General features: G+C 32.2%; 1 protein-coding gene across 1 annotated transcript; it reads right to left on the bottom strand.

Moving 5' to 3' along the window:
- Positions 1–34,111: 34,111 nt before the first annotated feature.
- On the bottom strand, positions 34,112–63,032 carry LOC145297879 (uncharacterized). Its single transcript, XM_080144205.1, has 2 exons — positions 60,838–63,032; positions 34,112–34,409 (listed from the first exon to the last, which is right to left on the bottom strand). Exons 1-2 carry the CDS (start codon positions 63,030–63,032, stop codon positions 34,112–34,114), a joined length of 2,493 nt encoding a protein of 830 aa, XP_080000331.1.
- Positions 63,033–72,089: the final 9,057 nt, after the last annotated feature.

The raw sequence follows: 72,089 nt of genomic DNA, 5'->3' as shown, positions 1-72,089 counted from the left end.
ATTAATAGAAAAATAATTACAATGTTCATTTTTTCGTTATACATAGGTTCCCATGAATACATGCATTTTAATATGCTCTGTGTTTTCCAAGCGATATACAATTACAAAAGTCATATAACTTAGATGTTTCGGCTAGACAGAAAGAAGAGTTGCTTAACCTTGAAGAAACATTGTTTATTGTTCATACAAAATAGTAAGCAAAACAAATTTGACTTTTTTGTCAATACTTTTTTCTTTTAAATAAGAATCAAGGCCTTAAATAATTATAAAGAAACGCAGAACAACAGGAAATTTAAAATATTTTAATCTAGTTATTGTGTAATAAAAGAAAAATTAGAACAAAATAATACGAATTATATTTTGAAAAAAAATGGATGAAGTGAAGTTTGAAAACTTTCATAAAAGATGGAACAGGAATCTAAATTGATCTTGGACAATTAATATAGCTAAAAAATGTAAACCCCTTCAATATGAAAAACATTTTAATTGAAAAAAAAGACAACCCCGTTGGTTTGATTTTCGACTTTAACAAAGTTTTAATGCTTTCGAATAAAACTTAAAATGAAATATATATTCGTAATTAGAGCATGTATAATGTTTACATAAATTCTATACATATTATCTTCAAACAACGATATAAATTTTATGCATATTATCTTCAAACAACGATATAAATTTTATACATATCATCTTAAACAACGATATAAAGTTTATACATATCTTCAAACAACGATATATATTTTATACATATCATCTTCAAACAACGATATAAATTTTATACATATCATCTTCAAACAACGATTTAAATTTTATACATATCTTCAAACAACGATATAAATTTTATACATATTATCTTAAAACAACGATATAAATTTTATACATATCATCCTCAAACAACGATATAAATTTCATACATATCTTCAAACAACTATATACATTTTATACATATTATCTTAAAACAACTATATAAATTTTATACATATCTTCAAACAACGATATATATTTTATACATATTATCTTCAAACAACGATATAAATTTTATACATATCTCCATACAACGATATAAATTTTATACATATCTTCAAACAACGATATAAATTGTATACATATCTTCAAACAACGATATAAATTTTATACATAACATCTTCAAACAACGATATAAATTTTATATATATCATCTTCAAACAACGATATAAATTTCATACATATCTTAAAACAACTATATAAATTTTATACATATTATCTTAAAACAACTATATAAATTTTATACATATCTTCAAACAACGATATAAATTTCATGCATATCTTCAAACAACGATATAAATTTTATACATATTATCGTCAAACAACGATATAAATTTTATACATATCATCTTCAAACAACGATATAAATTTTATACATATCATCTTCAAACAACGATATAAATTTTATACATATTATCTTCAAACAACAACGATATAAATTTTATACATATCTTCAAACAACAACGATATAAATTTTATACATATCTTCAAACAACGATATAAATTTTATACATATCTTCAGACGACGATATAAATTTTATACATATTATCGTCAAACAACGATATAAATTTTATACATATCATCTTCAAACAACGATATAAATTTTATACATATTATCTTCAAACAACGATATAAATTTTATACATATCTTCAAACAATGATATAAATTTTATACATATCTTCAAACAACGATATAAATTTTATACATATCTTCAAACAACGATATAAATTTTATACATATTATCTTGAAACAACGATATAAATTTTATACATATTATCGTCAAACAACGATATAAATTTTATACATATCTTCAAACAACGATATAAATTTTATACATATCTCCAAACAACGATATAAATTTTATACATATCTCCGAACAAGGATATAAATTTTATACATATCTCCAAACAACGATATAAATTTTATACATATCTCCAAACAACGATATAAATTTTATACATATCATCTTCAAACAACGATATAAATTTTATACATATTATCTTGAAACAACGATATAAATTTTATACATATCTTCAAACAACGATATAAATTTTATACATATTATCTTGAAACAACGATATAAATTTTATACATATCTTCAAACAACGATATAAATTTTCTACATATCTCAAAACAACGATATAAATTTTCTACATATCTCAAAACAACGATATAAATTTTCTACATATCTCAAAACAACGATATAAATTTTATACATATCATCTTCAAACAACGATATAAATTTTCAAACATTTCAACTGTCTCTTGGAAAATAATGTATGATTTATCTAAGAAATCGCCAAGTAAATGAATCTGCAAATAATAAATTCGGATAAAAGTAAGTTTAATAAATAAATAGGTTAATATTTGTAAATATATAAAACCTGAAATCAGACACAGACAATCAATCATACAAATTTTCATTTATTAATATGCATAAAAGTTTTTTTTATTATTTGCTTAAGTTAGGTCATAAATGAAAAATATTCTCAAACTATTAAACTTCTTAGATTGAACGAGTATTTCTGAAAGAATTCAAGCAATTTTTATTTTAGTGCAAAGAACAAACAAAAATGATGAAAAAGAAAAAGTGCTAGTCAGAATATACTAGCAATTTGTCAGATGTATTGCTATTTAGGTCTAACTTTTAAAATATGATAGACTTAATTTTATATATTAGACAAAAAAAATGACTCAGTCTATCAAACTTCCTCGCCGGAATATGTATTTTCTGAAAGTGACTTAAGGGAATTACATTTTTTATCGCCCCCCCCCCTCCAAAAAAACACGAGTCAGAATCAAACAGCGATTTGTCAGATGTATTGTTTAGTTTATTACTCTATATTAGACGTTTTAGTCCATTAAAAACGGGCAAAAGTTGACTTAGAATGAGTGCTTTATGCCAAATTGATGGTTGAATGTTATTAAATTTGTATTCATTCTTGCATTACATATTAATCCCCATTATTTTCTATTAATCTCTAATTTTGCATCTAACAAATAATATAATACTTAGTTCGCTACACAGTATTATAACAAAGGTTCATACAAAATTTCAACCACATTGTACATATTCTCTTCAAACAACGATATAAATTTTGTACATATCTTCAAACAGTGATATAAATTTTATACATATCTTCAAACAACGATATAAATTTTATATATATCATCCTCAAACAACGATATAAATTTCTGAGAAAAAGTGTAACTTAAATGCTAATCTCTATCATTTCCAGTCTATCAAAGAGATACCGTAATACTAAGTTCGTCGCACCTTATAACAAAGATATAAGACAAGATTTCATGAAAATCGGCTTAGTAGTATCTGAGAAAAAATGGAATGGACAGACAGACAGACAGACAAAGAGTAATCTAACATAGATATTAGCTATATTGTTAAATCTGTCTTTACTTTTCAACTCTATTTTCATTTAGGCAATTTAAAAATACACGCGAGATTCAAATTACAGCTAATCAGGTTTGGCTATGAATGAAAATAGGATCGATTCATACTAACTACAGACATCAATAGAGTAGCCAGAGGGAGAGGCAATAGCGTGTGATTAGACTATAGATTAAGTACTAGCCGACTATTCTCGAACTTACCCTTCTCTGTCTTAATTGTAAATAACTTCTCTCCTCTGCCCCGATATGTTCAATAAATGTATTTATTTAAAATAGTTCAGTTCATCTGTCATGTAATATTCAGAAATTAATCAAAAGAATAATTAGTACATTCTTTTAATTAAGTACAATAATCTAACTTGACATTGACTTATAAATTAGCTTTTCTTGTTTTACACACGGATATGTAGTGATGGCAGGATTCTTTCTGTAGTATTAAAACCAAAACAAAAGTATTGCATTTACTTACAGACTTACAAAAACGTGTGAAGTATGCTTGCTTTCTATTTACTTATTTATCACAATATTTATACTTTATTTCCTATTCACTAACTTCATTCAAGCGTTTCTTAAAAGGTAATACATATTGCTTTACAGAAATAACAGACGACATGGAAAACATGTACAACTTAACCTTTTACATCATATCTACAAAATTCTCGGTTAAATATATCTCCTGGTAGGATCGACCATAACATGATTATTGCAAAACAACAATACAATCTAAATGCTGGGTTATTTGGTCTCTTTAGCTGCATCAAAACAATAAAACAATACATGTGTTTGTTCTGCTAAATAAGTACTTCCTTTTGTATATGTATGTCTTACTGAAATAATAAAATGAACGGAATACATAATCCGTTAATCTATTAAGTGCACTATTCTATGGAATTTAAACTTTGAAAATTATAACATTTAAGATATTTTGATCTTCATTTTTCACCCCTCAGTTGTATTCGAAAACTTTATGCAAAGCATACATACTCTAACTATGTAGCATTAGATGAGTAGACACACCTTCCTATGAGCAGACAGGGGAAAGGAACTAGTAGGCAAGTGAAGGTGTAAGCCTCTACTGAGCAGTAGGTCTAATAGTCTTGAGAGGAGGGACTCTACGATCTTCAGGTTACCAATTCCTTCCGGCTCCTAAGAATGCGCTGCTTTCTTTTCCACAACATGAGTAGCGACGACCAAATTTATGATGTTAACTGATGACTAGATTCCACTTAAGCTTTAACAAAATGGTATGTCCCATTTCAATATATGTATTATTATGTAGAATATTTACAAGATGACCACAGCTTCATTTGGTCCAAGAGATATCCCGCTCCCCCCAAGTTCATATGAAATTTGGGAAAATGACGTGGAAAAGAATGCGCTGCTGATTACACTCTGGAACAATAGAAAGGGGTGTGAGTAATTAATATGAGGGGTACAAGTACAATACTATCTATCTCCCTCACCCACGGCGAGTTTTTTGCGGGCATGACAAAAAATTCTGAAGAAAATCTGTTTCAACTATTTACACTGTACAGGTATCAGTGAATTTTACTAGTGCTGGGAGCGCCGGCTACGCGACCTGTTGCCTGGTTGAGTCTCAGTGATACCGGGGGAATTGTGCGATGCCAGTCGGCGTAAAGCCATGGGAGGCTTCTTAGGGGTTGTGTGTATGGCAGGTATATGAAGCTGTGGAGAGGCCGTATGCGTGGCGTCTACATTCTGCATGGGAAGACCAATATGTGTTGACTCTGCTGTATGTGCAGGGTCTCCAGCTGTCGGTGCGGCTGTGTCTACGGCTCTCTCAGGCGATGGGCCAGGGCTTGCGGGCATGCCAAGGCACTTTTCCTCACCTGATGCTGATTCAGGGTTCCTTGCTGGAACGTTAATGGTAGGTTTTCCTAATCCGTTTGAGTGGATGACCGCATCCCTGATGATGGGGCTGAGGGACTCAATGATATCTTCATGTGAGGCTGCTTTAAAGGGGGTGAACTTACGAAGATGCTGGCGGTTTCGCAGAGTTAGTCTCCCAGAGCCATCTATCTTCACGACATATTGGTGGAACTGCCTGACCTCTACGATGGTGCCTGTCCTTTCCCAGCGCTTTGGATGATTGCTTATCAGGTTCTGTAAGTAGACATGATTCCTGATACGAAGAGGAAGCAAGGATCGAGTGTGTTCCCTCCATTTCTCATGCTCTCGGGAGTGTCGCTTTGCAAGAGCCTTTTCTCTGTTGATAAGGGTCTCTGTCCATGTCGGATGAGGGCAGTACCGACCCATGGGGATGGGGATAGGGTCACAGATAGGTCTTCCGAAGACTATGAGAGCCGGAGATGCCTTAGTCTCCGGGTCGATTGAGTTCCGATAGATGAGCATGGCGCGCTGGAACTTGTCTACATCAATAGACCCACTTGCAGATGTATTGTCCATCAGCATGCGCTTGACAGTCTTTACACCTATCTCAGCTCTGCAGTTGGCGTGAGGGTTGGCGACTGAGGTAAGACGGTGGTGTACACCCCATGAGCGAAGGAATTCCTGCGTCTTTCCAACTGTGAACTGGGGCCCTCCATCTGAGGTTAACTCTTCAGGTACTCCAAAAGTCACAAACATTTCCCTGAGGCGCCTGACAAGACCATCTGCACCATTTTCTACTCTAAACGCCATTGGCCAATTGGAGTACCTGTCAATGACTACTACGTAATTGTGATTGTTGTGTGCAAAATAGTCGCAGGCGATCTTCTGGAAAGGATACTCGGGGGGCACCAAATCAGATGGTGGCTGCATGGCATTTGACTTTGCAATCCTATGGCAGCTAGCGCACTGGTCTCTGATGCGCTGGATGTCAGTGCTGATGTTTGGCCAATAGACAGAGTCTGTTGCCCGGGCGCACATGACACCGACTCCTTGGTGAGCTGCATGCAAAGCCTCCAGAATCTGTGAGCGCAGTGCTGTAGGAACGATGACATGGTTGCCTGTCAATACCACACCGTCTATGTTGTACAAGCTACTAGAGATGCGATGGTAAGGGCGCAATGCGGCTTTCATTTGTCTGCAGTCTGATGGAAAGCCTTCACAGGTGAACTGCTGTAGCTCCTGGAGGTCCGGGTCAGAGGATGTAGCTTCCTGCAGCATGGTCCATGTGACAACATTAGTTACGGCGTACATTGTGCTGGACATTAATGCTAAAGTGGAGGCATCTTCTCCGATATCCACTGGCTCTTCTGGTTTGTAGTTAGTGATTGAGGTGCTACGGGGTGGGTAGCGTGATGCCGCGTCAGCACCAAGGTTACGTTTTCCAGAAATGTGGATGATCTTGAACCTATAGGCAAGAGTCTTCTCTTTTAGGTTGAGCAGGCGGCAATTGTTAATCTCAGTGAGGGAACGGTCATTGAGGAGCCCAACCAGTGGCTTGTGGTCGGTAGCCACCGTCAGATCCTGACATCCCTGCGTGTAATAACGAGTTTGATGCAGGGCAAGGGCCTCTCCCTCGATGGGTGCATAACGTGACTCTGCAGCATGTGTGAATCTGCTTCCTACCAAGCAGAGCTTCCACCCTTCCTTACAGCATAGTGGAGTTCTACCGGTGCAGCCGCAGTACTTTTGCATCATCAAGTACCCGATGCCAGTGACAGACCAATCAGTGATAAGACAGGTAGGGCGGGATGGTTGAAAGAGGCGGACTCCTTCCTTGATCTCTTCAACAATCTTGGTTTTGGATTCTTCGAAGATATCATCGAGTTCTGTTGTCCACTGGAACTTATTTGATGGCTTCAGCAGATGACGGAAGGGTTGCATCCGCTTGGCCATGGAGAATGCATACGCTGCTTGGTTGACCAATCCAAACCAGGCCCTGGCACCGGTGATGTCCATAGGTTTGGGAAAGTGCCGGATGGAATCTAGGAACTTTTCTGACCTATGGACATCACCGGTGCCAGGGCCTGGCCTATGGACATCACCGGTGAGGGGTACAAGTACAATACTATCTAAGCATAACCAGTTGTTGCTGTTGATCCCTACATTGCGTTATCCTCGATCCCCACGACTTAGTCATTTCATTGGTTAAATTTCAGTGCTAATATAGCAGAGCTCCCATCTCTTCATCACTCTACTTTTCTTCTCAATAACCAGTTTTATGTCATTTGCTTACATGAATATTCTGAAGAGCAAATAAAAGTATAAAGAGTTGAAGCTTTGTCTTTTGAATACAAAAAGAAAGCATTAACTTTAACTTTTTATACTTTTACTTGTCCTGCAGAATATACATATAAGCAAAAGAAAAAAAAAAAAAAAGAAGCAGTTATACAAAGTCCAACCGTCTTTTTTGATGAGACGAAAAAGGGTCAATTGGGTCTACTAATTTGCCATTCCTACTTACAAATTTTGAGGATGGTCTATGCTCGATTTGTGAAGTAGAAATCCTTCTAGACTAAGACAATTAATTTTTATTCCAATTTAAAGTGATTTTTTTTGAGAGCTGAATTTTATCACATTAAAAACTGACCTTGCGTCTGCCCTAATGTAAATAGTGAGTTGAATATTAAGAATGTTATGTTTGAACATGAGTTGCTACAGACGATCTTCTGTAACTATTTTACCAGGTGAAAATGTTTACACGTTCCATTGACTTCTGCATTATATCAACAACTTGTTCAAGTACAAATACGATTTAATAAAATTAGAGTTTTGCACTCCCTGACTCACACTGTTTCTACTTTTTGAACAGCCTAAAAAAAAATTGGTGACATAAAGAAATAAAACAAAATAAATATGTTGTACTTTAGAAGGGAGATCACTCTCACATATAAACCTAAAATGATCACCCATTTTCAGGCCACTGGATGATAAGGATCACTTACTTCTGGACCCGATAAGGTTTTTAAGGACATATATACCCATCCCAATTACACTCAGAAAATTGATCTCCAAGAAAGTAAGATCAAGATATATAAAAAAAAGTATTGGTTACATATCCTTAAAAATGCTACCTGGTTTGAAATTGGGCAAATTGTGTAAAATTTATATACGAATGTTTTCCCCACTGTAGACTTTAAAATATTGATTCTTTGTTGTTTTTTACTGCTAATTTTTTAGGCTGTTTACATGTAATCATGAAAAAATAGAATCTCATTTTTTGTGTTGGGCTCCAATAATACTGATAATTCTTGCAAATAATTAAAAATGTCATGTGACTACAATAACTAGCAATATATTTAATTTGTTTATTTGCATAAATTATTTACAATGAAATTGCTTTTCGCATTATTAACAAGCAACTTATTTTTATCCAAACTACGTTTTAATAAAACGATTACATGTCTTTCTTTAATAAACATGTCAAAAAGAGGGTTTTGAGAGTAATACCGAAGCCTGTAAATAATTTATATGACTTAAATAGGATCGAGCCACTATGACGTTTGACTCAATGAAAATGAGTTTTGCAAAAGTAACATAGTATTGTCCAAATTAGGTTGATGTTAGAACACACACACACACACAAACACACACACACAAAATTGTCTCATAACCACATTTTTCATCCGTATACTAAAATAGTCAGACAAAACATCGTCTGTAGCAATTTATGTTCAAACATAACATTCTTAATATTGACACTTCATACCTACCCATGGTGGCCGAATGTGACTTTAATGTCGGTGATAAGCAAACAAAAAGTACCTGTACTTATTTCGGTTGTTTTCGCAATTTGTTTGAATAACTTTTAAAACAATTTAATTAAAACAATTATTTCACTTTTCATGCAATGAGAGGCCCAAACCAAAATAATTTTGACGGCCATAAGAATTTATATGGGACTAACGTATACAAAAACAATTTCTTCAATATACTCTATTGAATATTGTACTATTATAAAGTATAAACTTGTAAAAATACTGATTTTATGATTCGAAATTTGAAAAACATAGGTTTTATTATTTGAAAATTGTTATATATTTCACATCCAGTTATGTATAATAATAATAAAAAAAAAACACTGTAAAAACCCTGCTTTCATTATTTGCCATTTAATTACTATTTGAACTAAAATCTGTGAACAAATATTGTGTGTTATATTACAAATCCACTTCTAAAAAAAAACACTGATTTAATTCTCATAATAAAAATGAAAAAGATTTTAAAATTGTGATATATTATTTTTTACCACAAAACTCAGAAAGCAAATTACTATTCGCTGGCCAATGTAAGCACAGGTACTTTTTCAGCATCTTTCACAAGCATCAAAGTACTTTCATCTTATTCGGCTGCTATTACTAGATATAAAGTTTCAATATTAAAACTTTACTTAACTATTTTTAATTATGCTATAATAACTGAATCTATTGATGAAAATAATTGTTATGAACTTCACAATATTTCTGAAATTTTGAGATGTGGATTGATAATTTGGATTATTTATATTATTTGTGCTACTGCTCTGATCTTGAATTTTATTCTCACAACGTTCCAGCTGGTGTAATATCGGACCTTCTTCAGGTGTATCTTGTTATACTTTGGAATGTTTTTGTCGAACTTGAGAATCTATACAGAATTACAAACGAAAAAATTTATTTAATCCATGAGAGTATCTTTCTCTCATTCCATCAGCCATAACCAAGTAGATGTCTTATGTAAATCGCAATTATGTTTTTAGTATCGCCCGCACTTCAACCCCCAGAAGACTGTCTCTTTAAACTGTTTATTAATACTATCTGCAATGACCTATGGCATAACAGCGGTTACATCAGGCGAAACGTTGTGTGAATAGTCCTCATCAACAGTAGTCTGAATAATTCGAATAATATAAACTTCACAACATTCTCATTAAAACAAAAGGTAAGAACCTAGTATACAACAACTAGAACCTAGTATACAACAAATATCATTTTGTCAACTGTGTCTTTCATAGATAAAAACTTTTTTCTTATAAAAAATCAAATTTAAACAATTCGTTTCTTATTGTAATTCCTTAAACAGATAAGTAATTTTTATTTTTCTAAAAAGATTGTTTGTTTTTTTACATAGGCATCACCAATTATTAAGGCCAAGCGGCCACTCGAGGATAAGGGTTAAAGAGTGTACAGTAGAAATTAGACAATATAGTAATCGTTAATAATGGAAAATCGGTAAATTTGTTAACAAGTGGAACGGCTCATCAGGAACTTGTTTACGTTAGACTTGTAGACAACCATATTGTTGTCAGCTGGAAAGCAGAAAAACGGAAGACAATTCCATAGGCGTGCAGTTAAAGAAGCTTTGTTCATGGAATCTACGTTTAGGTTTAGGCACAGATAAAGAGTGAGGGGGATTATTGTTAGTGTTTTCAGCTAGACGAGTGTTTCTTGTGAAAGTTTGGCGAGGGGGCACCATACACTGAAGCTCAGCCGAACACTTTCCATGAAAATAACGATTTCGGTAATAAAAAAAATACAAATAAAGCAGATATCTAATTGCATTGTCTTCTTTCTAACTGTCCACTGAATCAATAAATATTTAAACAATACTGAGGTGACAAATTTGAATATTTTTACGTTTAAAATAATTTAAATGGAGAAAATAAACATGTAACAAATTTACTAAATCGTTTGGGGATAGAATTTATTTGTTTAATTTTAAGCATTTTAAAACTTCTATGATTTAATGAGGAATAACTGTTAAGAATATAAAATCTAAATGTTCAATTATTTTTTAGTGAGTAGGAAAAAATGCAGATGCAAACGTTTCAAACGAGGAGAAGGAAAACACAGAGAGAGAGAGAGAGAGAGAGAGAGAGAGAGAGAGAGAGAGAGAGAGAGAGAGAGAGAGAGAGAGAGAGAGAGAGAGAGTGAATCAGGGAGACGGTCGCGATTACAACTATTGCAACAACTGTTCTTTTTTTTTTATTGCAAGGGCAATAAATCTTTTTTTTTATTATTAAAATTTGTAATGCTAGATTTATTTCCCTTGAATTAACAAAATATATTTTTAGTCAAATAAAATGACAACTACTACTATTGCAACAATAACAACAGAAGAATAAGAACAAGGAGAAGAAAAGGAAAAAGAAGAAGAATATTCATCAAACTAATCCAAAAAGAAATATAACGACAGACATGACTTAACTGGAAACTGTGCAAACAACTACATTTTGAACATCTGCAATAATAGAGGCAGTATTAAAAAATCAAAATAATACAATTTCCTTGGATTTGAAAAAATAAACCAAAATATCATCTAAGTAAGAAGACTAGACATTATAAGCGCCAACAAGAATTTAAAAAATGCCAAATCGTGGATTTCGTTAATCAGCAGTTCACAGGGTGAGGATCAAAGAGTTGAAAAGCCTAATAGAGATTATCAGAGTACTGAAGAGAATATGGAACTTAAGAAAAAAATACTGTAATACCAATAATTAGAAGAGCACTAGGAACAATTTCGAAAAAAAAAAAAAACTGGAAAAAAGATAAGGAGAAATTGGAATCCAAGTGGGGATTGACACCATATAAAGCAGATGATGTGTGATAGTCAAGCTTATGGTCAAGTGATACCTTATAGTTAAATTGATTTGAAATAATGATTTCATTTAAGAAATGGAGAATACTGGAAATCTGAGAAAATTGCTGTTACGCAGATTCCAGGAAACACCAGCTATTTTTTTTCCTATGTTCACTCACTTATAATGATCCATGTGAAAATTTTTTTTTCCAATGTTCACTCACTTATAATGATCCATGTGGAAATTTTTTTTCAATGTTCACTCACTTATAATGATCCATGTGAAATTTTTTTTTCAATGTTCACTCACTTTTTAATGATCCATGTGAAAATTTTTTTCAATGTTCACTCACTTATAATGATCCATGTGAAAATTTTTTTTCAATGTTCACTCACTTATAATGATCCATGTGAAAATTTTTTTCAATGTTCACTCACTTATAATGATCCATGTGAAAATTTTTTTTTCAATGTTCACTCACTTATAATGATCCATGTGAAATTTTTTTTTCAATGTTCACTCACTTATAATGATCCATGTGAAAATTTTTTTTCAATGTTCACTCACTTATAATGATCCATGTGAAATTTTTTTTTCAATGTTCACTCACTTATAATGATCCATGTGAAATTTTTTTTCAATGTTCACTCACTTATAATGATCCATGTGAAAATTTTTTTTCAATGTTCACTCACTTATAATGATCCATGTGAAAATTTTTTTTCAATGTTCACTCACTTATAATGATCCATGTGAAAATTTTTTTTCAATGTTCACTCACTTATAATGATCCATGTGAAAATTCTTAGTGGAAAAAAAAATGGTGGCACCAGTCTCAGTTAGTACAACATGAACAACCATAAAGAGTCGAGGAAGATGGAAAAACCAAAGAGAACAAGCACTATTCAGACCTCGACAGGAAGGATGTGCTGAGTACCAGCATGCAATTATTGAGAAAGCCAAATGTTGTTATCAGTACTAAATCAATGGTAAAACATTGTTGCGATAACACAAAGTTATTTACAATAGTTCTGAAATGGGCGGTGGATGTTAGAAATTTGGGAAGACTTTTCACTAAGACTCCAAGGAACACCATTTGTTATTACTAGTGAGCAATCACTTATAATGAGTCATGATAAAAAATAAAAATAAAACTGAACTTGTCCAAATTTAAATATGGAAGGTTTTTTTTTCCTGTGACCAGTTAAAATATTTTCATTTGTAAACTGTTTTGGAAATCTAGTTTTCCTACTTATTATAAATGATCTATTTCATTATGCAATTGATTACACATGTAGATAGTGACTAGTAATTCCTAAGTAAAACTCTCTAGCTAACATTGAGCTAGGCTTAATAAAGAAAATAAAATATAATAGTGGTTATCTTAACTATGACACAGATGTTTGTTTTGTTTTATATTTATATTATAATATTGAATATTTTATTAATGTCACAACTTTATTTTAGCAGATAAAAAGATAATTTAATTACTGAATAAATTGTAATACGCATTTATTTATAAATATATATCCGTCCCGTCACACATTAACTTGTACAAAACTGTTCAACAAAATCTATTTGCATAGTAGTTTCTGTTTTTCTTTTTCATTTTTTGCTCTCTGTACGATTCATACGCTTTTCTTTAATTTTCTTTTTTAACTTTATAGTTTTTTTTTTATGTGAGTAAGGAGTGTTTTCTTTCATTTCTAACATCTTTGATAGTTTTAACATCTGATATCGACCCTTCTCCACCTCCCCTCTGCCATCATTCATTTAATGTCTAGCTGCTCTTCCTCCTGTCTCCCAATAATTAAAATAAGAACAATTAAAGGAAGAAAATAAAACAAAGTTAAGATTCGTTATTTGGTCTGCTTGGCTATGGTCAGAACATGACGTCATGCACTCGAGTTTAACTATAATTTGACGTTAGACGCCGAATAATGCACGGCAACGGAGCAGACGATCTTTGGGGAAAATATTGGAGAAAAAATAAATTCGACAGGACCAGTCCGGAGCTTCTTGACAATTATCTTTTCGAGTTTATGTGGAGACAGGAATTTGGTAATGATCCTTTTAGTCTCCATCTTAAACCATACATTGGAAAGCTACCCCGGTTGGTGGGGTTTCTTCCACATCCACTGTCTATTCTCACCCCACTTTGACATCATTTGATGCAACTATAGAAAGTCTACCTAATCCTAAAAGAATATCCTGGCTGTCTTAATTTAATTAATTTTTTAAAATCGATTAACCAACTTCACCCCACAGGAAAAAAATAACAAAAAAAATTTACTTTATATTAGTTATAAAAATAAAGAAAAAATTGCAAAAAAATAAATAAATAAATAAATTAGATGAAAACCACACAAAAAGTGCTTTTTTAAAAAACTTTGTTAAAAAAAATGAAAAAAAAAAAAAAAAATGGTTTTCTTATTAGTTTTGTTCAATTTTGTTTGACTCCAAAAAATTATTTAATTATTGGAATTCTTTGAGATGAGTAATTTGTATATTTATTTATTTATTTGTGGACTGTTATCCTCATCTTTATAGTTGTTGTTCCACAACGTTTTGGCCAACTATTCCTCTCACCATCGTCAGGTGGTTAACCGCGATGGGATAGTAATGCTGCGTCTCTTAACTGTATCCTCAGTAATTACAGCCTTCCATAGTTGTTGTCGTCTCACCACGTTTTTTTGGCCAAGTAAGCCTCTGGCATGAGGTTGAAACCGCTATCTTCAGATAATGCTCACCTGGAACCATAGAAACTCAATGCTTCCATCCATTATACCACGGGCCCTGAAGAGCGATCAAGATTGGATATTTTGGTCTTATAAATTCAAGTTTCTTTTTATTATCTGATTTTTCATCATAGGGTTCTTATCAAATGGTATATATTTCATTTTTGGAATTCTTTGAGATGAGTAATTTCTGTGGTGTTGAAGGTCACAGGACGACATTGTGAATTCTGAGTGCGAGAAGTTGCAGTCGTAGACTGTATTTCTGCAGTTGAGTCTCAGATGCATGCGCAACTGTCAGCAGAGTGGGTTGAGTTTGATTGAAGTTAGTTCTTGTCGTTTGCAAATATGCACGTACGTTCACAATGTGAGGAATGTTTCCGTCAGTAGAAAGTGCGTGTTCAGTGAATCGTGTAAACAAACAGTGAGTCGGTCAGATCGTGAACGTCCAGTGACGAGTTCATAGTGTGTGTTTTGTAGTTAACTCATATTAGCTGATGTAACTTTTGTCGTGAGGTCATTGTGTGTTCCAGCAGTTTACAGTGCTTGGCGAGCATCTTTGTGAATTGCTTATTGGAAAGAATTGATATGCCGTAAGGTGTTGCTGGAAAAGTTGATATGCTATACTATGTTGTGTAGGATCAATGTGCCGTAACATGTTGAGCTTGACTTTCTTTAAACATCAATACGAAGTAAAAAACTCAGTTTTGTTGAGATGATGTATTGATGAGACAACGCTGAGTCACGTGTGTGTACACACATGGAAATCGGAGATTGAATTACTGCTTTTTGAAGTCACGTGGTGGTTTTTTGTCGCTTGCTCCTTTTCCATTTTTAAGTCAAAAATTGGAATTAAAACAACGTTAGTGTTGCTATTTGAGTTTTTTTAGTGGGCTTGTTGGCACTCGTTCTCGATTATGAAATTGAAAAGCTGAATAATTTTTTTTTTAATTTGCCCACATGGCGAAAAAAAATATTAAGATAGATAATGAAGAAATCATTAAAGTTGTGACACGTAACTAAAACGCGTGTGGTGGAATGTTTTGAGATTCCGTCACCACAGCGAAAATTATTAATAATTTTTGCATTTCGGATGTACATTGAAACAAGTTGAGAAAAAATGCTATCCAATTTGTTATTATTTTTGTTCGTGTACTATCTGTTGTAAGGAAGTGAATTTGGTTGTAGCGGTGGACATATGTTACTGGAGTTACGTCTGTGGCTAAAGAGTGATGATCGTTCATTGAAGATGCTCATTTTGTAACATGTGCGTCGGCCATGTTTCTACTATGCGAAGTGTTTCACGACTGATGAAACAAGAACTGGTTCTCGAAAAATAGCTTTAGTTGAACAACCCAGATATGCAGTTTATAGGAAGGCATGCGGAAGGAAAATTGACCTTTTAGGATTGCGAGGTCGGGTTTGTGTCGATCATGACAAAAAGCTGAAAAAAAAAATTGATATGCTGTAAAACAAAACAACCAAACCAAACATCATGAATAAATATTCGAAGATATGTTGCAATCGGAGTTACCGATCTGTAAAGAATAAAAAACGTGTTCAAAAAGTCTGACCTCAAATTAATGCAACCAAATACCGAGTTAGAAAATTTACAAGAAACATTTATTTATAACAAAATAAAATGAAAACATCTTTGTGATGTACACAAATAGGCTTAGCTAATTTGAAAGGTTGGTTGTGTGTACAAAATGTTAAAGTTCGTTAGCATTGTTGTGTTTTACGAATAATTTATTGTTCTTGATAAGTCATTATGTTCGATTATTCTTGTTCGATATTAAAGTTTGTTAAGGATCAGATCGCCCTACCTTATAAGTCTGCTTATTGCTCTTCGAGTGCATCTTCATAGAGCATACGAATTTTATGTGTGACCCGCGAGAGAGAGAGAGAGAGAGAGAGAGAGAGAGAGAGAGAGAGAGAGAGAGAGAGAAACGGAAGATTGGGGTTAAGTTTCACCGGAAATGAAGGCCAGGCCATGTCATTCGTCACGTGCCCTATCATTGCTTTGCACCTGTGCTACATGTGCATAGCTTGCTTTGTGTTCGTGTGTTCGAGCTAGACACAAAGCGAATTTAGTGGTTGTAACAGTTCACTATAAAGCAAGTTAATTCGATCACATTTCATTGACGTAAAGCAAGCACAGAGATGCAACATAATAGTGATGGGACAGAATCTGGAACATGCTAGATAGTGAGGCCTATTAGGTGAGAGACTTTTTGGGATCTTATCAAAAAGGGAGGCTAGTGATAGATGCACCAACCCAAATGTGACTACAATATTTGGTGCATGAGCAATTAAGATACTAGCAGGTGTGAGAAGTTTTTATCTTGGTAGAAGGAGCTCAACTTCCTTGCAGCAGCCTTGGCAGTATCTTCTGTGTATTTGTTCCAATTCATTATTCATAACGATATTTTTTAGGGTATTAAAAAAATAATTAAAAGAAAAAGAAGACAGGGAGAGGGTTCAATTCTTCTCTGGAATTCTCCAATACTTTTAGTTTTGTTTTTGGTTTTTAATCCGATTATTTATTTTTTTTTTTTTTACTAATACCAAATGCACAAACTTTTTGTTAAAAAAAAAAAAAACTCCCGTTATTCAAGAATCTTTTTATTTTTATTTTTTATGTTGTTTACTGTTTTATTTGTGAGGGAGATATAGTTTTTTAAAAAGCTCCTCCTTGCCTAAATTACATTTAAAAAATATTAAAATGTATTTTCTTTTGTAGGGATGGGGGCTCTTTTTAAAACTACTTCAGTATTTTCTTTAATTTTCTATTTTTGAGTGATTATCGAGACTCCCAAAATGTGATTCTCTCATGTCGCACTTTTTTTTGTTCTAAAGTAATACGCGATAGTATTTTTTTTTTTTTTTTTGCTTTTTTTTAACTAAATAAACCCTTTTAAAATAAGTTGAACCACTTAAAACTTAGGAAAAAAAAATTTGAAAAAAATAGATAGAAAACGAACACTTAGAAAAATCAATTTTATCTTTTTTTAAAACAACAGTAAACAAGTAAAAATATTAAAAAAAAATACTATGGGGTATTATTTTCTTTTAAAAACAATATCTCCTTTAAGCACGGTCATAAAATGTGTTTTCAATCGATATTTATTCAATAATGGACCAGGTTTTCTACTTAGCAAAAAACGGATGGGTTTTCCGTGGACAAGTTTACCGAGCACCTATAATTTACGTGAAAACAAAAGAACGTTATAACTTTTTTTTTAAGTTAATACATGAATTGGTGGTATGAATGAAACGGGGGGGGGGGCGTCTTATTATCAGATGTTTATTAAAGTATTTGTTTAAAATTAAAAAAATAAAATAAAATAAAGCTGATTAAAATAATGTAATGATTAAAATAATAGAAACTTTAGGCGTATACCTTAAAAAATAATGATATTAGATGCAAAACATCCATGACTAGTTATAAATTGAATTTAAAAATTATTGCATTGACTGAAATATAAAAACACACGCATACTGATGTTTAAAATCTGCAAACAAACTTAGCTGGGTTTTTTTTTTTTTCAGAATAACAATATTAAAAAAAAAAAAATGGGTAAACAATAATCAGAAGGAACTTTCCCTAAGAATCCATCGATCAGCTGACGAAGAATGTAAACAAAGAAGAACGGAACTTTAATTTAACCGATTTCTCTTAATGACCCGAGAAAAATCTTATTCAAAGGCCGACAACTCTTAATTCACCGAAGTCAACATACAAATCTGTTTTTATTTGCCTAAAAATACAGTGTAATAGTTTCCTTCTCCTTCCTTTCTCTTTCTTGGCTTAAGATTTAATTCTGTATTAGTTTACAATATTTTGAAAAGGATTTTACCGTTTGGATTTGCAAGATCACTTTTATTTCAAGCAAGTTATCTCGAATGTAGTAAAATAGATTCGCCTAGTTTGTTTCGATAACAAGGGGAATAACTCTTGCGAATATCCTTCAATAACAAATTCTGTCGATAATTATACTTTTAGGAAGTTGGACAATTTCATTAGCTCTACAGACATGGTTTAGTAGTTGATGGAAAATGAAATGCACATACAAAGTGTATTGCATCACGCAGGATAATCTGAGTTCATTCAAACAATCGATATAAGGCAGACGTATGAATCTTTATGGGGTCAATTTGGTATGCAAGTTTAAGAACATGCAACCGCACGTGCGTGCGCACACACACACATTAATCTTGAGATTTTATTAATTTCTTGGAGATCATTTCTCTCTCTCCCTCCCTCTCTCCCTCTCTCTGTTCATCTCTCTCCCTCCCTCTATCCCTCTCTCTCTCTCTCTCTCTCTCTCTCTGTATGTGTGTGGGTATGGGTACTTTATTTCTGTTGAAAGAATATATTAAAACATGTTCTATAATAAATAATTACGATCCTGAGGAGGTTGAGCGTAAACGATCCTCCAACTATAAGTTGGCTTTTAACGGCCCTTTTATACCAATGTCTGCACGTGCACAAGCACCTGCACCTGCACACGCACACGACCATGCGTGTGCACATGTATAGGCACATGCATGTACATATGCACATGTACCTGCACATGCATATGAACATGCATATGTACATGCACGTGCATATGCACATGCACATGCACACTTTTTCACATTTAAAAAATATGTTTAAAATTTATTTTTCCTATTGTAATCCGGAATTAGGGTGGGTTGTAAAGTTGAAATAGAATTGTAAAAACGAGCATGAGTGTAGATGTTTTTTTAATGACTTTACCAGTGACATGTTATACAAAACTTTGGTTATTACAGTTATGAAAAACCATAACTAATTATATTTTGATTATATATTATCATAAATTGTTAAACGATCCCCCCTCTAACAATTGTTTCCTAGCCTGTTTACATGTAATCACCTAAAAATGTAGAAACTTACGGGGAGGGGGGAGGCAACTAGCATAGGACGTTGGCCTGCAATTTTATTGAAATTTAGTTTTAATTAAATTGTGTCGATTTCCTTTTAATGCTAGTGTGGAATCCATAGCACAATTTTATTAATTTGGGTTTGAATGTAGATAATACTAATGTAGATGATGATGATGATGATGATGATAATTGAAGATTCTAGCTAGGAAAATGATAAACATAAATAAGATACAGTGACAAGGATGACCATAGACCCCCCCTCTCTGACGCTTTTGAATGACCTAATGCCTAATTTATATTTGTATTTTTCCTAAATAAAGATTTTTTTCAAGTATCATTTCTATTCGACGACGAGAACAACATTTAGTTTCAAAGCGAGATAACTCCAAAATATTTGATACAAAGGGATGTAATTACCTTGTGTTAACAAAACAATTACCTCCCTTTGTATAAATATTCGCTGTTCTTGAATAAATTGTAGTTTCGTTTATCGATACAGTTAAAAAGAATGCATTTTTGTAATCGTATATATTTTAATGGTTAATTTGTATTATAATAATGAACAGTATTTAATCCTAAAATGAACAGTTAAGCTGCGAATATTTTTGCATCGTTGTAATAGATTTATCGAAATTAGTCATTGCTTGGAGAAAAGATTAAATTTATTTTTTATCAATATTTTTTTTTTCCTACTCACGTTCACTCCAAACAAAGCACATCGCCACTCGGACATAAGGAGTTACTATTTGGGCTATGTTGAGGGGAGATGAGCAAATTGTTGGGTTGAGTTACATTTATACTTCTGCGGGGTCAGAGAAGCAGCTAACAGGAAATGAATTCCAAAGTCTACATGTCGGGAAGAAATTTAGAGTAGAAGACTTTCCGGCATTTAAGTACCTCTACAGTGAAAGGGTATGATTTTGTTGTTTTGTCGTAAGTATGTATGTCAAGGAGGCACAAGTGTGATGAGTTCATCAGAGTACATTCCATTAAAATACAAAATGGGCACAGAGATGCAACAGATAGTTATGTTCCCGACTCTTGTCTCAAAACATGAAGATCAGTAAGTTTCATTTCCAGACCCTTTTTTTTAGCACAGTACCCGAGGATTAGTTAATGCCTATAGTCTACTAAAAAAATGCAGACCACCTAGTGGTATCAGTAAACATCACCCTAAAATCCCAATCCCAAGGTGAGTAACCATTGCTCAATATGACAAGGTACTACAAAAAGGCTGATTAGGAAGCCATCAGAGAAGACATCAGAGACGCCCCATGAGCCAATATCTTTTCTCTTTCTACTGAACAGTGTGCAAAGTAGGCATTGAAGCACATGTTCCCACATGGAAGTATTATATTCTCCCCAATGATTCACTTCAAATTGTGCAGTTGCTATTGCACAAAGATAACATGCATTTCCATCATAAGCCAAGTACAAATAGGCAAAAATATAAGTGCTAGAAATCATTGTAAGAGAAATATAGTCACAGCCAAAAGAAGACATGCTGAAATAACCAGTAAATCTATAATGACAGAAGACAGGAACTCGTGATTTCTGGAAAATTTATAATAGTGCAGTGAATAAAGGGCAATCAGTAATTTCTCCACTATCCAACAACCAGATGGTTCCATGCACAGCAACTGAGAAGGCGAAACTGCTTGCCCAGCGATTTGCTTCCAACTCCATCTCAGACCCAACAAACAACACTGGAAGATACTTTCTGTGGTAGCAGTATACAAGAATTCTGGTGAAAAAACTGACTCACTCAATTATCGCCTTATCAGTTTCCTTCTTCTCTTCACTAAAACTTTGAGACATCAACTTCACAAAAGCTAATCTTATCCCTGACTGAAAGTATGGATGTAGGCAATGTCGTTCTTCTGCACATATTTTAATGGTTATCTCTGAACACATATACCATGCACTGGATAAAGTAGGAAAAGCATTTGACAAAATCTGGCATGAAGGACTCCTAATGAAAATTAAATCCTATGGTATAACTGAATGAATACTAAATATAATTAGACCCTTCTTAGACAAGAGGACTATCCAAGTTGTCCTTAATAGACGTACATCTAATCAGCATAATATTAATGCAGAAGTAGCCCAAGGGTCGATCGTTGGACTACTAATATTCCTGATATTCATAAACGATCTTCCTGATAACATTGTGTTCGAGATGAGTATATTTGCCAGTGATACAACGCTCTATAACAGGCACAAGGGAAAAACGGATGTACATAAATCTAAGACAATGGCAGAATCGTTAGAAAATGACCCCCAAACTATAGTGGAATTGGGTTGTAAATGAATGATAACATTTAATGCTGCTCCCCTTTAACAATTACAAGAAGCCTTTCCAACCACCTATAGCTATGACTAATAACACCCTACCTGAGATTTTTTCTTTCAAACTCTTCGGCTTAGTATTCACAGGAAATATGAACTAGGTTAGGGTACGTTGGGAAAGAAATATTAGGAGGGAAATATTGAAATATCTAAAAGTAGAAGAGAGGAAATAGCATGAAAGTAGAGATGGGATTCCGGTGATTAATGATATAAGGAGGCGTGCATTATTGTCAGATTGGGTTTTAGGATTGTGAACTTATAGATAGAGTAAATAACTGTGAGTTTCCCCATGAAGAGCTAAGGTCCATACCTAGGACCAGAATAGCCAAGCTGCGTGAAATAAACTGGAAAGCAAGTGTATTATGGAAGAAGAGGATGATTAGTAAATCACCTCATTCGCTATATAAGCTAATGAGGTGATTTACTCAGCAGAAGTAATGGGAGAACATGTTCACAGAGATAATGGGAGGAGGTGGGTGAGGATATAGAGGGAAGGGCAAGAAATGGCAAAGAAAAAAATAGATAAATTGTAGGATAAAATGTGTGATCCTATACTGTATAAAGATACATATATAAAGATACATGCATAACTAAAAGTAAAAATATAATAAGCAAGCATAAAATTGAATAACTTGGAATATAGTGTGATCGAAATTAAAAATTGTGAACAAAAAACTGAGAGAAACATAATCTAATATATAAAAATAATAAATAGAAAATAAATAAAAATAAATCGTTCAAATATATATATATTTGTGTGTGTGTGTGTGTGTGTGTGTGTGTGTGTGTGTGTGTGCACGTATATGCTGTTATGAATGGGTTATTCTTTCTTTTACGCTCTATTTGTTTCTGTCTATGAAAATAAAACCTGATTTTCTACTGGTCAAGTGAGCAGATCTTCTTACTTTCTTTTCAGTTGATTTACTGCCAGTCCGTTCGTATAACGTGAGTTGTTTGAGGATCTCAAAACTAATTCTGTCAACTTGTATTATTTTAGTGACTAGTTTGCTCAAACTTACGTAAACTCTCATGCAACTCTGATAGATTTTTCGTGGAATATTTAAATCTTGACTTTATTTTGAATACTCCTTTTTTTTTTAGTTTTACAACAGGTTTTTTTGTTATTTAAAATTTGTTTTTGTTATACAAAATTTGTTTTTTGTTATATAAAAACAAATTTTAAATAACATTTTATCAAATGGTATAAAATATTAACTTATTTAAAAAATAATGTGTTTAGACATAAGAATTGTAATTGGTAAATAAATTCTAAGCTGTATTTATTATAGCTTTATATAAACATAATTGGACATAAACTTGTAATTACACATAAACTTATAATAATTTATGAACTTATAATATAAATCTGAATGTGTGTGTGTGTGTGTGTGGTCACGAATAGGCTCCTATATGGTTGACTATTTTAAAAAAACTGATTACATATAATGATAGAAGATGTATTGAGACACAGGAATGGGTATGTTTGATCCCGCAGAGCGGTGGTTCATAAAAATAGTGGGGGCTGCGTTCGCACATGACCCCCAAAGTATGGAAATAAAAAATGAAAAAAAAAACGTTTACAAGTGTTTTTGATATAGATACATAAGAATACTTTGATAAGTATGTTTTAACTTAAATATTGATGGTATAATAAAATTGTGAGGTCTGCGTTCGCACCTATACTACATGGAAATATGGCACAAACTTTAATAAAGACTTTTCATATCTATTTGCGTAAGTATACCTTGATAATTATGTTTCAGTATGAAGAAATATGGTATAATAAAATTATTGGGTGTTCGTTCGCGCCTTACCTCCATAGAATGTAAATATGTCACAAAGTTTAACAAGGTTTTTTAAAAGGGGTGGGGGTCCATAATAAAATCTTAACTTTAATCTTAATTCACGTTAGCTTTTATTTATTCTTTTGAGTTGAATCATATTGTGTCGAATAAATTCACCTTATAAATTCACGTTTTTATTAAAGTGAAAGCCCAAAAAAAAAAAACGTTGGACAATTCTCGACACAAATTTGGCATAACTCTGTTTTTTTCCTTTTCACTTGCACGTTGCACTCTTTCGAAAATAGATAAATAGATAAATAATAAAAAATAAGAACGTTACTTGTTATTGTGTCAAAAGAAGGAAAAAATCCTGCTCACATGATTACGTGTCTTTTTAAAAACATTTACATAACCTTTTTATTTTTATTTATATATCTGTTTAAGCTTTTTTTATCAGTGTACTAGAAGGAATTCAGTTGATTACAACCCTTTCTGCGTGTTCTTTACATTGCAATAGTACAATCCTGAATCTGACAGCACAATACTACACCGTTCAGTACTGTAAAACTGAAACGAAGCTGTTTTGCTTGAAAAGGGCGCCATTTTCTTCTTATTCATATTTATATCGATTCTTTGCTTTAAAAAACTAAAGTAATTACGTGTTTACTATTTTAATATCCCATTTTGCTGTTTTGGATTATTTTACTAAAGTAAGTAAAGCTTCATTATTTTTCAAAACTGTTTTTGTTTCTTTGTTTTTCGATATTTCGTCGATATTATTTAGTAAGAGTGTTTAGCAGAAAATCCAACAAACGACTACCCAATAAAATAAATATACAAGAAATAAATGTTACCATAGTCAATAAAAGTTCAGTTCATGTTTTTTTTTGTTTTGAAATAGTTTTTAATGCTCTTTACTTGAAATAATTTCAGCGAACCGAAATTAAAACGAAATTTGAGGCGATAACTACTTAAATGAATTTTTATATAAACTACACATGCCATAATCGAATATTCCTCAAGCACAAAATAACGGAAAACATTAAAATATGTTTATAAATATTCCTTACGTTGACGGAATTCTCTTAAATTGGTAACACAGAATGCTTAGGTGCCCTCCTTCAAATTGAAAACGGGGCTCTCCATTTCAAAGTCACTGCCATTTTGATTTTTTTTTAAACCGGTTCATAAATTTAAAAAAAAAAATTTCTTTACAAACTACTAAAAAATACAAACCAATGAACTTTTCTACCATAAAACTAACTTTTATTGACTATGGTAACATTTATTTCTTGTATATTTATATTATTATATATATAATATTTTCTCTGTGTAAGGAAACATCATTTTGTTGGTCACTCTTGGCTACGAATGGAAACAAAGTTGATATAAAAAATATATTTTTGCGAAAATGATCTTTACTTTCATCATATTTTGCTTAGGGTAAAATTTTTGAGTATCAAAACCTATCTCTTTATAACCCCCTCCTTTTCATAACCTATCATACTTTCATCAATCACAGTCCATTTTCTGTAGGCTATTTTTTAACTCAGTCAACGACGGGTACTTCTGCTAGTAATATATAAACTTATAATAATTTATGAACACAAATTGTAAAATGAGTCGCTTTTTTTTTTTAAATGAATAATGATTTTTCAAGATAAAGGGACTTCAGCAGCCTTATAACTTTTGCTTCTCTTATTTTGTCCTTTAATCCTCATATTCCATGAATGATGTTTCCAACAAAGAGGTAAAACTGCTTTTTTCTGGGTCGAATTTATCCATCTCACACTTTATTATTAGTTAGGTTTTTACCTTAGTATTTTTTAGCTCCTTAAATCAAGTAGGTTCATGCCTTTTTAGGGCCGATTTCCATAAAAAAGTAAATGAGCATAACAATCAAATTCTATGTTGATATTCGTCTTTTTTTTTATTTTAATAATTTGTTAATATTCTTTTACTCAGAAAAATAGAATATCTATAAAATAATAACATTTAGAACATGTTATTGGTCAGTAGTTTTGCATATAAAATTACTTTGATGATTCTGGATTAACATTAGTTACACCAACCTCCAAAAGCAACATAACAATGGGATTCCTTCTTTAAATATTAGTTTTTCGGTTTTAAGTTAATAATGTGGAATAGTTCTCTAAAGCCCCTATAAACTATATAAAACAACTTTATTCGTAATTTAACCAATGCTTTGAGCAAGTCCATTCTGGTTTCTCATTTTTTTGTTTCCTCATAATCGCTTTCTTCCTTCATTTCACCAAGAATCGCACTACTACCACCAGCTAATGCACACAAACATACACACATTCATTATAGAGTGTGATTCATACACACACATATAATGGTGAGTACACAGCACATGTTTAGTGCACATTTACAAATTACTTCACAAAAAATACAAACAAAAGTCCTACAAATATTTTATGTAACACCAAATGATGACCTTTGTAACTTGTGAATTTTACCATCGAAAAAAATGATGACAGTTTATTGAATGTGCCGAGATTCTTTAGGTTTTTAATCAAATATTTCCTTTACATTAAATTTCATAAAATGTGGCTTTAATTTTAAACTAATGTTTTATATTTTTCTGAATTTTGACTAATAGATGATGTTGTTGAGCAATATTGCTCAACAATGTCATCATAAACGTGAATAGTATATTTGTATTAATTACTTTATGCAGTATATATAAACAGAAAAACATAATTGTTACTAAAAACAAAACTTCACAAAAAATAAGATTTACAAATTATCTGCAAATTGTTATCAGCAGATTTATATTTTCAATTTTGCTTGAAATTGTCCAGTATTTCTTAAGTAAGCAATTCTAGTCAATATAATTCATAAAATAAAATGAAAATATTCTGAAAGAGAAAAGTAACGTTTTGCTGAGGAAAGACAGAGGCAAGATCGTTTTAGTTTTCTTGTTAACAAAATAATATATTAGTTCTGTATACTATTTGCAATGCAGCTTTCAAATGAAATGATGAATGGAATTCAGAATAAAATTTACATTTTTAAAAGTAATTCTTCTTTACTTTTCTTTCTGTACCAATCATTTTATACCAACATAACATCTTTGGAGAGTCTATGAACGCCCATGAAACTCCTTTAACAGTAAGAATGCTAAAAATAACACTCCAATAATTTTAAAAATCATTATCATATCAATTACACCCTATTTATTACTGTGTGTTTAATGCAAATCCCTTTTTATTTAAATGCTATTGAGTCATTTGAGATATTTGTGAAAATGGGTTTATCAAAAACATTAATTAATAGTCTCCAAAATTTTGACAATAGTAGAAAATCAAATTTTATACTTGATTTGGTAAAATTCTCCAAGACAATCACAATTCACAATGAATTTCAAAATATAATAGACCAGCATTCTGATAACAGAGACATCTACACAGATCTTAAGATAGAGACGCAGATGATATCTGTGCCAGTAAAAATATACAAAGGAATTGCCAAAGACTAGATTAGTTTTCACTGTTGAGATGGGTTTGGTATTCCACATAATCAAAAGCAGAAGATAAAGCAAACTCATGAACTGTACAGACTCATGATACTGACATGAGTCACTGAAAAAAAAAAAAAAATCACAATCAACTAACCTTTCAATTGTGCATCAAAACTTCTGCAAGACAATCATCTTCTGTTTAATATTGAGCCATGATGACATTTCGAAAAAGTGGATAAATCTGCAAAATATTGCTACACAATATCAAAATTGTTACAACACACAAAACAATTAAATGGCAAACTTTTGGAATAGCTGCAAGAACAATAAGCAGAAAAATAAAATCCAACCAATAATTAAAGAAGAGTTATAGGAAAGTTTTCGAGGTAAATTTTGCCGGACTTCACAAATGACACACGTATATAAAATATTCATTTTCATTTAAAGAAGATGATTCTCTATTTCTGTTGACTATTGACAGCTACAATTAAAAATATATTGTGAAATGCATTAATTTCAATTAAATCCCTTCTACATGGTATGACCTTGAAACTTTTTCAAGCAAGTTAATCTGAGTAACATGTGTGAACTCATAGTAGTTGTATTATTATTTTTTTTATTATTATTTTTTTTTATTATTATTTTTTATTATTATTATTTATTATTATTTTTTTTATTATTATTTTTTTTATTATTATTTTTTATTATTATTATTTATTATTATTTTTTTTATTTGTCTGCTACGAAAATATGGAAGAATTCTGATAAAGGATAAAAAAGAAAGTGAAAAGCAAAAAAAATATCAAAACAAAAAAAAACTAAAGTTTCAACATCTGATTATTTTAGGTGATAGAAAAAGTGACAAAAACAAAGAAAGTAAAATATATTGAAATCATCGTAAAATCTTAAGAATTAAACTTAGAAATATCTAAGTCAATCAATGAAAGAGCTTAAAATTAATATAGCTGTTGCTAAAAATAATCATTATTTAAATTAACAGAAAAATTATTAGAAATAAGGAACAATTTTGAGTATGTGTGTATGGGGATATACATTGGTATTTATTTCTCAATACCTATTTAAAAAGAATATAAACGCAGCAGCTGGTAATATCGTATGGCACTATCAAATATGAGAGAATAAGATATTTTTAAAAAACGCTGAGTGAAATGATGGCAAAAGGGAGATAACTTGCACTGACAAATGAATAACTTTTACATTTTACGCTGTAATTTCTAACGGAACTAGCTTATAACGACAATTGGAGAGCAGATGATTTTACTTTTCATTTAAATATAAAAAAAAACAGTAAATAAATGTTTCAGTTAAAAATCAAGCTAGAAATTCATTATAAATATATTACTTATAATGATTTATTGCAACTTATAGCAGAATTATGCTTACATACTGGTTCTCATTAAGCAACATTGAGCCTGGCCAATACGAGATAGGTGACCATTTGAAATCTAAGTAGTGTATGTTATCTCTTCTGACCGGGATATATTTGCAGCTGAGAACTGCATGTGAATTTGATATTCTTTAGAAACTTCCTCTTTTGGTGGATGCCAAATATATTGCTCAGATCTTATGAATTGCATAAGTATTTTTGTATTGTAGATATGTCACTAGTTTTCTAATATTCAGATAAAAGATTTGAATGAGATAAAAATGGTGTTAATATCATTCATCTATTTACTTTAATATATCAGATCTAAAAAATAACTCTCTCTCTCGCTCTCTTTCTCTCTCTCTATATATATAAGTTGTGATACAACGAAACAGTAAAACATACAATGCAATATATATGATACAATGCAACTAACAATACAATATATATGCGTTGTGATACAAGGAAACAGTTCTATATATGGATGACTATATCAAAGCCCCCCCACCTCCTTTGGGCCCAGCACTGGCATAAATGTATTTCACTCACTGCTTAGTTTAGCGATTAAGTGAAGCCCACTGTCTGTTTCTTTATAAGCAAACTATCAGCTCGAGCACTGTTAAGTGTTGGGCAGATGTTTATCTAATAGACATTTGATGAATCATTTATGAGTACCGATTCTTAGTCCAGTGGTTAAAGCTGCCGACTGTAAATGCGATGGTTGTAAGTTTGATCCACAGCTAGGGAAAGGTGCTAGTCTAGCCACAGTGATAAGTTGTGATACAACAATATATATATATATATATATATATATATATATATATATATATATATATATATATATATATATAGTGATTTAAAGGCTATGAGGGTTTTTTGAAGAATGAAAACGATGTTACTTTTTGTATTTAATATTTTTATTGTCATTTTTTATATTTCAAGTGGACCTCTGCTCTTGGTAACAAAAAGTATTGAAATGAAAAAGAAAGCCGTTGAAAAAACTGGAAATTTCTAGTATGGACAGCATTCATTCCTGGCAATCATGTTCAAAAGAGTTCACGTGGATTATTTTAGTCGTATGTGGAAGAAGATTGTAATTTTATTTATTCTTTAAAATTTTTTCAAATGTTGCAACGTAATAGCGTTTAATTCAAATGTATATATATATATATATATATATATATATATATTATTCACAAAGATATATGTTTTATGTTCACTAACAACTATGAGTTCAGCTTATATAACTGAACTGCTGATTGAATTCTTAATATGCCATATCAGATGTGAGAGAAATAAATCCTTTTTTTTTATTTAGAAGTCTTAGAAAATGTTCAATATCCCATTAAAAAGAATTTTTGCAATTTTGTTTAATTAGAAAATTTGTATATTTCTTTCAATGTACTCAATGAAAACAAAGCTTTATTAATTATTTCATATATATATATATATATATATATATATATATATATATATATATATATATATATATATATTAGCAAAAGTACCCGTCGTTGACTGGGTTCAAAAACAACCTACAGAAAATGGACTCTGATTTATGAAAGTATGATAGGTTATGAAAAGGAAGGGTTGTAAATTTCGGGGTATCAAAACCAAAGCAAAATATGATGAAAGTAAAAATAAAATAGATAAACCCCATAATTCATCATACCATACCTGTTCACACTGAAACACTTATCATAATATTCTGTGGATCTATATTAAAAAACCTTGTTAAACTTTGTGACATATTTCCATTCTATGGAGGTCAGGTGTGAACGAATACTCAATAATTTTATTATACCATATTTCTTCAAACAGAAACATAATTATCAAAGTATACTTACACAGATATATATGAAAAGTCTTTATTAAAGTTTGTGCCTATTTCCATTCTATGGAGGCCAGGCGCGAATGCAGACCCCACAATTTTATTATACCATCCCTATTTAAGTTAAAACATACTTATCAAAGTATTCTTATGTACATCTATACCAAAAACACTTGTAAACGTTTTTTTTTTTTTTCATTTTTTATTTCCATACTTTGTGGACCAGGCGCGAACGCAGCCCCCACAATTTTAATGAACCACCGTTCTGCCAGATCAAACATACTCATTCCTGTGTCTCGATACATCTTCTATCATTATATGTAATCAGTTTTTTAAAATAGTCAACCATATAGGAGCCTATTCGTGATCAGGCACATACACACACAGACATTCAGCTTTATATTATATATATATTATATATATATATATATATATATATATATGAGAGAGAGAGAGAGTTATGTTTTGGAATTTTTGAGATGAGGATAATTTATATTATTTGTTCTCATCTTGGATTTTATTCTCACTTTTGCCTGATGTAAAGTATGGTCTTCTTCAGGTGCATTTTTCAAACGTAATAATCTTTTACGTTGAAATCAGGTGTTTGTATGGACTTTCTAAATTGAATCCTTTATTTAATTCACAGATTCATTGTTTTTTGTCCATCAGACATTAGCAGGTGTACTGAGGATTTAATGTTCAATCTCCACTTGAACTGATTATTATTTAGCACTTTATCCATTGTATCATGGATCTATGTGAATACATAACATCACATGCACTTCTGGGTTGGAGTGACTGAAATAGAAGGTGAATGTCTGGCATCCAGTAGAATGCCTCATCCCCAGAAAAAGCAAAATGATAAAAAAATAAAAAATCTATTAAAATGAACATCACTCATTTAAATTTCCAAAATTTAAAAAATGCAAGCATTTCAAAAAATTTTTTGATGCTCTTGAAAATTCATAGTAAAATGTGTTTTAGTATTCTAGGATATATAATACATGCATCTGCAGTGCATTAATTGTTCTTTCGGTTCAATGTCCATTAATTTACAATGTAATAATATTAATCATACATTAAAATAAATGATATTTATAACTGAATTCCATCAAATCCATTGCAATATTGCCATCGCTTAACAACTTCATTCAATTATCCCCCTTTGTTCTATTATAGAAATTTTTCTAAGTGCCGTTCGTTCTCATGACGACATTTCTCTTGCAACAAAAGGCTTCATGTCTTCTCGTTTAAATGCATTGACCTTTCCCTCCTTCCTTTGCTGATTCAGGTTCAACCGTAACAATAATATATATTATTAATATTAAAATTTTATATGAAACATCTAAAACTATACTGAATCACTTTTTATAAAAGTGATTCAGCATATTTTTAAATGTTTCATATAAAATTACGAAAATGGCAGTTTAGCTGTATCTACTCAATCTTGTTTTGGAGGTACACACACACACACACACATACACAGTTACTATTATGTAAAAGTAACTTTGTCTGTCTGTCTGTCTGTCTGTGTGCAAGTTCATTTCCTATGAACCTCTAAACAACTGGGCTGATTTTTAATGAAATTTCACACGAAGGTAATTTCAATTTTTATATTAAAAGGTTAGCTAAGTGTGCTTACACTAATTCAAGGCTGTAGTTGTGGTATTAAAGAAATGTTGAAATGATAGGTTATGATTCGTGCTGTGTTAATAGTGAACAAACCAGCGTTTAAATATCGGGTTAGGGTTACATTTCTGATGAGTGTTGGTCTATCTATTCATTAGATGCATGCGTGTTAGCATACATTTACCCACAGTAGTGTGCGTAATGTTTAACGTTTGTGTTCCAATGAGGGCAGAACAAAACAGAAAATTGGAATATACTATGGGGAAATCAAGCACTCAAATAGAAATATGAATAATTAACAAACATATAAATAATAATAAAGAGGATTATGTCTTTTTACAAGGAAGTCACAACTTATCAAAGTCCGAAGGCCACTCAAGGATAAGGGTTAATGAATGTAAGGTGATCAGTGAGACAACAACATAGTGATCCTTACAGATAAAAATTGGATATAATTTGATTATTTAAGAGGGCAGCTTAACAAGAACTTATTTACATTGGACTTGAAAATGACCAGATTGTAGTTAGCTGGGAAGCAAGTTAGTGGAACAGAGTTCCATAGGCAGGTAGTTCTAGGAAAGAAACTTTCTTTGTGGAATTTGTGTTCAGATTTAGGCCCAAATAGAAAGTAGGTGAAATTGTTGATATTGGTTGTAGTTAGACAAGTGATTTTGTGAAATTTTATCAGGGTGGACCATAGACTGAAGCTCTGAGGAGTACTTGCGATAAAAATTATGATAGAGCAGAGACAGGCTCGCAATGTCTCTTCTGTGAGAAAGAGAGAAGAGGATTACCTACTAGGTTCAAATGAACTCTGTCAAGACAATAGGGTGGTCAGAGTAGCTCCTCACCAAATGTGGCAACAGTACTCCATTTTAGGACGTATTTAACTCTTATACAGGTAGATATTTACATCAGGAGTGAGCTAACTTCTGGAGCGGTTGAATGACACAACCAATTTTCAAGTGAAAATATTTAATATAAGTCTTCCATTTCATGTCAGGAGTGAAGGTCAGCCACAGAAGTTTGTCCAAGCAGCATGCATCTTTGAGATGAGAGCCATTCATATATATTGGGACCAAGTGGGGTTTAGATTGTTGGTGGTGAAAAGATAGAAGGTAGCCACCTTTTGCCTCATTGCACCACGTGCTTAAGGTCAAAAGAGAGAGACAGAGAGATTGTAGTCATTGCTCGCCTTTGTAGTGTTGCCATAGATAGTAGTACTGTCTGTGTCTATGTTAACAAATAAACTTAGAATGTGATTTGGGAGATCATTGATGAAGATAAGGAATGGAGTTGAGCAGAGGTATATCCTTGAAGCATGCCAGCATTGATACTCTGAGTTTTGACAACTACTTGTATTAACCTATCTGAGTGAAAGGATTCAATGATTGAGGAGATTCCCAGATAATCCATAGCTGGAAATCTTGTGAAGTAGATCTTATGCCACTTTTATTAAATGCCTTTGATGTGTCAAGAGCTATTGCTCTAGAGAAGAAATCCTCGTCTGTTGATTCATTAATTCTATGTGAAATTGCAGTCAGTACATCAGCTGTAGATTTTACAGAACAGAAATTATATTGCTTGTCACTGAATTGGTTGTTTTTTTGCTGAAGTCGTTGACAATTTCTCTATTTAACATGGATTCAACCAACTTACTCATGACAGACAGAAGAATAATTGGTCTGTACTGAGATGCAGAAGACCGATCTCCAGTATTTTTTAATATTAGGCAAACTAATAAAGTGTTCAAAGGTTTTGGAAAGCATTTCTTCTTAAGGCTTCGATTGGACAACTTTGTAAGAATGGGTGCTAGTTCCGGTTGCAGCTTTTTGAGTACTATGATTGGAATATTGTCAGGTCTAGTTGCTTTGCTGACATCAAGCTTTTTGATGAGTGTGGCAGCATCTTAAACAGACATGTTGATGTTGGTCAGATTATTTTCAGTCTTTGGGGGATATTTGGCCTGATCGCACAAGTTTGAGTTTGAGGCAAAGTTTTTTGGCAAAGAGTTTGGCTATGTCAGATGCTGACGAAATCACCTTAGGCTCATTGATAATGATCGAATAGAGGAGGTGCATATGTTCAGGACCTTGTTTGTTATTCACTTTGGCAATCATGGGAACCAAGTTTCTGTTCTTCTACTTTAGACTTGATGGACTGAGCATATGGTTCTCTCTTGTTTTCTATAATCCTTTTGCAGTGATTGCTAGCAGTCCTAAAGGTGACTTTAGTTTCAAAACATGTACTACATTTATAGCAATTGAAGTAGTGGCTTCTATGAGCAACGGTGGCAGCACATCCAGAGATGTACCATGGCTGGTTGTTAGGTTTCTGTTGGAATTCCTTGAAGGGTATGTAGCTGTCTATGCTAAGAGTTAACCAATCGTTGAAGATACTATAAGAGGTATACATATTTTTAAACACAGAGTGCATGGGTAGTTCTGATATGACCATTCGAAAACGAACGCAGTCAGTCATCATGTATCAATACACTGCTCAATGGAGATGGGTGTTTGGAGTGTTGTTATACTTTGTATCCTTATTGAGACAATCAAGTGATCAGAAGATCCTAGTGGAGACAGAACTGAGGATAAGCATAGTCCAGGGCATATTGTTAGAATGTAGAAGACTTGCAAATTGTCCATCATCATCACGTGCCCTAGTGTTAGATTTTTCTGTGTTGTTATAAGCAAAGAAAATCATGACAAAATTTCCTTTCGTCATATGCTTTGTTTGAGTGGACTAACCATTCAACAATGTGAACATTGAAATCTCCACAGACACCAATATTGAATGAGAGATGTGCAGACAGGATATGATCAATTTGCTTAGAGATACAAGATAGCAACTTCATCGTTGTGGGAACAGTAGAGGACAAATATAAATGCTGTGCTGTAAGTGTTACTCTAAAGTACATGTAGGGATGTTTTGGATCTTTTTTTGAAATGTCTCTGCCACTCCAGAAGCTATCTCTAATGTAGGCACACATTTCATGTCTATGGCGAGCTTGAGGGTCAGGTTTGGATGTAAGTTAAGAATAGCCTTTGATGGAGAAATCGGCTAAGGAAGCAGTTGAGTTTCACACGAACAGAACAGGTCAGGTTTGTTCTATAATTTGATTTCAACTTCTAGAAGATTGGTACCCTTGATGTCAAAGAAGAAGACCTATTAGTGGTGGGGGTGTATGTTGATAGTTGTGGTTCTGGGCTTTCTCTTGTTTTGTTTTTGGAATTATTATAGGTTGGGGAGTTTGTGGAAGAGTTGTTTCGAGCAAGGCTGAGGGAAAGCAAGAGAGAGAGAATAGGGATGAAGGAGAAAGTGAAGAAGGAAAACATTTGTAGACCAATGAAAAGGAAATTCCATAGCTGTTCCTACTAATGTGGCATCGAGAAACCCCCATCAGAAGCATGGTTCAGGCTCCATTTGTCAAATGACAATGTAGCAGCCCTGGTATTTTGCACTTCCTGATAAGACGGTTTCCTTGGGAATTAATTAAATATTCAGATCCATGCCTAACAGGTGGATAACATCAGCCCAGGAAAACGTTTACCTCCGGCACTCTTAGTAATGACATGACAACAAGGATAGAATGGAAAATTTGCTCCTGTTCATAGTGAGTCACTAAGGTATTTTTACACATGCGTATTACAATATTGACGTCGGCGGGGGGAGGGGGCGAGGTGCTATGACATTTTGTTTTTTTTTAAGCATTAACACTTTTTGATTCATTTATACAAAAATAGTGTATTCATAGAAAAATAATTAAAGGGGAAAAAAAGAAAAAGCAAAGAAAAACAAAAAATCACCAGTAGTGGCTCGTGCATGGGGCTGTGAAACTGCTGTAGCCTAAGTTATTTTTACACAATATTAACGATAAACGAGATTCGGACGTTAATATGAGAGACAAAATGAAGCAAGAAGGGAAAATATTAATTCGTACTGATCTGGTACTTCCGTGGGGAGAATTTAGATGAGTGATGTGCGCGCAGTTATGTTGGTGGTTTTATATCGAACCGTGATGGAGACCATTGTTCACAGTATGCTGGGTGATTCGACTGACTGGTTTTGGCGTGCAGTGCCTTTTTATAGGTGATAGATCGGCTCCAGCGAAAGCTGTCAGAAAAATATTTAGGAAATTTGCTTTCTTTGAATGTCAATTGTATAAAAAGTTAACATCGCTGTCACGTGGGGTGCTTTGGTCTACGTCCGTACGAAAAGACAAGGCTTTAGTTTTCATGCCCACAGAATTTGCTTGGGTGTAGATAATTGATGTATGCGCAACAGGAACACTCCTTATCCAGCCACTGTTAATGTTTGTGGCGAGTTGCTACAGTTTGTTTTAAGTAGTTTTAAATGCTATTTATTTTGTAACAACTAAACTTTACAGAATAAGAAAAAGCAGTGAAACATTTTATGTTGAAAATACATTTTAGTTAAAAATCTTTTAAATATTTAAATGTTTAGATATAAAAAAATTAGCATTTATTTGCCTCCCACGAGAACAATGTTAGAAGTTTTACACTTTGAAAAAGAGATTTCTACATAAGGTTTTAAAAAATTTTTAACATTGTTCTCGTAGGAGGCAAATAAATGCTATTTTTTATATCTAAAAATACAAGTTAAAAAAATAAAAAAATATTTATAAAAAAAATTATATATAAAAAAATATATTAAAAAATATTTAAAAAATGTTTATATAAAAAAATTAAAATATGTTTGTATGTAAAAAACTGATTTTATAATTATGCATTTTTAAACTTTACATTGAATTTATTAGCAGGTGAGGCAGATAATACGCATTAAAAATTAAGTAAATAAAAGCTCCTTCTAGACTGAGGCAATTTAAATTTTTGTATTTTGGGGGGTTAGGGGGAAGCTACAGTAAAATCCGATCTTTTATAACAAACAAAACCTACGTCGTCGTAGGGATTGTTTTTTTTTTTAATTTACTTTATACATATATATATATCTTTTTCCTAGTCACGTGGTAATTTGTTACAAGTTAAATGGGCGGACTTTTTTTTTTTTTACATATATTAAACAGATTTATATATACAAACACATATATACATTATTAAACATTTATCCCAAACATTTCAAAATGTTCCGGCTGCACTCATAATTAATATTATTTATTTGAGGCTTCTTTGTTTTAATGTACAATGCTTCGAGTATTCTTAGCCTATTTACCTTTCTCTCACTCTGCAATACTCTTGTATTTTCTACCATAATTCTTCGAAATTCCGAATGTGGCAGCCATGTCCCTTCAAATGTTGTGATATGGAGCTAGAATCAGAGAGGTGGATAGTTAATCTTCGCGACAATGTGTTAGTTGTTGAACCAACATAGCTACTAATATTGGAGATACGCTCTCCTATTGGGCAGCTAAATTTGTAAACTACATTGGTCCTTTCCACGTTAAAAAATGACCCTGGTGTCTAACTCTGTCTCGTGGGGAGGCATTGTAAATAGGTACATTGGTCCTTTCCAACAGGTCATTTGTTTGCGAAATGTTGTATTTTATTACAAGGCTTGTTGTCTGTTTTTTTTATAATATATAATAAATTTTATTTTTTTATTATTTTTGGGAGCCACATATCTACGGATTATATTTTTAAGAATACTCTCATCGATTTTTGAGTTTTTGTGTAACTGGTTACGGTAATATATATTAACAGGTTGATAATTTTCTTGAATATTACTAATTTGATTCAAATTACTAATGGCTAATTTTATTTCTTTATTACAAGAGAGTTAGGGAATTGATTATTTACTGACACTTGTTTTATATTTTTTAATTCATTAAAGAATATTTTTTTGCTGGAGGAAATCACCTTTGCGCACAGTGTATAAGATTCCTTATTATATTCGTTTTATAGCGGAATGGACATTCACTTTTAAAATTTAAAATACAGGAATTAACGGATGTAGTTTTTTAAAAATGGAGGTGATAAATTCATCGCTACTAGAGTCAATGAGAACGTCTAAAAAAGAGATTTTATTATTAGTACTTAATTCATGTGTAAAGTTAAGAACTGAATTATTCTGAAAGATACCCTTTAAATATTCTATTTTCTCTGTGTTATTGACAAGAATTAGTATATCGTCTACATATCGAACGTAAATAGAAGGTTTCTCTATTAAATTAAATACCTTGTTTTCTAGATCAGCCATATAAAAATTACTAAATGTTGGTCCCAATACGGAAGCATTGTACATTAAAACAAAGAAGCCTCAAATAAATAATATTAATTATGAGTGCAGCCGGAACATTTTGAAATGTTTGGAATAAATGTTTAATAATGTATATATGTGTTTGTATATATAAATCTGTTTAATATATGAAAAAAAAAAAGTCCGCCCACTTAACTTGTAACAAATTACCACGTGACTAGGAAAAAAATATATATAAGTAAATTAAAAAAAAACAATCCCTACATTTATTTCTACAATATGCCTGAGGATGATAGAAGTACTAATCTTGCGATTATGGATCCAACATATACAATTTCGAGAAAAACACAAAAAGGACTATTTGGAGATTGGAGAAGATAAAAAGGAAAATTGTAAAACAGAATAATTCCGTGCTATTCAATAATATTTGTCTAAATATATATATATATATATATATATATATATATATATTAGCCACCCACCTTTCTTGCATCAAGCACTCTTGGTAATTGATGTCGCTTGCCACTGCTTTAGTATAATACAAAGCTTTTTATAAATAAATAAATGTTGGAGTGGCGGTCAATGTGTGTATAAAACAGTGTTAGATATCATTGCTGACTATCAACTCGGTGATTGTTGGTTCCATCCCGGACTTTGGATGGGTACTGGTCTAGCCAGACTGAAGAGCTGTGATACAGCGAAACAGTCGGTCTGTGGATGACTATATATATATATATATATATATATATATATATATATATATATATATATATATATATATATATAAACAATGCGTTTTTTTCTTTTTATTTGTAAGTGATTATATTGTCATGTATTTTATTAGATAATTAATCTTGTACATTCAATAAAAAGCATTTTCTTTTGGTCATAGCAGCACTACATAAATGAATGTAATCGAAATAATACTATTGTAATTCTGTTCTTTGTTTGCAGGTGAGTAAATTTTCCCGATGTCTGGGTGTGTCGACAAAGTTTAGGTCATGCCAACATTTATTGGTCTGACTATTCAATTGAGACTTGTATATGCACAAGTTTCAGCTATTTCCTGTGTTCAATGGTTGCTACACTTAACTAACATTACACACGTATGCGATTGTACGTGTCTCTCTTCTTTTATAGGAATTGCTTTGCATGGGAAACAAACGGTAGGATGACTATTTTATTTCATATTAAACCAGCATCAATTCTGGCAAGCCTCCAAATGTATGAAAATCATATTTTGTGTGTAGCATCAGTTGTAAAAATGAACTACTTTCGTTTTGTAGTATCAGAACTTTTGTTCTCTAACTCCAAATTTACTAACTAGCAGAAGGTAGAGTTGATGTCTGTGGTGAACCTTGAAAGGATGCGAACTCGTATGTGGAGAAGTAAATTTGGTTGATCAAGCTATTGCAGTTGACTTAGAAATTTGTTGCAGGAAGGAGTAAATACGAGTGTGATTGCAAGAATTGCCATTAATAATCATCAACTTATCAGCACTGTAACTGGATGTGTAATGTGAGATTTTAAGACTGATGACGTCAGAGGAAAAGATATATGTGTACAGTGGTATGGCCATGTTGAAAGAACGGATGAGAGTTCTTAAGTTAGTAAATGTAGAATAATTAAGATAGTAAGATCCGTTCACATAGAAAGACCAAAGAAAGCATTGGAGGGGATAAAAAATAGATGTGAAAGAACAAGGGATAAAGACCTGGCCAGAGATAGGTTAGTTTGGAAATAAGTTTCTAAAATCTACCCAATACACCTCTGCATTTAAATGGATATGATGCTGCTGTTGCTGCTGATGATGATATTTTTACTCATTAGGAGTTCTCACCTAGGCCATGATCAATGACAAAAGCAGGTGATGTTCCCTGGAGTTTGAGTGACAACAGGTCTCCAGTGATGTTTAGTACTCATCAATTCTTTCAGTAACCATTGCAAATGATTTTTCATTATCACAACAGCCACACACCATTGATTTCTTTCTGGCAGTGACCACTGGTCTCCTCTGGGATTCGGATGACAATAAATCTTTCAAGGTCTATGTACTGTTTTCACCATTCCAGTGGAGGTTTGAATTGTTTTTTAATCCTCCTTGATCCTTCACATGTATTTTATCTGGTATTAGCCTCGGCTGATACCATTACATTTAAAGAAGCGGGAGGGGGTGCATTTTATGAAATTTCTTGCAATTTTAATTCCCTTGGATTTATGTTGTGTTATTTCGATGTTTTTGTTTTATTTCTATTCTAATTTCTATGTCGTTTTGAACTGTTCATAATTTATGTGAGTTGGTTTTGTAGTCTTTGTGAGATGATTTCCTTAAGATTTCAGCTGTTTTTTTCATTGCCGTCCATTGTAGAGTCTCAGTCTTCTCTTTCCTTCCAAGTTCACACAGTCTTTTTTTTTTTCCAGATTTTATTATTATAATTTTTTACAGTCTTTATATCATGGTGTCGGATAGGTTTTCCTTTTCTGTAAAAAAATAAATAACTCACTCTTCCAGACAATGAGTTTCAATTCTGATGTAATTGTTAAACTTAAAATCTTCATAATGATGTAAATCTGATCCCTTTTGACCATTTACATTTAATGATTTTTAAATGAAAGTGAATTAGGACAAATCGCATTCTAAAACTTTGATGCTCTTAAGAAAAATATAACCCTAACCCTTCTCCTTCTCCAACAAACTTCCACTCTTCTTTTCAAAATCGCTTAGATGTTAATTTGGAAAACTTGTATTCATTATAAAATACATCATTTACTGAGACATGCTGAAAATTTCATCAATAGTCGATGATTTTTATCTGGTGATTAAAAAATGATTATTTACAAAGAATTCTGATATGGAACACATCTTATTGGAGATTGGAGAGAGGAATAAATGTGCGCTGTTTCAGAAGAATTATGATGTTCTGGATTTTCAAAATTAGATGAGAATAAAACTTATTTTCTATTTCTTTTTTACTGACATGACGTTAAAAAGAAAAGTATCATACATCAACTACAGTTTTGAGTACATCTAAATGAATGCATGATCTAGTGTGATTACACAATGATGCTGCAAAAGATAATTTCCTCTCAGATAAAACTAAAATAGTAACTTGTGTTGAATTAATATTACTTATTACTAATAGAGCTTTGGTATTTGCCCGTCTAAAACGGAAACTATATTATTATTAGCTTTTAATGTTCAATACCCTTCTACTATATCATTTCAGACTAATGTACTATCTTACAATCCACAATTTGAGAAGTAATGTAGCAGTTATTCTGTTGTCATCATACCGTCTTCCCATTAATTATCTCCTCCTTTGGAAAGATAGTGGAATATTAGTAATTTACAATATTTATAATTGTTGACATTAAATAACTCCAAAGGGTTTGAATTGGTTTTAAACACAAAAAAGAAAAGTTGTGAGATTTTGTTTTATATTCAAGAAATTTTGATCTTAGATTTCAATCTAAGATTAAACAAAACAGTAGTTTCTTGCGAAAGTTAATATCCAATACTTTTAACATTAATACCAATTCCATCCAACTTACTGGTATTGTTAATTGTTAATTTTCTGTTTCCATTTTGTGGAATTGCTGTTAGCATTCGCACAACATTTAAGTTGATGTGATTTAGAATTTCTGAGAGAAGGTTCGCATTTTTTAGTACAGGCAATAATAAGAATATAGTTATTTAAGACTTCTATCCTGTATTAGATAATGGAACGAAAACAATCCATTCCAGTGAATTTAATAAATAATTCCATTAAAAATTAGATACAGATTCGGGAGTTTGTTACAAAGGTCAGAGGTTATAGGAGTTGAAACCTTGTGATACTCAAATTCAAAATGAGAACAGTAGTTTGAATAATCCAAATAATCCTAATTTGGACCCTTGTAATTTTATTCAGGTGCCTTTTCTCATAGTCGATGACCTAGAAATTCCAAACTGAACTTCTGTATGTTCTACTCATAGGTAAATCATTATTTGATATCTAGCATGAGTCCCTTCATCAGAGATTGATTCCATAATCTCAGTGTAAAATTCCTCTTTTAATCAATGTTTTTATTTACTTGGTCACGTATCTTGTAATGTGACTAAGGTAGAGTGGTTTAACCAGACAAAACTGAGTTTTGCCATAAAATATAGAAGAAAAACTGGATCAAAACGAATCGGTGTCAAAATCCAAATAAATAAATAACAATCATTTTATCTTTTTTTTTTATAATTCTTTTTCCCTTTGTTTTTATACTTTTTTGTTTATTATTTTTTTTCCTTTGTTCTTTTTTCTTTGTTTTTTCTCTTTTATCTTTGTTTTTTTTATCTTTGTTTTTATTTTTAAAAAGTTACTTTTTTTCTTTGTTTTTCCTCTTTTGTCTTGGGATTCTTTTATCTTTGTATTCTATCTTCATTTGTTTTTCTTCTTTTTCTTTGTTTTTCCTCTTTTATCTTTGTTTTTATAATTTATTATTTGTTTTCATCCGTTTGCCTTTATTTTTGTTTTTATTATTTTTTCTTTGTTCTTATTATTTTATGTTTATTCTTTTATCTTTATTTTATTCGTTTATTTTAATTCATTATTTTGTCTGTATTTTATTCTTTTTCTTTATTTTATTATTTTTGTTTATTTTTATTATTTTATATTTTTTATTATTTTATCTTTATTTTATTTTTATGTTAATTTATTATTTTGTCTTTATTTTATTTTTTCTTTGTTTTTATACCTTTTTCTTTATTTTCATCTTTATTTTCTTATTTTATCTTCGTTTTAATTCTTTTTTCTGGATTTTATTTTTATGTTTTATTTTTATCTTTGTTTTTACTATTTTATTTTGTTTCCAATTTTTATATTTGTTTTCATTTCGTTTTCTCTATTTTATTTTTTCGTCTGTATTTTATCATTTATGTTTCTTTTTATTCTTTTTTCTTTGTTTTTCATCTTTCTATTCGTTTATCTTTGTTTCTTTTTGTCTTTGTTTTTATTTTTGTCTTTGTTTTTTTATTCTTTTTTTCTTTACTTAATTTTTTTATCGTTGCTGTTATCCTCTTCTTTTCTTTCTTTTATTTTTATTTTTATTTAATTCGTTTTGATGAAGAAAACCAATTAAGTATTTTTTTCCGGTAAAGTTATTTTTTAAAAATAAATTGTGATATTTTTTTATGAATGAACTAGAGAAGAATGGTACAATGGGGAAAGAGGTGGCTGGTTACTTTTAATGCATCTAAAACCAAGCTCCTATCTTTACATCATCAATGCTCTGAACCCCATCTGGCATCAATTGACATGAATGGCTCTGGTCTTGGAGGGGGGGCCTCCATGTTTTGACAAGCTTCTGGCTTGACATTTACTCCTGATTTGAAATGGAACACGTACATCAAATATGTTGCCAAGGTTGCTGGAAAAATGGTGGGATCCTTCTACCACTCCAGCAGATATCTCACTACTGATGCATTCTCTACATAAAAGCCAGGCACGTCCAAGGATGGAGTACTGTTGCTTCATTTGGGCAGGAGCTGCTAGAAAGACTTATCTAGCCTTGACAGAATTTTTTTTCTTATCAAGGCCCGGAAGCCACTCGGGGGTAAGGGTTATTGTGTGTACAGTGCGTTAGTGTTGGAGATTTGATTAAGTGTCTTACTTAAGGGGGCGGTTCATCAGGAACCTGTTTACATTGGACTTAAAGACATCCAAGTTGTAGTCAGGTGGGAAACAGGCAACCGGAACAGAGTTCCACAGGTGTGCACTTCTAAGAAAGAAGCTCTGTTCATGGAATCCATGTTTTGATTTTGGCACAGATAAGGAGTGGGGAAAATTTTGACAGTAGTTTCAGCTAGGCGGGTGTTTATCATGAAAGATTGGTGAGATCAGAGATTGGAGTTCAGACGAGCACTTGCCATGGTAGTAACGATAAAACAAAGACAGGCTCGCAACGTCTCTCCTGTGGGAGACAGGTTGCAGGGAAGAGAAAAGGGCATCACCCACTAGGCCACAAAGCCTATTTTGTACTCTGTCAAGGCAGGATAGGCTGGTTTTAGCAGCTCCTGCCCAGATGTGGCAGCAGTACTCCATCCTTGGACATACTTGGCTTTTATACAGATAGAGAATTGTTTCAGGGGTGAGATATATTCTGGAGTGGTAGAAGGATCCTATCATTTTTCCAGCGACCTTGGCAAACAACTTGATGTACGTGTTCCATTTCAGGTCAGGAGTAAAGGTCAAGCCCAGAAGCTTATCAAAACATGGAGCTTCCCCTAGACGAGAGCCACCCATTTCAATTGATACACGATGGGGATCAGAGTATTGATGATGTAAAGATAGGAGCTTGGTGTTAGATGCATTAAAAGTAACCAGCCACCTCCTCCCCCACTGTACCACTCGCTCAAGATCAGAGGAGAGAGAATCTGAAAGAACTTCGTCATTTACAGCCTTTGATGTGTTGTCATAGATGGCGGTGTCATCAGCATAGATGTCAACAAATGATTTAAGTATGTGTTTTGGGAGATCATTGATGTATATCAGGAAGAGAGTTGGGCCTAGGATGGACCCCTGAGGGACTCCAGCATTAATATTGAGGGGCTCTGATTTCTGCCCATCAATCAGTACTCTTATGAGCCTATCGGAGAGAAATGATTTAATGATAGCGAAAACATTTCCAGTTGTACCGTAGCTGGAAATCTTGTGAAGTAGTCACATATGCCACACCTTATCGAAGGCCTTTGATATGTCAAGAGCAATTGCCCTAGAGAGGACGCCTTTGTCAAGAGATTCGCTAATCCAATGAGATATAACCATTAGCACATCTGCTGTAGATCTTGCAGAACAGAAACCATATTGCATGTCACTAAGAAGGTTATTTCTGCTGAGGTGGTGTACTACTTCTCTATTTAATATGGATTCCAACAGCTTACTCATGACACACAGGAGACTTATTGGTCTGTACTCAGAGGGAGATGACTTATTACCTGAATTCTTAAATACAGGGCATACTGATGAGGTTTTCCAGCATGTTGGGAAGCACTTCTCTTTAAGGCAACGCTTAAAGAATTTTGTAAGTATGGGGGCAAGTTCTGGTTGAAACTTTTTCAGCACAATGATTGGAATGCCGTCATATAGATTTTGTTGCCGTGGAAGATGCCCTTTCCTCTTTCCTGCAACCTCTTTCCCTTAGAAGAGACGTTGCAAGCCTGTCTCTGCTTTATCGTTATTTTCATGGCAAGCGCTCGACTGAGCTCCAATCTATGGTCTGCCCTCGCCAATCCTTCACGAAAAACACTAATTTTCCACTGTCAATAATTTTCTCCACTTTTTATCTGTGCCTAAACCTAAAAGTAGATTCAATGAACAAAGCTTCTCTTAGAACTACACGCCTGTGGAACTCTAGCCTGCTTTCCAGCTGACTACAATTTGGTAGTCTTCAAGTCCAACATAAACAAATTCTTGATGAGCCGCCCCCTTAAGTAATCCAATTTACCAAAGTTCCACTACTAAGGATTACTATGACATTGTCCCATTAACTACTGTACACTCACTAACCCTTATCTTCGAGTGGCCTCCTGGCCTTGATAAGTGGTGACTCTTATGTAAAATACCCCCAAAAAACTAGAGACTGTAAAACGATAAGCAATTAAACAACGATGTTTAGAGAGTTTTCATTTATTTTTTTGATTTTTGGTACTGCTATAGCTTTTGCATCGCACAAAAAGGTTAGAGTTAGGGTGAAAATCTGTTCGCTTTTCATTCTGTTCAAAGTTGTGCAAGCTTTATTTTTTACAAAAGTTCTTTTAGTCAGTTTAAAAATTTTATAGATTTATTCTTGTAGTTAGAGCAAAAGGGTTTTCGCATTCCTTTTGAGTTGTGTCATCAAGGAAACCTTCCTTCTCTGCAAGATCATATCCCCCACAAAGTTGCGTCCACTTCTATTGCATTCTGATTGGCTAAGCATTTTGACATCTTGCATCTGTTAATGTAAACGGCCGAAAGATGCCAAATAAATGGTAGTTTCGTTTGATTCACCAGCTGTACCAGTACTGTAAATAACAATTCTTTATCTCTGAAATATAGTCAAATGTTGCATTCTGTGTTATTGTCATTTCCCCTATTTATTTTCTTATTTTTTTTATCAAATAGAATAGATTTCCTCGTTCTCACTTGATCGCTAATGTTAAGAAATATCGAGTCTGATCAATAATCATATAGCGTAACAAATTGGGGATGCCAGTTGTAAATTTGGAAGTGGCTATATATTTATTCACTAATACCATTGAATAAGTATGAATTCATTTTGTTCCTTAAATATGGGTTAAATAGTTTAATAGACTAGTTTCTTAAATATGGCCAGGACAATTAGTCTAGGAGAAGGAAAATTCCAAAATGAAACCTGATTTTTTTATAAACATTACTTTCAATCATTTTGGAATTCCCGTTGCCATTGAATGTAAGCAATCAGGCTCAGTAAGTAATAATTTAAAATATATTAAGAATTTAGTGCTGTTAAAATTTCATATTTTTAGTTATTTAAATGCAAACACTTTTTATAAACTTTGTAAATGTTAATTGTCAAAAAAAAATTATAAAAGTTTCAATAACTTCAAATTAAAGTACTATTTTTCAATAACCTTTAGAATAAGTCTTTCAATAACTTTTAGAATAAGTTTTTCAATAACTTTATAAATAATAAGTTAATAAAAACATTTAGAATGATAACATGTTTCAATAACTTTTGGAATACTAAGTACGAGATTACAATAACTACTAGAATAATAAGTATTTCGACATCTTTTGTTACATATTTCAATAACTTTTAGAATATGTATTTGAGTATATTAATAACTTTTAGAATATCGAATATTTCAATGATTTGGAGAAGAAAATGTATTTCAATAACATTTAAAATAATACGTATTTCAATAATTTCAAGAAGAAAGTATACTTCAATAGCATTTAAAATAATAAGGATTTGAATAATGTATGAGAATAAGTTATCTAATAACTTTTAGAATAATATATATTTCCGTAACTTTTAGAAAAATAAGTATTTCAATCATTTTTAGAATAAGTATTTAAAACCTTTTAAGTTTTTTTTAATTATTTCAATAACAATGAGAATAATTAGTATTAAAATAACACTTAGTATAATTAGTATTTAAGGATTTCCATAAATTTTTGAATAAGTATTTAAATATGTCAATAACTTTTAGAACAATAAGTATTTTAATAACATTTAGAATAATAAGAATGTAAGCATTTCAAAACTTAAAATAATAAGCATTCTCGAACCTTTAGAAAAATTAAGTATATAAGTATGTCAATGACTTTTAGAAAATGTTTTTAAAAATTTTATAATAATAGGTATTTCAAGAACTTTTACAATAAGGTTTTAAATGATTTTTAGAATAAGTATTTTAGTAACCTTTAAAATTATAAGTATTTCAATAACTATTTGAATAATATGTATTTAAGTATTTTAATAATTTTAAGAATAATAAATAGTTCAATGCCTTTTAGAATAATAAGTTCTTCAATAATACTTAGAAAAATAAATATTTTAGTGACTTAGAAATAATAAATATTTAAGCATTTCAGTAAGTGTTAGAATAATAAGTATTTCAATAGCTTAGTAAATAATTATTACAATAATTTTAAGAATAATAAGTATTACAAATAATATTTAGAATTATATGTATTTCAATAATTTTTAGAGCAATTAGTATTTCAATAATTTTTAGAATAAAAATTATTCCAATACCTTTAGAATAATAAGTATTTTAATAACATTTAGAATAAAAGGTATTTAAGTGTTCCATCATAATGATAACTTTTACAAAATAAACATTTCAATAATTTTTAGAATATGTATTTCAACATTGCTTGAGAACAATAAGTATTTCAATAACTTTTAGAATAATAAGTATTTTAATAATTTTTAAAATAAAAAAGTATTTCAATAACTTTTAGAATAATAAGTATTTTAATAATTTTTAAAATAAAAAAAGTATTTCAATAACTTTTAGAATAATAAGTATTTTAATAATTTTTAAAATAAAAAAGTATTTCAATAACTTTTAGAATGATAAGTATTTTAATAATTTTTAAAATAAAAAAGTATTTCAATAACTTTTAGAATAATGAGTATTTTAATAATTTTTAAAATAAAAAAGTATTTCAATAACTTTTAGAATAGTAAGTATTTTATAATTTTTAAAATAAAAAATTATTTCAATAACTTTTAGAATAATAAGTATTTTAATAATTTTTAAAATAAAAAGTATTTCAATAACTTTTAGAATAATAAGTATTTTAATAATTTTTAAAATAAAAAAGTATTTCAATAACTTTTAGAATAATAAGTATTTTAATAATTTTTAAAATAAAAAAGTATTTCAATAACTTTTAGAATAATAAGTATTTTAATAATTTTTAAAATAAAAAAGTATTTCAATAACTTTTAGAATAATAAGTATTTTAATAATTTTTAAAATAAGAAATTATTTCAATAACTTTTAGAATAATAAGTATTTTAATAATTTTTAAAATAAAAAAGTATTTCAATAACTTTTAGAATAATAAGTATTTTAATAATTTTTAAAATAAAAAAGTATTTCAATAACTTTTAGAATAATAAGTATTTTAATAATTTTTAAAATAAAAAAGTATTTCAATAACTTTTAGAATAATAAGTATTTTAATAATTTTTAAAATAAAAAAGTATTTCAATAACTTTTAGAATAATAAGTATTTTAATAATTTTTAAAATAAAAAAGTATTTCAATAACTTTTAGAATAATAAGTATTTTAATAATTTTTAAAATAAAAAAGTATTTCAATAACTTTTAGAATAATGAGTATTTTAATAATTTTTAAAATAAAAAAGTATTTCAATAACTTTTAGAATAATGAGTATTTTAATAATTTTTAAAATAAAAAAGTATTTCAATAACTTTTAGAATAATAAGTATTTTAATAATTTTTAAAATAAAAAAGTATTTCAATAACTTTTAGAATAATAAGTATTTTAATAATTTTTAAAATAAAAGAGTATTTCAATAACTTTTAGAATAATAAGTATTTTAATAATTTTTGAAATAAAAAATTATTTCAATAACTTTTCAAATAACAAGTATTGCAATAACTTTAAAAATAATAAGTGTATTTATTTTTTAATAAGTGTATTTATTATGTTTTAACTTTTTCATTCCTGATTTAAAATAAATATTAATCAAATAAGGCAAAATTGTTGACTGCATGACTTATGAAGTATTGGATTTTAACCCAGTTGGTCTCGATGTACTTTATTAAAAACATGACAAATTTATACAAATAAAAATGAGCTGAGGTATTAAAACGAACAAACAGTGCTATTCGAAATAATTCATACATTTTCGAAATCAGTTAATTCAATTCGGTCGTTCTTGATTTTTATTACATATTTTTATTTTTCATTTTATCGATTATAAACTTGACTATGGACATACACTTTTTTTGCCACAATAAACACAGTTCTAGCAAGAAATTCATGATAACAATAATGAAAACATGTTAGAGTCTCTATATATTTTGGAAGCATGATTTGTTTTAAGTGTCTCAAGATGCTACCATGGCCGATTATAATGAGTGAGATTGAGGTGACCATAATCATTAGTTGAGGTCAGCCGTCCTTCTGATTCTGCATTCGAGACAAAAAGTCCCTCTAATTGAGAGAGGAAAAAGTAAACAACACCATTGTTACTAAACATAAGATACCTTTTATTTCTACAGTATTAAAATGGGATTAAAAACGAACAGTGGTAATCTTACTAAGGGATAATACATAATAGAATCTTATAATGTAATAGATCTGAGAGGATTCACGCTTGGTATTTTTTTTTCTCTTTTTAAAGAAAATGTACCTGATTTAGTCATGATTTTATAGTTGTTTATTAAAATATTAATATTCAATCTTCGTAATGTTTTAAATAGGATTTTCCCCTTGAACATTTTTCCTCATTTCTCTTTACGACTTTATCTTTTATATCTAACTATTCTTTCTCTTTGTCTTCTATTATATGTATTAACAACGCAACAGCTTATACATATAAAAAGAGTATTTCAAGTTCTAGCCTCTGTCATTATTTTGAATTCATTACTCAAGAATAGATATATAAAACCTTGTCTAAACCCATTCTTATTTACATGTGATCTTTCGCTAACAAAAACTCATGGGAAATAAGAAACGGCAAAAGAATCATTCCCTAATATATTCTTCTGTTATAATCACATTCTGTGCAAAATTATCTTTTCGCGAGCATTTTTTCTTTAACAATAGATGATGATTATTGTTTTGTACTTATTTCTCTTACTTATTGCGTATACGGTTCGTTTTCATCAATCAATATTTCTAATATTCTTTTCTTTCATTATAGACTTATTATATCTATCTTCATCTTTGCAACAGCCTTCCTTTTCTTTATCTACTTTCCTTTTTTATTTCTTCCAAATGCTTCACATTTAATCAACATTTTCCCATGTTTATCTAAACATTTTACCTTTTTTACATCATATATTCATGTTATATACATATTCTCTGTCATATTTGTTTCCATTTCGTTTTAAAACAAAACGTGTTTTAAAAAGAAAAAGCTTTTAATTCTTCTATCTTTCTTTTTCCGAGGATCGTTTCAAAATGTCAATGAAAAAGATTAAATCAGGATGATCTCAAGTCACCTAAGTTCTTTCCTTTAAGACAATAGCAGTCATGATCTCAGTCCTAGATCATGATTTGCTGAAAATAATCTTTTGTCCACACTCCATCTTGTAATGACCCAAAGGAATTGAAAAGTGGAAATAAAGGGGGAAAAACAAAAATGAATCCAACAAATCAATGTAATCTTTTATTCATTTTTTTTTAATTTGAGGTTGATCCCAGACATATTCAAACAGTGACTTATATTTTCTTATTCTAAACTTGTTAAAATTGGATTTAGCATCTTCCAGCATAAACAGGTTCATCAGAAATCAAATAAAAAATGTAAATCAAGTGTTTTAATAGAACAATAGCCTGTTGGGTAGCCATTGTACGTTTTGTTTTGTTGTTATATTAACATTCATAATACTTGAGTGTACAGGATTTTATACTTTATTTTAAAAGGAAAAGGTGTCATCATTCGTCTTGTTCTTTTATGTAATTGAGACTGACCCATTCAATTGTAATGGACTTTTCTAATCACCTTGAGTTAATACTCTTGTGGGGAATTATCACGACTTAACGCATGAGTACAGACTGCCTAATAGTCGGAAAATGTCAATTTCTTCTTTGCATTCACTTTCTTGTGCAATATATTCTTTTCTACCTAAACACATTGTTCAAGTCTTTCTTTATAACCATCTTTAGGGTCACAACGCCTGACAACAAGGTATTCAAACTAAAAACGTGGTATTCAACAACAATAATGCAATGAAGCATTTAAACGAGCAAGATAGTGTTCCAAACACTCTAACAATGAATCATTAATAGAGTTGGTCCCGTACAACCGGACAAGTAAACGTTTTAAGAACCAGGAAGTAATTCTGAATGTTGCACTGAACTCTGCAAGATTCTGAAGGATTTTTTTCTTTTAGAAACCTCTGAAAAAATAATAGTAAAAACAAAAATAAAGCAAATATAATAAGATTGTTCAATAGGTAAAAAGTTATAAGACAAAAAATCCATGAGTTGATTATTTTTGTTTAAATTAAAAAGTGACTTCTCAGTTTTCACTTTTCTTCCTTTGTGCTTTTTGTCACTACAGACCAATCAGTCTCATATGCATCATGAGTAAATTGCTGGAACCTGTGATAAACAGAGAAGTGGTTAACCACCTCAGCAAAAATAACCTCCTCAGTGACATGCAATATGGTTTCAATTCTGTGAGATCTACAGCTTATTTACTAAGCATATTATCACACTGGATTAGTGAATCTCTCGATGGGGGATTGTTTCTTGGGCAATTGCTCTTGACATATCAAAAGCTTTTGATAGAGTATGACATAAAGGTCTACTTCACAAGAGTTATGAAATAGCTGGAAATGCCCTCTCAATTATTAAGTCCTTTCTCTTTGATAGGATTTTAAGAGTAGTCGTTGATGAACAGATGTCAAAACTCATAGTATTAATGCTAGCGTCCCTCAAGGTTTTATCCTGTGTCCAACTTTCGTCCTGATATTTACCAATGATCCCCGAAATCACATTCTTAGATCATTCGAAGATATTTATGGAGACAATACGAAAATCTATGGTAACACTTCAAAGGCCAGCAATGACCAAAATCTTTTTGATTCTCTCTCCTCTGATCTTGATAACATGATGCAATGGGGAAAAAGATGGCTGGTTAATTTTAATGCATCAAAAACCAACCTTCTCTTCTTTCATTATAATCGCTTTGACTACCATCACACCCCTACTAAAATGAATGGCTCTCATATTGGGAGATGGCCGGGTGATTTTAATACATCAAAAACCAACCTTCTCTTCTTTCATTATAATCGCTTTGACTACTAAAATGAATGGCTCTCGTCTTGGGAAAGTTCCATGTCTTGACAAGCTTCTAGGATTGACCTTCAATCCTGATCTGAAATAGAACACATACATCAAATCTGTTGCCAAGATTGCTAAAAAAATGTTTGGATCACTCTACTGCTCCTGTAAGTATCTCACTGCCGATACAATCCTCTATCTGTATAAGAGCCAGGTACGTCCTAAAATAGAGTACTTTTGCCAAATCTGGATAGGAGCTGCTTGGCACGCTCTATCCTGCCTTGATAGAGTTCAAAACCTAGTAGGTGATGACCTCTTCTCTTCCCTACAACTCCTTTCCCACAGAAGAGATGTTGTGAATCTGTTTCTGCTCTATCGTTATTTTTATGATGTGTTGAACTGAACTCCAATCTATGGTTCCTCCTTTGACAAACTTTCACAAAAAACACTCGACTAGCTACAACCACTATAAACGATTTCCCCTATTCTCTATCTGTGCCTACATCTAAATGAGATTACGTGAACAAAGCTTTTTTCCCCAAAACTACCCGCCTGTGGAACACTGTTTCACTGGTTTGCTTCCCGGTTCAAATCCAATGTAAACAAGTTCTTGTTGAACCTTCCCCATATATAATCAAGTTCTACACGATTTTCACCATTAACGTTTACTACACTACCATCTTACATTCAATAATCCTTATCTTCGAGTGGCCTTCAGACCTTGATAAGTGATGAATTCCAAGTAAAACAAAAAGAGAAACTCAAATATTGTGACAAAGAAGAACTTGAATTTTACTTTTTTCTGCCATGGTTAAAGGTAAAAATATCTTTTTTAGTTCGACCTGAAGATCTACATTGTTAAAAGGCTACATGGAAAATCGTAAATCATTTTTTTACGCGTTCAAAGCCATATTCAACGCATTTCCTATTCTTAAAAGAGATAAATAATAAACACGGAAGCCTTAAAATCAACTATGACACAACTGTGGAAATACCAATTGAAACAACCAGAAAATGAAGAAAGATTTCAAAAATTGCCACTGAAACAACAAAAGAGAACAGACTGGGTCGAAAATAAAATTTGATAGTGAATTAATCACTAATGTAATATTTAACGTATGGCAAATTAAAAGTGTTCGTGTAAAGAAATACATAAAATCTTTTTGTGATTTTTAGATGTAACGATTCAATTTGTGAGATTTGCCTATAATACTTTTTTTTTCAAAAAGTGGAAACTCTAACGACAGAGAAGGAAAATCTCAAGTCAAAAGTAAGTTTTTCTGAGGTTTTCTCAGCCTGTCTGAGTGATGTATACCTTCAAATTCCACTTGAGGAAATTAGCTCGAAGTTGCTTTGTATTAACAGCTATAAGGGGTTATTCAAATTAAAAAGGTTAAATTTTGATGTCAAAGTAGTGCCCACTATATTTTAAGAAATTATGGATACTATGTTGGGCAACCTTGATTTTGCAATCGCATACTTAGATGATATTATCATAATGAATGAGACCAAATATCAACATCATGAACATGTCCACAAGGTATTCTCTCAAATACAGGATTTTTGACTTAAAATAATAGAAGCAAAATATAATTTCTTCATGGATTAAATAAAATACTTGTAACACATCAACAACAAAAATAGTAAAAGACTGGACCTTGAAAGGGCCACAGCTATAAGGGATACGCCGGCTCCCAAAAATATTACCGAAAGTTTTTTGGGGGATAGCGAACTATTACCAGACATTCATTCCCAGTATGCACAACCTCCGGGCTCCATTGAATGAGCTACTTAAAAAAGGACAAAGTATAGAAATGGATATTTGCATGTCAGGCAGAATTGGGTAAAATATAAAAATACCCTAATGTCAGATCTATTTCTTACTCACTATGACAAAAAACTAAACATCATAGACCCTAGCAATGGGATCTTGTACAGAACAGGGGTCTGTTTCTTATATAAAATGCCAGATGGAAGTAAAATACCTATAACACACACATCAAAATCTCTGCATCCAGTAGAAAAGCAATATTCACAAATCGAGAAAGAGCGCTTGTTATTATTTTCTCAGTTACAATGTTCAACTGATAATTATATGGACGATTTTTTATGCTGCAAACGGACCATAGACCTCTCTTAACCATCTTTAGGTCGAAAAGGCTATTCGTCTACACACTATTTTGCTGAATTACAATTTCAAGCTAGAGTACCTCTTCTCCAAGCATATTGGACATACAGATGAACTTTCAAGGTTGGTTTTGAAACAGAGTAAACCTATTGAGTACTCAGTAATTGCTTCCTTATGTACCAATAGTGAAATTAAAACCATGATGTGAAATACTGTCAGAGACCTTCTGGTCAACTACATGAAATTAAATGCAAAGCACAAAAAGAGATAAATTTATTAGTTCTGCAAAACAGAAAAATCACAACTAAAGATCAACAATACAGAACAAGTTTTCTATGTGTGATGACGTCTTACTATATAGCAAGAGGATCCTCAGCAAAAGAATTACAAAAAAGGAGAATGATAGACTTTCATATAAGTCACTCAGGAATAAACAAGATGAAGAGTCTCATGCATAACTACATATACTGGTCAAAAATGGATGAAGACACCAAAACCTTGGTCGACTCATGCAAGAGTTGTACCATCTATTCTTGTACAATATATTTTTTCTATTGTTCGAATCTTTCTTTATGGCCCTTTTCTAGGACCACAAGAGTAATGCACAATATATTTGTCAAATTTGAAGAAAATAAAACTAATTTTATTCACACTAAACAGTTTAATTCTTGAAGTAAAATGCATTTAATACTTCATTCAATAAGATTCGATACCAACTAATGAAATAAATTTTAGGCAAAATTCCACTATTTTTGTTAATATAGTCTCCTTGATTCACTAATACTAGTAGTTCTTTAACAATTTGATGATTCTTTTGTAAAACTGTTTGTTTTTGGCATCAAACTGTCCAATATCATTTCTTCATTGAAGCCAAATTTCTTTCCCTGGAGTATTCTTTTGAGGTCTGCAAGCAACCAGTAACAGCTGAGGGTAAGATCTGCTATTTTTCATTTCATGTCCAATATGTGCTAGTAATTTATATTTCTGGAACTATATAATAAACAAACTCAAAATACAAGGACAAATAGTTCCCTATTAAATGTAGCAAACATAAGAAGATATTCCACATCAAAATCAAAATTAAACTTTTAAATCTAATTGGAAACTTTTGGAATCAACATTTCTAAAGTTAAATACATTAAAGATTTTTTAATTGCAAACCATGAAATATTAAAATAGAATGCGGAGTGTTGCTTTTATCCAATAATTTCGTACTAGTGATGCAATAACTAAAGATATATTTTTGCATAGAATTTGATTGGATAATATTCCATAAAAATAATGATTTTGGCTTGCAAAATGTTAGATATAATCTGTTGAGTGAAAGGCTTATCTTAAGTGAAGATACTCCATGAAGCACAAAATACGAAAGGAAATTAGTTTTATTTTCCACTTTTGGTTTTGTTTTTTTTTTTTAGAAAAAATGTTTAATTTTGTCACTTATTTAGTGTTAGATTGGTATCTCATGGAAAATTCATTGTTTCAAGATAATTTATTTTTATTTCAAATATATTGTATTTTTTTAATAGTTTCTGGTCCTGCGTATGTTTTATATGTCTTAGAATTTATAGGCAATGGTTGTTAACAATAACGCAATGCAGTTTGAGGTATGGAGTACAAGTCATAAGATAAAAGCAAAAGTTTTCCATTTGCTTAAAAAGGATAAATAATGAATATAGAGTTCTGATTTGTTATATGTGACCATAGATTAGTTAAAAGTAACTTGCATTCTTTGCGTGACTTTACCAATCACAAAATAAAAGATTTTATTGAATTATTTTTTAAGGCAACATTCCTATGAAAGATGCTGTTGTTTGGTAATTTCAATCCAAAATTTTCACAGAGGACTCACAAAAATATTTTTTTTAAACCTATTGTTTAAATAGTTACAAACCATTCATTTTAAAAAATCTGTAAAATATAAAATATGCAGGTTTTAATCAAATCTTTTCTCATCAAAAAATACTTTGACGGTTGAATTAAGGTAAATTATTTTAAGAAAGATGTGAAATTTTGCACGATTTATTTGTGGGCCTTACTGTTAATCGAAAAAAGAAGTGTTTTTGTCATTGTGTGCTATTCTGCTCGTATTCTAATTTTCACAAAATTTTTACATTAGGTTTTTATTAAATTTTTATGATGTTATAAATGGTTTTTATTAAATTATTATGATGCTATTTTCTATATTCATGGTATCAATATAGAAAATTGACAAACAGATGTCTCAGGACAACTCTGATTTGTTCCAAAGCGCAAAAATGCTATTAAAATGGCCCAAGTTCAAAATATCTCTGATTTCTTTTATTAGACTTTGCTCAATTTCACCAAAAGCCAAGATTTATGATTATTTACATAAAGCAAATATTGTTGACTCAGGAAAACTCTGCTTTTATCTTGAGGATGTCTGAAAAATGCCATCCAAAATAGCAGAAAAAAAATAAAAAATAAAAAGTCATAAATATTGAATTTTTTCCAAAATAAGTTGCTGATTCAGGTAGTAGTTGTCGCAGGGGAAGACAACTCATGTTTTTCTATTCAAATAGTAGCGATTTCAGACTGAATTATTTTTTAATCCAATTCACTATACTACATTCCATAAATTTTATATATCCGGTGTAAATCCATTTTTCCTGAAGTTATTACACCAGGGATTGAATTTGGAACCTCTAAATAGAATTCATTGTGGAATATCTATTTATCAATTACTTTGTCCTACTGGACACAAAGGTAAGTGAATAGTTTTTTGAAATTTATAAATTTATATATATTTTTTTTCACCTATCTTTATAATGCATTAGTTGTTATAATAATTATTATTTCTAATTTTGCGATGATCAGACATCTCGTCAGAGACACAGAAAAATTATCAAATTGAAGGCAGTAAATTTCTATTATTATTCAACAAATGAAACAAAAATTAAATTTACAGTAAAAAATCTCTCATTAAATGATATTCAATGTTGACCTTGTAAGAATTAGGATAATAACCTTTGGAAGAAAAATATTTTGTTTATATCTGAAGTTCATGCCTAAATGAAAAGGACTTTGAGTTGGGTGCTAATTAATTACTATCACTGATTATCTTAAAAATATGTGATCAGAGAGTTCGCGAACATAAAATAGCAAACATCAATAAAAGTGTAGTTGGATTCAGACAGAGTTTAATAATAATAAGATATTGTTAGATTAGAGAAGATGCTTATTCTCACGTGATAATAATCAATTTATTACAATATAATGGTTATGCACTATTGTTAGTAATTGTAACATGTGGAGATGGCCCATATAAATGATTGAATATACATATTGCTTGAATTCTTTAAACCACTGCTCTCATCTGGAGTGTCATTTTCACAACGTTTTGGTCGATGTAACATTTAATCTTCTTCAAATGTACCTTATCAAATTGTTTGAGCAGAACCTTTATTTAATCTACGGGATTAGCATTCTGTCTTTCTGGCAGATAGACTAAATAGAAGTTCTAAGTAATTTGCAGTTGTATTTAAAGTGTTGCTTTCACTGAGTATTTAACCTTCAACCTCCAGAAGAGTGTACCTTACAACTGAAAATTTACCAAGTACATTGTCCACTATGCTAGAGGTTCTTAAGGACAAGATCCCGAGTTCGACAGAAAGATTCCCGAGTTTGACCAAATACACCTGAAGAAGGTCGGAGGTTACATTGACCAAAATATTGTGGAAATAACACTCAAAATGAAAACAGTAGTTCAAAGAATCCAAATAATTTCAATAATCAATCCTCATTTAAGAATTCAGAAACATAAATGATTGAAATTTGTGTGAAGGGCTGAAGACGATTATCTGATAAGCAGAAAAAAGTTTGGAGAGTTCATTGTTGGTGATTTTTGGAAAATGTGTGATTTAAAAGAGCCCAACAGCCATACAGTGATTTTGCTTCTTTTCTCACTTGACGACTTCTTTCTTGAAATTTTTTTTCTTCATAATTAGCATTTCTTTTGTCAACTATTACATTTAGAGCATTGAGTTTTCTGATAAATCTTTTTAAAATATAGGCACCAAATAATGTTAGAATATAAGAAGGAGCTTGTTAAGGAAAATAAATAAATATATGCATTGGAATATATTGTCTTCATAAATAGATGGTACAGACAATATTAGAAGATTACACCAATAATGCTTTAAAAGAGTTTGAAGTTATTAAATGATATATCCATGTTTTAAATAATAGCAAATCAGAAAAAAATAATGATATTAATTTTTCTTTTAGTTTAATGTTGAAATTACATTTCTTTTTGATGAGTGTTTTTTCAAGATGCTGAAAAGAAAAGACAGGTAAGAGAAACCAGCAGCGAGATATTAAAAAAAACGATAAAAAGGATAGATAAGAAATGAATACGCAAAAACTAATTCCATTTGTGAAACGCTCAATATACTATTAATAAAATAGAGAGGAAAAGATAAATGAAGATAAAAGCAAAAGTTGAAAGACATTTTAGAAAAAGGGACTAAAATAAAGGGAGGAGTAGGAAGAAAATATAAATAAACATTCGAAACAATGGCAGCAAAAATGACACTAAAAGAGAAATGTTTGTTAAAGAAATGGCAGAAACACTAGAGGATGACCTCCAATCTGTAGTGGAATGGGGACAAAAATGGATGGTCACATTCAATGCTGCCAAGACTAAACTTGTTTTGTTTTTTTTTAACAAGGTAGTCACCACTTATCAAGGCCCGGAAGCCACTCGGGGATAAGGGTCGTTGCGTGTACAGTAATCAATTGGATAGTATCGTAGTAATCGTTAGTATTGGAGATTTGATAAAGTGCCTTAGTTAAGGGGGCGGTTCATCAGGAATTTGTTTATGTTGGACTTGAAGACATCCAAGTTATAGTCAGGTGGAAAATACGCAAACAGAACAGAGTTGCACAGGCGTGCATTTCTAAGAACGAAGCTTTGTTCATGGAATCTACGTTTTGGTTTTGACACAGATAAAGAGTGGGGTAAATTTTTGACAGTGGTTTCAGCTAGGTGGGTGTTTATTGTGAAAGATTGGCGAGGGGGGGCCAGACATTGGAGCTCAGACGAGCACTTACCATGGTAGTAACGATAAAACAAAGACAGGCTCACAACGTCTCTCTTGTGGGAGAGAGGTTGCAGGGAAAAGAAAAGGGCATCACCCACTAAACCACGAAGCCTATTTTGTACTCTGTCAAGGCAGGATAGGCTGTTTTTAGCAGCTCCTGCCCAGATGTGGCAGCAATACTACATCCTTGGACGTACTTTGCTTTTATATAGGTAAAGAATTGCATCAGCAGTGAGATATCTTCTGGAGCGGTAAAAGGATCCTACCATTTTTCCAGCGACCTTGGCAACTGACTTGATGTACGTGTTCCATTTCAGATCAGGAGTAATGGTCAAGCCCAGAAGCTTATCAAAACATGAAACTTCCCTTAGACGAGAGCCATCCATTGAAAAACCAGTAAAATAATCCAACTCCGATGGTATATATATAAACAGTATATATATAATTTATTACGGCAGCTAATACATTAATTGAATAAATATGCAACACACTCACGATTAGAGTTTAACAGTTAACAAACACATAAACATTACAACGCCATCTTTTTAAAAAAAGAGTTCGTTAACTCTGCCTTTTTATAAGGGAGATAACTTAACAAATTATATGCATATTAATGCCAATATAAAGGGAGACAACTTAACAAACTCATCTTTAAAAGTTTTTTTTTTCTTTTTTTTTTTTAATTTCAATCATTCAAACTGCCTTGTTGTAAGACGCTTCTCAATAACCAAGGGGATGCACCCCGTTTAGTGAGGCAGTCTGCCAATTGTCTTCCTGTCTCTTGCCATTGGAACTTCTCAATCTGTCCATTTTCCACAAGTTCCTTAATACCACTGATTTCGATCCGTAATCGTTTTTCTTTGACAGATTTTGTTGATTTGACTGCTTCATAGAGAGATTTACAATCAGTGACACAAATTATAGGTAGACTCTTGGGATTTGTTCTTCCTGTTGTCAATTCACCAAACAGGGTGGAGATGAAGACAGCCATATCAATAGCTTCAGACATTGAAATTGTTTCTGCAGCTAAGGTACTGTGGACAATCCGTCTGATTTTCTTTGAGTTCCACCAGATTGGTGAGACTTTCCCAGATGTCCCAGTGAGGAATATAACATAACCCCCCTGACTTCCACCATCAGGAAGATTTCCCAAAGCGGCATCACTAAATATCACCAAACGTAACTGATCAATGTCACCAAGATGTTGATACTTCAATGATAGCTTGGATGCCTTAGCTTTTCCAATAATTTTGTTGGCAGTTATCAGGTCCTTTATGGTGCTATGGTTAATATTAGTCGCTAGACTACAGACATCAAATAATAAGTTCGGTCGGCTCTGATGCGCTAACCACAACAATTGGCTAATCTTGGATCTGAGTGAATTTATCTCAATTTCTGTTAGCGGTGATTCTTTTTCCATGGTCCTTGAACAATCTATTGGAATGGATGATATACTGTTGGTATATTTGTTTTGGTTTATTAATATTTCTGGACCATAGCAATTAAGCTCAATTCCACAGTATTTGAAGGCCTTACTATCCTCTTTTCCAATTTTAAATGCGCTGCGTATTTTGCTGATGGTATTGTTGAATGTCTGGTCCCCTGACCAAATGAAGTCATCTACATGACACGCCAAAACTCCAGCTAGGTTACCAGATTTACTAATCCAGTAGAAAACTGTAGGGTCCATTTGAGATATTACACCGCCATTTTCAATCATAACTGATTTCACTTTATTATACCACTGCAGAGAAGCATCACTCAGTCCATAGATGCACTTATTTAGCTGCCATATCTTGTCACTGAAAGCTTCTTTGGGTGGTCTGATGTATACTTCCCTATCCATAGTGTGACCCTGCAAAAAGGCAGTTTTTATGTCTATGGAGTGTAGACTCCATTGATTTTGGGCTGTTAATGCCATAATAAGTCTTAAGGATTCATGAGCACAGGTTGGTGAATCCTTTTGAATGTCATTCTTGGGTTCTTCAAAACCTCTAGCGACCAGCCTTGCTTTTTGCATAACCCCATTAGGTGTGTTTTTTAAACTACATACCCAGCATGTAGATATGCATTTCTGTCCTGCATCATCTATTTCAGTAAAAACATTGTTTTGTTTCCAGCTGTCAAGTTCTCTTTTCTTGGCCTCATCGAATTCTCTACCTGCCACCATCATTATAGTGTCTCCTTCTGTGGGTCCTATCAGTGGTTCTGCCACATTAAGATCCGTGACTTTACTTAAATTTACCGACATCTCTTCATTCTCCAAGTTTACTGGACTTTGGATTTTCACATTAAACCAATGTTTGTTTCTGCCGTAGGCTTTTCCAGCCCGACTTATTATTTCCGCCTGTATTTGCCCATTGCTTCCCTTTTGGTTGTATGTGATGATGTTACCAGGCTTTATCTTGGCTATAGGATCGGGTTGTGAGTCATTTTTTGTCCCAACCTCAGCTGTTTCAGTATATTCCTCATCAGATGTTTCATAATTATAGTCCTGGCTATCAGAGGTTTTTGATGCTACTGAAATTTCATTAGAGTTTACATCCGCAAGTGGTGAGTTACACAAACGCAATCTGCATTTATGTACTCTCACAAGCATTCCACCATGTCTGACAAATACCACAGGACCATCCTGACCAATGACAACACCTGGACCCCTCCATTCTTGATTGTCTGGTCTTTTGTAATAAACTTTATCCCCCAGTGAGCAGAGATCAGGTGTGGGGCGCGTTTGTTTCCTTAAGGCCCTCCTAATTTTCTCAGATGATTCGGCTTTGATAAAAGCCTGTCTTGCAGCATACAATCCATTTATGTTGCTTTTTACAACTTCACTTGTGGTGGTCCCTTCTAGTGCAGGTGGTTTATCAATAAGGATCGTGGGAATGTTTGGATTTCTTCCAAAAACTATCTGATAAGAGCTATATCCATGTACGTTTTGTAACGAATTCTTTGCCATAATGGCCCAATTTAGTGCTGTTTCCCAACCCAGAGTGTAGTCGGACCTCAACTTCAATAATATTTCAGTTAGTATCTGATTGTGTCGTTCCAATAGACCATTACTCCAGGGTGAATATGCAGCAGTGGTAGAGATGTCTATGTTAAAATTTTCAGCCATATCTTTCATTTCAGCATTGTTGAACTCACCTCTAAGATCACTGAACATTCGTTTAGGTGCTCCATGGATACTAATCCAGCATTGAATGGATTTTTTTACAATTTTAGATGACTGCTTAGTGTTAGTGATGCAACCCGCACTGAACCGGGAAAATTCATCTATGATATGCAAATACCATAGGTTAGGTTCGAGTTGATGAAGATCCATGGCTACAGTATGGTTGTAGTCATTAGCTAAGGAAAAACCAACAACTGGTCTTGGTGCAGGTTTTCTATACTTCCTACATATTTCACAATTGGCTACAATTTTTTCCAAAATTTTAGCGACCTCCACAACATCTTAGCCAGCAGACTTTAATAGCAGTTTTAATTTCTCAGCTGAGGCATTTCCAAACTGCCTGTGCAGTTTTTCTAAACTCTTTATTTTTTCTTTATTGGTCATGTTATCAACAATTAGTACATCGGAATGGGAGTTTCTTGTATGATGACCACTACCAAGAATATCTACACAGTAATGTCCACTAGATGTAAATTGTAGGTCCACTGGCTTCCCAAACATGACTGCTTTGTCTGAATTAAGATCCAGAACAGCTCCAGCCCTCTTCAACGAAGCTTTACTCAAAAGCAGAGGAATATCAGCTTGAATTACCTCAGCACTTATATTACACCTAGTGGAACCTATTATCGCTGGTAGAGTTACCTGGGTAGAGGAGTTTATAATTTTTCCGTTGCCAAATCGGAAGGGTCTATTACTTCTCTTAATAATAATATCTTTTTGGTTGATATTCTTTTTATATTCATCCAACCATCTTTGGCCACAAACGGTCCGAGTACAAGCTGTGTCAATCACTGTCATGTTCAATGACTCAACTAAAAAAATTTTACTTGGAGAATATTCATTGTGTGAGAGAAGTGTGATGTTACACTCTTCCATTTCTATTTCTTTATGCTCCAATTCGTCTGTTTCGGTTAACCTAACAGCTTCACTTTTGTGGGGGCACTCTCTCCACCAATGCAAAACGCTCTGGCAAATAGAACATTTAGTAACTTTCCCATATCTGTTAGTAGGGTTCCCGTTTCTAAATCTATTAGATTTTCCCGTATCTGATCTAGGAAAGTTACGGGATTTTTGTTTCCTTGATGTTGTTGCATATAAAGCGGTTTCCTGCTTTACAATAGGCTCCTCATTAGAAGGTATAACATTTGATTCTCCAAATATACGTTTTAATGCGGACTTCATGTTTTTATATTTCAATTCTGACGAAGCACACGCTGTCAATGCGAGTTGGCGCTGTTGATAATCCAGGCCTGACTTATCTAATAGTTTAAAAGCTAGGACGGCATCCGGCAAAATCATTTCAAACTTGGTACTTTTGAGATATCTCTGGTCGAATTCTATAATATATTCAGAGATACTCATGTTTTCAGGCCGCTAGAATTTATCAAAGTTTTGGTAAGCCTCGTACATAGAGTCTAGAGAATCCTTTAAAAACAAATTGTCTAATACATTAATAAGATTCGACATACCTTCGTCTGTGTTGAGTTCTTCCACTTCAATTCCCATAGCTGCCCGTTTTGCATTTCCGTTAAGTGAAAGGCTAACAGCCAATGCCTGTTTGTTCTTTGGCAAATCCGTCATCATTGTCCAAATCTTTATTTCATTTTTCCAGCATGGGTAGTCGTTCTCATCAAATCTAGGGGGATTTTTGTAGTTAACGGCCATTTCCTCTTTGTGGTCGTTCGTTAAAAAAAACTTCAATTATTGTTCTGCAGATCGTTTTCGCTCGCAACTCCGCTCTGCTACCATGAAAAACCAGTAAAATAATCCAACTCCGACGGTATATATATAAACAATATATATAATTTATTACGCCAGCTAATACATTAATTGAATAAATATGCAACACACTCACGATTAGAGTTTAATGGTTAACAAACACATAAACATTACGACGCCATCTTTTTTAAAAAAGAGTTCGTTATCTCTACCTTTTTATAAGGGAGATAACTTAACAAATTATATGCATATTAATGCCAATATAAAGGGAGACAACTTAACATCCATTTCAATTGATACCAGATGGGGATCAGAGTGTTGATGATGCAAAGATAGGAGCTTGGTGTTAGATGCATTACAAGTAACCAGCCACCTCTTCCCCCACTGTACCACGCGCTCAAGATCAGAGGAGAGAGAATCAGAGAGAACTTTGTCATTTACAGTCTTTGATGTGTTGTCATAGATGGTGGTGTCATCAGCATAGATGTCAACGAATGATTTAAGTACGTGTTTTGAGAGATCATTGATGTATATCAGGAAGAGAGTTGGGCCTAGGATGGACACCTGAGCTTAATACTGTGAACCTCTGATTTCTGCCCATCAACCACTACTCTTATGAGAGAAATGATTTAATGATTGAGAAAACATTTCCAGTTATACCTTAGCTGGAAATCTTGTGAAGTAGGCCCTCATGCAATACCTTATCGAAGACCTTTTATATGTCAAGAGCAATTGCCCTAGAAAGGAAGCCTTTGCCGAGAGATTCACTAATCCTATGAGATATAACCGTTAGCTCATTTACTGTAGATCTGGCAGAATGGAAACCATATTGCATGTCACTAAGAAGGTTATTTCTGCTGAAGTGGTTGATTACTTCTCTATTTAATATGGATTCCAGCAACTTACTCATGACACACAGGAGACTTATTGGTCTGTACTGAGTGGGAGATGACTTATCACCTGAGTTCTTAAATACAGGGCATACTGAAGAGGTTTTCCAGGATGTTGAGAAGCACTTCTCCTTAAGGCAATGCTTAAAGAGTTTTGTAAGTATAGGGGCAAGTTCTGATTGAAACTTTTCAGCACTATAATTGGAATGCCGTCAGGGTCAGTTGCTTTACTGGAATCAAGTGTCTTGATTAGCTTGGCAACCTTATACACAGATATTTGTATGTTGCATAACGTGTTATCTGTTATGGGAGGAAATACAGGGAGTTGATGGTCTTGGTCGCATAGGATAGAATTAGCAGCAAAGTTCTTGGCAAATAATTTGGCCTTGTCTGATGCTGACGAGATGACCTCAGGTCCATTGATGATGGTTGGGATAGAATGCACACTTCTGTTCAGGATCCTGTTTGCTATTTGCGAAAACTGGTAGGAACCAAGCCGCTGCTCAGCTACTCTGGATTTAACGGACTGAGCATATAGCTCTCTTGCATTTTTCCTTCAATAATTACAAGAAACCTTCTCTACCACTAATAGTAATTGCCAAAGAACATCTTTTAAACTCCTCAGTGTAATGTTCACAGGAAACACGAGTTGGAATAATTAAATTGAGAGCATTGCCAGGACCGCTGCGAAGACGGTAGGTTCTCTCTACCATGAGAGAAAGCTACTACTGCCCGAAAGTATCCTATACCTCTACAAGGCCACCATTCGGCCATGTATGGAGTATTGTTGTCATATTTGGGCTGGTGCATCTGCTACTAGTCTCTCGCTCCTAGACAAGGTTCAAAAGAGAGTCGCCAACCTGATAGTTCCTGAACTGTCATCTAAGCTTCAGCCTCTGTCCCATCGACTAAATGTTGCATCCCTCTGCCTGTTCTACAAGTACTTTAACGGTGAATGCTCTGACGAACTGCAAGCACTTGTACCCCCTCGATGTAAATACCCCCCGACAAATCCGACGAGCAGCTAAATCCCACCCCTTCACAGTAGAGATCCCTAGATGTAAGAGAACCTTCTACTCCAGTAGTTTCTTCCTCAGAACAGCTAGACTTTGGAATTCCCTTCCAGGTCCCTGCTTCCCCAACTGTACTGACAGGCAGAAGTTCAAATGTAACGTGAATCGACACCTTGCTGCCTAACTCCCTACATAGTACCCATGTAGCTTATGTACCTGATAGTAGTCCCCTACATCAAAGTAACGATGTGCCTTGTTTGGGGTGAAAATGTAATAAAAAAAATAAAGATATTGTCATTTTTAATTCATTAGCAAATAGTTTCCCTAAACTTAAATGTTTCTCAGAGGCAGGATATCAATTTGATAAATATGAAGTTTAATTATAAGTGGCTTTTGTGTGGAGGTACACGTTCATAGAACTTATTTGTTTGCTTCATTTAAGTAAAAAGCTTTTAAGAATATTAAACTGAAAGGAAACCTCACTTAACGTAAATATCTATCATTGCATCTGAGTAGAAGTTATCATTTCCTGGAAATTTTCAAAATATGCAACAAGCAAATGAGTTAATTAAAAAGATATTATTTTCTCTGTTTCCGATGACAATAATGTTATGATCAGCATAAAAATGTATCAGATGAAAACTCAGATGTTTATATCCATCTTCATTAAAAACTAGAAGACGCACCTGGCATTGTGCAAGAATGAAGAAGTTCTCTCTCTCTCCAAGCCCTGAACCTGAAATTACAATTTTTATTCTTATTTTCTCATTTTTATGATTCTCAATTTTCAATTTATATATGTGACAATCTAGTGTTCTTATTTTTTAAGTAATAAATTCAGCATTGATTTAATATAAAGATTTGCTTTTGTTTCTCATTGTTAATTCTATGTGTGACTTGCAAATATTTGATAGGACAGGGGAATTCTTGGACTATCATTAGGATCTAAGGGAGGTAATTTAGTTAATAGTTGCTTGAGGACAACAAGAACCGAAAAGAGCTAAAATGTACAAGAATATAGAAGAATTTAATCAGTATTCTAAAACATATTATAAATGAAATAACTGTGATGGAATATTGTTTATATGATAATGATTTATCATTATTATCATAAAGATTTATCATTAAAGTGAACCAGCTGTAAAATTGAACCACTTTCTCTATCCTCTGGTGAAGCTCTAACTAGAAGACGATTAGCAGCACACCTCTTCATGTATCGCTGTGATGCAATTTCTAAATGAAGCTAAAAACTATTCACTAAGTGTATTAATTCTGTTGTAAGGACATTTTTCTAATAATCACTTAGGTTCTAAATTGTATTACAAGATTCTCTCATGAGTATGAATTGTTAGGTTGATTTTCAGCTTATGTTCATACTTCATAATTCCCAAGGTAAAAGCTATTACTTACCCCCTCTATTCATAGTCAAGCAAAAACAAGGCAAATTAAAGTGATGTTAATTTAATTTTGTCAGCTTCAAAATCAAAGATATTTGATACTATGTTGCATGTAGTAATTAAATGAGTATGTATTTAGAAATTAAGATTTAAACTGAGACAGAATTACAAATAAGATACATTGAATAAGCAATCATTTTATATTCAAATTATAAAGTGTACTTTCAAAAGTATTGTTTAATTATAGTTTCAATTAAGGATTAATTCATAATGCTTATCAATTATGTCTGTTTTTTAATTTTTTTGTACATGTTTTTATTAGATGTCATTTTCTGGAACACAACGGTTTTCACACTCAGCCCTGAGTTTTCACACTCAGCACTGATGCTGAAAATTCTCTTAAGAAATTTATCGTTCAATAAAAAATTATATTTATATTATTTTTTTTTTTTAAAGATAAATACGGTTAAATAGTGGCTTCGCCTCGAAGCTCATTTTTATTTACTTAGAAAGTCGCCCATAATTTATTTGGACGTATATAACATTTTATTTATTTTTAAAATGGTAATCTATGTACACGCGTGTTTCAAGGTAACTACCTCTCGTCAGCGTAGCTTGAGTGTTTCTAGGAATCGAACTCTAGACCATACATACTACAGTCCGACGCATTAGCCATTCCACTTTTTTCTTTTACACAGGCATCACCACATTATCAAGGCCAAGAAGCCACCCAAGGATAAGGGTTAAAGAGTGTACAGTAGAAATTGGACAATATAGTAATCATTAGTAATGAAAATTCGGTAAATTTGATAACTTATATGGAACGGCTCATCAAGAACTTATTTACGTTAGACTTGAAGACAACCATATTGTAGTCAGCCGGAAAGCAGGAAAACGGAAGACAATTCCACAGGCGTGCAGTTCTAAGAAAGAAGCTTTGTTCATGGAATCTACGTTTAGGTTTAGGCACAAATAAAGAGTGGGAGGAATTATTGATAGTGTTTCCAGCTAGACGAGTGTTTCTTGTGAAAGTTTGGCGAGGGGGGAACCATAGACTGAAGCTCAGTCGAACACTTCCATGAAAATAACGATACATCAGTTCCACTTATTTTTATCACTTATAAATTTAGATTTGTTTTTGTTTTTTGTTTTTTTTTAAATTATGAGAGACTTTCTAAATAAATAAAAATAGGCTTCGAGGAGAAGCAACTATTTAACCGTGTTTATCGTTAAAAAAAAAAAACAAGAATAACAAATCTAAATTTATAACCGACAAAAATAAACAGTAAAAGTCATCTAGGAGTTTGTAGCGGAACGGTTAACACGCCGGATTGTGGTATGCATGGTCTAGAGTTCGATTCCTAGAAACAGTCCAGCTACGCTGATGAGAGTTAGTTCCATTGAAACACGCCTGTATGTAGATTAATGTTTTAAAGATAATAAAAAATAAATACTAGCAGATATATCCAGCATTGTTTGGTTTCTGATTTATTAAATTTAAAATATACGTTTTTTTTATTTTAATATGTACAAAATAATAAAATATTTTATGCCTAAGATACAATGTTTTTGTATAAATATTATTTTCCATATGTATCATAATTGTGACATGGATTTTATAATTTTATTCTTGTTAGATTCAGATCACTCTTGAGTAGTACACATTTATTACTGCTTCTGACACCTGTAATTATATCTAAGAAGGAAAAATGCAGAGACCGAATAAAATGTAAATAAATTGTACTCTTATAAATATGATGAAGATAAATTATATAGAGTTGTTGATAGCTGAAAGTTTTGTTGCTGAACAGGAAACTGACATTGTTAATATATGTATTGAAATGACCAAGAGTGGCTGTTATTGATGCTGTATTCACTGGAAACAATTTGTTGAAGCATCTTACTGTATGATTTGATTGGCAAGTCATGCCACTTATATGCTTATGGCAGGTTAAATACCCAACTTTCAGATCTTAGTCTTACATTAGACAGGAAAGTTCATGATTGATGTGATGGTTCAGCAATCCTTACCTCCAATCAATCTGCAAACCATATGATGTTCATTTGTTCAGGCGCCTTTCTGTGCGAATCGCCTGACGCGTCATCTTCAATCAACCAAAGAATACCTTTTTTAATAAAGAAAATGAGATCTTGTAGCGTTAATACAAAAGAAAAAGGAAACACTTTAAATATTGATTAACATTTTTATATTGCTTAGAATCAATTGATTTTATTATTAAAACATTCTCAATAAAAAAAATAAGTTCCAGAAGAAATAAAATCGCATTTCTCCTCCGAAATATTTTACATCATTTTTTCTTTGTTCAGGGGTCAGATGTTTTCTGATATTATGCAATCTTAATCTCTAGTTCACACAGTTAAGCAGGTCAGTTGTCTCCAAATTCTGCTCAATATGCTCTTGTCCAATTACTTGCTTCCAAGTTTCCCTTGAGCGACCAACTTTTTTACAATTTAAGGCATCCATGCTTTGCAACGGTTTTTCAGGAGCATAGAAATTCCACATTCCACATGTCCAGTGTAATCAATTAATCCATAGGATAATTTTTATGCTGGGCAAGTGTAGAGCTTTTAGAAAATCCTTTGATCTAATGTGTTGGGTTTTGTCATATATTACATTACAGATCCATCTGAGCATGGATCTGTCTGTGCTGTTAGAAAGTGCTAGGTGATGGACCAGTATTCACTGCCATACATTATTACGCACATGCAACAGCTGCTATACAACTTACCCTGGATGCAGAGAAGGATAACACACGATTTTATTCCAAGCAACATCTGATGAAATTTCATCCAAGCTGCTTTTACTCTAGTATCTGCACTGAGTTCACATTAACCACCTGCATACAACATATCTCCTAAATAGTAGAAAGTATGTACTACCTCCCGAGTATTGCCATCTAGTGCTATCTCCTGGTGTAGAGAGCCATTGATAGGATGCATCTGTCTTATGCGTCTTCTTAATCTTGAAGTTGGGATTTGCGATTAACTTACTCTTTGTGTCACTGCACTTTAATAATTTAATAAAAATTAAAATAGGCTAAAAGTAATAAAATAAATAAGCTATATATATAAAAGCGAAAATGTGTGTGTGTGTGTGTGTGTGTGTGTGTGTGTGTGTGTGTGTGTGTGTGTGTGTGTGTGCATTTTTGTGTAGGTCCGCAAAAGGCTTTTTTCACCGGGATTCTTGGGGGGGGGGGTACTATTTCTTATAACTTTTTATATGATATCGAAATCATAAAATGTAACACTTACGAAACGACGTCATAAAAATCTTTTATTTCAGTGACGTTTATCTTACAAAATTCGCGCTGTGAATTCGTTTTCTCTACTGCTCCTGCTGCTGCTGCTGCTGCTGCTATGGCATGAGATTTGACTTAGAAAACCACCTGGGTTATTTTCGACTCATCTTAAGTTACTATCTTCGCGGCGTCGTGTTATGTAATCAGATTATTAACCTCAAGGCTTTGGGTTCGAGTCTACCATCGTCCTAAAACTGTTTTTGTTTGTTCTTTGAATATTTAAACAGGGCTATTACTTCGCTTATTCTTTTGTTTTGATTTACCCTCCCCCAACACACACACCTCCAGACACCCAGGCAACGTTGGGTACCCCCGATAGTTTATAATAAAATATTTTGTCGTACATCTTTTGAAATAGACACGTTTGAATTAGAGAACAATTCTTAGCTATTTTTATTCTGTTTTAAGTCATTTATCATAAATGAAGGCAGTGTGAGGCAATTCTATACGATACTTTTTGTTTTGTTGAATTTTGATTCTTGGACAAGGCATATCAACACTTGATGTCGATAAAAAGTACAGCCTGTTTAGTTATCATACAGCAGATGAAGTTTTACAATGAATACATGTGTAGCATTTTATAATTTATAATCAAAAGTGTTAAACAATACAAATTACAATTTTGAGTAATTATTTTTAGATTGGAGAGGGGAGGATCTTTTCTAAATATTCTTCCATATTGGGGAGGGGGAGGGCTTTCGTGAATATT

This window comes from Euprymna scolopes, chromosome 18, assembly GCF_053919585.1.
Source record: "Euprymna scolopes isolate OS-2025 chromosome 18, ASM5391958v1, whole genome shotgun sequence".
NCBI classification, from domain to species: domain Eukaryota; kingdom Metazoa; phylum Mollusca; class Cephalopoda; order Sepiida; family Sepiolidae; genus Euprymna; species Euprymna scolopes.
Note: the sequence above shows the minus strand (reverse complement) of the source record. Positions and strands in the feature narration are given on the sequence as shown.

Excerpts from the sequence above, each read along its gene's own strand:
- LOC145297879 (XM_080144205.1), bottom strand. The coding sequence starts at position 63,032 with ATGTTCAGTGATCTTAGAGGTGAGTTCAACAATGCTGAAATGAAAGAT. Across the intron at positions 34,410-60,837 it reads GCTGTCTTCATCTCCACCCT|TATCTTCAACGATTGGTTAA; the intron begins GTTTGGTGAATT and ends TACCTCTTATAG.